Raw genomic sequence first — 70,497 nt, forward strand, 5'->3', positions numbered from 1 at the left:
TCCTCCCTGCTTTTCCCAGCACTCACTTCCTCTTCAGAAAAAGGAATGTCTCCTATGGCTGTCAACCATCCATGGCATATCGAGTTACAGGAAGACTAGACACACTCTCTCTGACAGAGGCTAGACAAGGCAACCCAGTAGGAGGAAAGAACTCTGTAACTTCAGGCCTTTTCACCCATTGGTCCAGTTCTCAAACAATGAATCAGAGCTTTATTACATATTAAAAACTGCCTAGGTCATAAGGTAGGCTTGTTCTCACTAGCTCATAATGCATTTAACTCATGATGGCTACATGACTACTTACCTCTCCTCAGTTCCATATGTGTGACTTCCTCTGAGTCCGAGTCCATGGCAAAGATTCCTGTGTCTTACTCTTTACCAGAGTTCCTCTGCTGCATGCAGTTTTAAAAACCACACTTACTCCTTCTTGGGCTGTGCTCTCAACTCGGCTCTGAGAACAGTTCCTGCTGGTTCCACTCCTAACATAGCTCGACCAATGACCAGCTGGCACCCTAACTGGGAACTGTTTTTCCTCAACCTCTCACTGCTGGCTCCACCAATTGCCAGCTGATGTTTCCCCAGGAATGCCAGGAGCTGAGAAAGCTCTCTAATAGCCAACCACATTGAGGCTGCTCAGCTAATGCCCACCCTAGCTGAGTCACTGTGAATGGAAAACACCAGGCAGCCTTAATGTTTTAAAACCTGCCAGATAGCACAACTGCTGGGTGAAGAATCTATTGCTCTAAACTCATTAGCTATCCTATATCAGAATTCATCCACTGGCTGAGGCCTCCACCTGATCTAATTGCCACCAGGCCTTACTTGGTGTATATGCGTCTCTCTCCAAAAGCCTGGCTGAAAAGCCCCCTACACACATATGCACACACCTCTGCTGAATGTCCCACCTTCTAACTAATCCTGTCTGAACTTATTGGCCATCATATTTTTATTGACAGGTAATACTTCCACACAGTATACAGGAGATTATTCACATATCTCCTGATTTTAGTCCAATAAAAGACTCTTTGTCTAACATCAAAAAACTATATGCAATAAGAACAATTATGAAAACTATCAGGTAATGTGGACTGTTGTCTTTATGCATGTGTGAGCTGACACCGGATGGGGAATGGTCTGTGATTGGGCAGTGAGATAGTAGGGCAGGGACAGAGATTTGGTAAGGGTAAAGAGAGGAGAAAGAGGAGAAGAACCAAGATCAAAGCAGAGAAGGACTACCCGGATCTGTGTGACTTTAAATGGCCACAGGCGGTTATGAATATTTCTTACGGGAAGGATTTTTATAGGTCAATTTATCTCATCTAGGAGGGCAGTTTATACCATTATCAATTAGTTGTGGGTTTATTGTGTGTGCATTTTGTGGAGTGTAAATTTACTGAGATAAATCTGATTGCTAAATTATAAGCTTATGGAATCCTGATTTTAATGGGTTGCTGGGAGTTGATACTATACCCACTGGGGGCAGATGCTGGGAATGTGAGCAGAGTTCTGCTGCAGAGAGGAAGAGGGCTGCCACTGCTGAGACCAGAGAATAACAACAGGTGGCATGGTGTGGTGCCCTAGAACTGGCAAGCACTGAGATGAAGATACCCTGCTAATTCCATATGGCTTGATGGTGGCTTGAGGATATTTTTAATAATTACCACAACAGATAAGATGTACATTCGCAGTGTCCAGTCCATATAAATTTGGCAAGCTTGGAGAAATTTACTATCTGATCTTGGTGAATATAAACTTCTGTATCTAATTAACTTTGTATCATAACTTGCATTTATCAACCTATAAATAATTTCTTACATCTTAAAATATCTTCTTTTTATTCTGTTAATTTTTATTATATATTTCTTTACTTACATTTCAAAGGTTATTCCCCTTCCCGGTTTTCTGTCCATAAGCCCCCATCCCATCCTTTCCCCCTACCCCCATACGGGTATTCCCCATATACATCCCCCTTGTTGCCCTCCCCCATATTCCCCTGCACTGGGGGTCCAACCTTGGCAAGACCGAGTGCTTTCCCTTCCACTGGTGCCACAACACGGCTATTCTCTGCTACATATGCAGTTGGAGCCCTGGGCGAGTCCATGTGTAGTCTTTCGGTAGTGGTTTAGTCCCTGGAAGCTCTGTTTGGTTGGCATTGTTGTTATTATGGGGTTGCAAGCTCCTTCAACTCTTTCAATACTTCCTCTAATTCTCCCCAAGGGGATCCTGTTCTCAGTTCGGTGATTTGCTGCTAGCGTTGACCTCTGTATTGGACATGCTCTGGATGCATCTCTCAGGAGAGATCTATATCCAGTCCCTTTCAGCATGAATTTTTTAGCTTCACAAATCTTATCTAGTTTTGGTGGCTGTATATACATGGGCAATATGTATTTTTGAATCAATTCCTCTATTGAAGCGCATCTGGGTTCTTTCCACCTTCTGGCTACTATAAATAAGGCTGCTAAGAACATAGTGGAGCATGTGTCTTTGTTGTATGTTGGAGCATCTTTTGGGTATATGCCCAAGAGAGGTATAGCTGGGTCCTCAGGTAGATCAAAGTCCAATTTTCTGAGGAACCTCCAGACCAATTTCAATCCTACCACCAATGGAGGAGTGTTCCTCTTTCTCCACATCCTCACCAGCATCTGCTGTCTTCAGAGTTTTTGATCTTAGCCATTCTGACTGGTGTGAGGTGGACCTCAGGGTTGTTTTGATTTGCATTTCCCTGATGACTAAGGATGTTTAACATTTCTTTAGGTGCTTTTTGGCCATTTGATAATCTGCAGCTGAGAATGTTTTGTTTAGCTCTGTACCCTGTTTTTAATAGGGTAATTTGGCTCTCTGGACTCTAACTTCTTGAGTTCTTGGTATATATTGGATATTAGCCCTCTATCAGATGTAGGATTGGTAAAGATCTTTTCCCAATCTGTTGGTTGCCGTTTTGTCCTAATGACAAGTCTTTTGCCTTACAGAAGCTTTGCAGTTTTATGTGGTCCCATTTGTCGATTCTTGATCTTAGAGCATGAGCCATTGGTGTTTTGTTCGGGAAATTTTCCCCAGGGCCGATGTGTTCGAGACTCTTCCCTATTTGTTTGAGTGTATCTGGCTACTTAAGCTTTGCTGACCTCCAGTTGAAATAGCACCATTTGTTGAAAATTGTGTCCTTTTTTTCCACTGGATGGTTTTAACTCCTTTGTCAAAGATCAGGTGACCATAGGTGTGTGGGTTCATTTCTGGGTCTTCAATGCTGTTACACTGATCTATCTGCCTGTCTCTGTACCAATACCATACAGTTTTTATAACTATTGATACTGTTTGAAGTCAGGGATGACGATTCCCACAGAAGTTCTTTTATTGTTGAGTATAGTTTTCACTATCCTGGGTTTTTTGTTATTCCAAATGATTTTGCAAATTGATTTTTCTATCTCTATAAAGAATTGAGTAGGAGTTTTGATGGTAATTGCATTGAATCTGTAGATTGCTTTTGGCAAAATGACAATCTTTACTATATTAATCTTGCCAATCCATGAGCATGGAAGATCGTTCCATCTTCTGTAATCTTTCTCAATTTCTTTCTTCAGAGACTTGAAGTTCTTATCATACAGATCTTTCACTTGCTTGGTTAAAGTCACACCAAGGTATTTTATATTATTTGGGACTATTGTGAAGGGTGTCATTTCCCTAATTTCTTTTACAGCCTGTTTATCTTTGAGTAGAGGAAGGCTACTGATTTGTTTGAGTTAATTTTATACCCTGACACTTTGCTAAAGGTGTTTATCAGATTAAGTAGTTCTCTGGTGAACTTTTGGGATCACTTGAGTACAGTATCATATCGTCTGCAAATAGTGATATTTTGATTTTATCATGAAGAGGTGTTGAATTTTGTCAAATGCTTTCTCAGCATCTAATGAAATGATCATGTCATTCTTACCTTTGAGTTTGTTTATATAGTAGATTACACTGATTTTTTTCATATATTAAACCATCCCTGCATCCCTGGAATGAAGCCTACTTGATCATGACAGATAATCGTTTTGATTTATTCTTGGATTCGATTTGCAAGAATTTTATTGAGTATTTTTGAGTCAATATTCATAAGGGAAATTGGTCTGAACTTCTCTTTCTTCATTGGGTCTTTGTGTGGTTTCAGTATAAGAATAATTTTGGCTTCATAGATGGAATTTGGTAGTGTTCTGTCTGTTTCTATTTGTGGAATAGTTTGGACAGTATTGGTATGAGCTCTTCTATGAAGGTCTGATAGAATTCTGAAATGAACCCATCTGGACAACTGCACTTTCTGGTTGGGAGACTTTTAATAACTGCTTCTATTTCTTTAGGAAAAATAGGTTGTGCAGATGGTTTATCTGTGCCTGATTTAAATTTGGTACCTGGTATCTGTCTAGAAAATTGTCCATTTCCTCCAGATTTTCCAGTTTTGTTGAATATTGGCTTTTGTAGTAGGATCTGATGACTTTTTTAATTTCCTCAGATTCTGTTGCTATGCCTCCCTTTTCATTTCTGATTTTTTAATTTGGATACACTCTCTCTGATCTCTAGTTAGTTTGGCTAAAGGTTATCTTGTTGATTTTCTCAAAGAACCAGATCCTGGTTTTGTTGATTCTTTGTATAATCCTTTTCAATTCTACTTGTTTGATTTCAGCCCTGAGTTTGATTATTTCCTTCCTTCTACTCCTATTGGGTTTATTTATTTCTTTTTGTAGAACTTTTAGGCGTGCTATCAAGCTGCTGACATATGCCCTCTCCTGTTTCTTATTGCAGGTACTCAGAGCTACGAGTTTTCCTCTTAGTACCACTTTCATTGTGTCCCATAAGTTTAGGAATGTTCTATCTTCATTTTCATTGAATTCTAAGAAGTCTTTAATTCTTTCTGTACTTCTTCCTTGACCAATTTGTCATTGAGTAGAGCATTGATCAACTTCCATGTATACGAGGGGTTTCTGTCATTATTGTTGTTATTGAAGACCAGTCTTAGTGCATGGTGACCTGATAGGATGTATGGGATAATTTCTATCTTCCTGCATCTGTTGGGGCCTGTTTTGTGACTAACTATATGGACAATTTTGGAGAAGGTTCCATGAGTTGCTGAGAAGAAGGTATGTCCTTTTGTGTTAGGATGGAATCTTCTATAAATATCTGTTAAATCCATTTGGTTCATAACTTCTGTTAGTTTCTCTGTGTCTCTGTTTAATTTCTGTTTCCATGATCTGTCCAGTGATGAGAGTGGGGTGTTGAAATCTCCTACTATTATCATGTGAGGTGCAATGTGTGCTTTGAGCTTTACTAAGGTTTGTTTTATGAATGTAGGTGCCTTTGCATTTGGAGCATAGTTATTTAGGATCGGGAGCTCATCTAGGTGGATTTGATAAGATTTGTGAAGCTAAAAAATTCATGCTGAAAGGGACTGGATATAGATCTCTCCTGAGAGATGCATCCAGAGCATGTCCAATACAGAGGTCAACGCTAGCAGCAAATCACCGAACTGAGAACAGGATCCCCTTGGGGAGAATTAGAGGAAGTATTGAAAGAGTTGAAGGAGCTTGCAACCCCATAATAACAACAATGCCAACCAAACAGAGCTTCCAGGGACTAAACCACTACCGAAAGACTACACATGGACTCGCCCAGGGCTCCAACTGCATATGTAGCAGAGAATAGCCGTGTTGTGGCACCAGTGGAAGGGAAAGCACTCGGTCTTGCCAAGGTTGGACCCCCAGTGCAGGGGAATATGGGGGAGGGCAACAAGGGGGATGTATATGGGGAATACCCGTATGGGGGTAGGGGGAAAGGATGGGATGGGGGCTTATGGACAGAAAACCGGGAAGGGGAATAACCTTTGAAATGTAAGTAAAGAAATATATAATAAAAATTAACAGAATAAAAAGAAGATATTTTAAGATGTAAGAAATTATTTATAGGTTGATAAATGCAAGTTATGATACAAAGTTAATTAGATACAGAAGTTTATATTCACCAAGATCAGATAGTAAATTTCTCCAAGCTTGCCAAATTTATATGGACTGGACACTGCGAATGTACATCTTATCTGTTGTGGTAATTATTAAAAATATCCTCAAGCCACCATCAAGCCATATGGAATTAGCAGGGTATCTTCATCTCAGTGCTTGCCAGTTCTAGGGCACCACACCATGCCACCTGTTGTTATTCTCTGGTCTCAGCAGTGGCAGCCCTCTTCCTCTCTGCAGCAGAACTCTGCTCACATTCCCAGCATCTGCCCCCAGTGGGTATAGTATCAACTCCCAGCAACCCATTAAAATCAGGATTCCATAAGCTTATAATTTAGCAATCAGATTTATCTCAGTAAATTTACACTCCACAAAATGCACACACAATAAACCCACAACTAATTGATAATGGTATAAACTGCCCTCCTAGATGAGATAAATTGACCTATAAAAATCCTTCCCGTAAGAAATATTCATAACCGCCTGTGGCCATTTAAAGTCACACAGATCCGGGTAGTCCTTCTCTGCTTTGATCTTGGTTCTTCTCCTCTTTCTCCTCTCTTTACCCTTACCAAATCTCTGTCCCTGCCCTACTATCTCACTGCCCAATCACAGACCATTCCCCATCCGGTGTCAGCTCACACATGCATAAAGACAACAGTCCACATTACCTGATAGTTTTCATAATTGTTCTTATTGCATATAGTTTTTTGATGTTAGACAAAGAGTCTTTTATTGGACTAAAATCAGGAGATATGTGAATAATCTCCTGTATACTGTGTGGAAGTATTACCTGTCAATAAAAATATGATGGCCAATAAGTTCAGACAGGATTAGTTAGAAGGTGGGACATTCAGCAGAGGTGTGTGCATATGTGTGTAGGGGGCTTTTCAGCCAGGCTTTTGGAGAGAGACGCATATACACCAAGTAAGGCCTGGTGGCAATTAGATCAGGTGGAGGCCTCAGCCAGTGGATGAATTCTGATATAGGATAGCTAATGAGTTTAGAGCAATAGATTCTTCACCCAGCAGTTGTGCTATCTGGCAGGTTTTAAAACATTAAGGCTGCCTGGTGTTTTCCATTCACAGTGACTCAGCTAGGGTGGGCATTAGCTGAGCAGCCTCAATGTGGTTGGCTATTAGAGAGCTTTCTCAGCTCCTGGCATTCCTGGGGAAACATCAGCTGGCAATTGGTGGAGCCAGCAGTGAGAGGTTGAGGAAAAACAGTTCCCAGTTAGGGTGCCAGCTGGTCATTGGTCGAGCTATGTTAGGAGTGGAACCAGCAGGAACTGTTCTCAGAGCCGAGTTGAGAGCACAGCCCAAGAAGGAGTAAGTGTGGTTTTTAAAACTGCATGCAGCAGAGGAACTCTGGTAAAGAGTAAGACACAGGAATCTTTGCCATGGACTCGGACTCAGAGGAAGTCACACATATGGAACTGAGGAGAGGTAAGTAGTCATGTAGCCATCATGAGTTAAATGCATTATGAGCTAGTGAGAACAAGCCTACCTTATGACCTAGGCAGTTTTTAATATGTAATAAAGCTCTGATTCATTGTTTGAGAACTGGACCAATGGGTGAAAAGGCCTGAAGTTACAGAGTTCTTTCCTCCTACTGGGTTGCCTTGTCTAGCCTCTGTCAGAGAGAGTGTGTCTAGTCTTCCTGTAACTCGATATGCCATGGATGGTTGACAGCCATAGGAGACATTCCTTTTTCTGAAGAGGAAGTGAGTGCTGGGAAAAGCAGGGAGGACATACTGAGAGGAGAGGAGGGAAGGGGAACTACTTTCAGGATACTAAACTAATTACATAATTTCAAAAACAAAAAAATGAAATTCCACTGCTTATTTCATAAGGAGCATGTGAGGAGAACTAACACACACTACTGAATGTTGAGGAAAATATTCCATAGATACACTACCCTAACTCTATACTAAATGCTAAACCATAGGCTATGATGAAGTGTGAACACTGATCACTTGATTTAATAACGAATACGAGATTTGAAAGGTGCTGAGTCCTAGGACACTTGATACAGCAATTATGAAGGAAGTGTATTTACTAGTAAGAGAAAAGCAAGGGTAGACTGAGAATGAAGAGAATGCAGGATATAAATTCAGGAGTCAAGTGAGAGCACACTACTAACACATCCTATGAATGACAAAGGGTCTCAACATGAACCTGGGAGAGATGATGAAGACTTGCCATTTTAAATCCAGGAGTGTATGGATGCATTTACTGTCAATTAAGAAAGACTATGGCCTGTGGCTTAGGGAGGAAATGGATCTGGGACCTCGCAGAGGGAAAGGACTGTGGAGGAGAGCTAGGCTGGAGATCAGCTTTGGAAAATGTCACCAGTAGAACTCATGATACCTGAGCACAGGTAACCAGGCATGCAGTAGAATGTAGGCTACAACAAATGGGATATTTTAAGTTTTATCTAGTCAGAGAAGAGTCTAGGTATATGACCACGGTATCTCTAAATATATTTTGAGTCTGAGTCTTATTTCTGGGAGCACATGGCTCAGAGAAGGACCAGGACCTAACATCAACAGAAACCAAAAAAAAAAAAAAAAAAAATGCAGTGATGCGAACATGCTTGAAGAATTGAGACTGTAAATTATTGGGTATGAACTATCCCCAAAGGTGTATGTCCAAAGCAGTATGGAAGACACAGGACAGAGACAATCAATGTCTGAGTTGGAGGTTTTTTTTTTTTTCACACCAGAATGGAAAGTAAGTGAGGAGTAAAAGGCTTATTTCATGTTGAAACTCTCAGGCCATACTCAATTAATGAGGAAATCAGTGCAGAAACCTGGAAGCAGGAACTGATGTAGAGGCCAAAGCGAAGTGCTGCTTACTGTCTTATACCACATTTTCCTCAGTGTCCTTTTCATCACTGAGCTGAGTACGTTCAGTTCACGGAAAAAACTAGAGCTCCATCAAGGAACCCAGAAGCAGAGTTCTCAAGCCGCTCCTATAATAAAATTTAGAATTCCCAATTGTTAGTAACTACTCCAGAAAGTTCACCCACTGTACTTGTCTAACAATAGATTGGGGGAGGATAACTCCAGACACTGCAGACACAATGTCTGCAGCAGTAATGACTGCTACAATAGCAGCGAAAGTGTCAAGGTCTTTTCCAGGACAGTTCAGGATCAGTCATTTTTCTCTGGAACAACCAGCAGACAATGGAACCATTTCTGAGATCTGTATAACCAGGACAGAGTTCCCCAGTCCACTGTAGCTTTACACAGGTAGCATTCCTGTAAAGCTACAGTCTGTAAAATGACCAGTTAAGGCAGCAAGAGTCACCAGGGAAATGAAGGGGGCAGCAACGGCTGGAGTCCAGTCTTCCCCAGCAAACAGCAGTGTACAGAGGGTCAGAGAGCAGGCCATAGTGGGACAGGACACACGCAGCGGTAACACTGACTGTAGCAACGGCAAAATCTCTGTGATGACAAAGGATGAAGGGGAATCTTTCATCTTCCTCTCAGGGCAGAGGGATGACTCCAGGGACCCGAACCAGGAGAGCTGAATCTTTATGCAACCAGGATCAGCAAGTCTCAGCAACCACTCAGGCAGCTGGCACACTCTTGTAGCATCCTGTAGAAAAAACAAAAACATTCCCTCTTCCCCATATAAAATATCTGGACAAGATCATGTCAATAAGTGGATCTCTCTATTTCACCTAGGCAGAAGTATGTCTAGTTGTAGGGTGCCATAAACTTTGGCATCCAAAATTTTAAAATTGAAATAAAAGGAGCATTATTAGCATACAGGGATAACTCCCCCTTTTTATTTATTAAGATATAGTAAAGATATTATTTATTAAGGTAAGTCCTCAAGGATTAAATTGAGGATACTGAGCACTTGTATTTATAAATTGACTTGTATACCAAATTATTGTCTCCAGCATTACTGTTTTAGATATATAAAGAATGAGATTTTTTGACTAATTGTTCCTATGTAAGGCCTATAATCTGTCTAGTATCTTGTCCTCCCTTGCTAAAGAGCCCAGGCAATCCAGTTTGAGTTCTTAAATGTCCTATAAAGGAACAGTATTTAGTGCTCTTAACCACTAAGCCATTTCTCTAGCACCTCACAAACTTTATTTACCTAAACATAAGCATTAATTAGGAATGTCAAATCTTGTAAATATCGTCTAGATTCAGTCTTACTAGAAATCCCTGAGCTGGCAGGGTGAGGCTGGGAATTGAAAACAAGCAAATGGAGTCTTCCTCTTTTCATATCAACTCCATTACCATTTTTAAAGAACTGGGTCTATGGTTTTGTTTAGTTGTCTGAGCCAGAGCACTGAAAGGACAGTGAGTTGTCAAACAATTTACACTGAAATCACTCACTGATTTTAAGTAGAAAACCTGTCTCTAATAAAGCATTAAGTAATTGAAATCAATTGTAAACCACAAGCCACACATTGGCTATCAATATGTGAATAGAAAGTTTGATTTAAAAACAGTGGCTAAACTACAGAATTTAATAATGTGTGTTGAAGCAATAGAAACTCAAGAGAATAAAAGAGTGATCCAATCATACATGTAGCCTTTTCATTAGATGAACCACCTATAAATACAGTAAGCGCATTTCCTATGGGTTGTATGCACAAATATACAGGAAGTACAAAAGCATGTAAAGAGTAAAATTATCAATTTTGTCTGAAAAATTTGTATATGTAATAGGCCAAATATCAGTATTTTGTGATAACCAATTAACTGTTGTTTGGAATAAGATATGTTTTACCAGGTTTCTTTTCAAAATACTTCTATGACTCCAGTCCACTACTCTGTACTAACACAGCTGAAGCTTTATCTCCAATGTGCATAACAAAGACCTAAGTCCTCTGGTAGGGTGAGGTACTTAGCCAATTAACATATCCTTAGAAGCTTAAAATTAGCTTCAAATATTCTTATCTGGAGTAGTGTAACAGCTACTCCCCAAATATCAAAGCTCATTTTGAGAGCAAAGGTTTGTAGTAAAAATTTCCATATACATTGAAAGATTTAAGTTCTAACTTCTTACACTGAAGAAGCAACAAAATTACCTAATATAAGGCTGTTAGCAATCCTCTAAATCTATCCTGAAATGGCAGTTGGAGTAAGTAAACTGGCTGTAATGTTCTCACAAGTTCCAAAACCTCATCAATCCTTCGTAAATCTTGTAACAATCTCTACCTGTTTGATATTTCCTTAATTAAAAATAAGTTTGAGTTAGTCAATGTAACACTGGCAATCCTAAATCACAATCCTTAAGTTCTCTTTGTGACACCAGAACACAGCCACAAGGTCACCTGAGTTCTGAGTAAGTGACTAGGCAGCTGTCCTTAGGGCAGTGGAAATTAGCATAAAAATACCGATAGCTTCAGGGCAAACCACAACTTTGGAAAGCAAAACTCGCTAGGCAACTGTTCTTGGGGCAGTGGAATTAGCATTAAAATACAGATACAAAGTTTGACTGCCAATTCTTATATATGAACACAGGATAGTGCGGTCTCCAATACCTCAACAAAGAGACAATGTCCTAAATTCTTTTAGAAGCCTGGTTCCTAGAATAAGAATTCCATAAAAACATTACCTCAATTTAGACCTGTCTCCCTAGGTTGGCCCATGTCGCACGCTATCTAGAATGACTCCATCCAGATTACCAGCTTTTATGTCAACTTTCTGTCACCAATATTATACCCTTCTAACCGTATCCAATAACTTGAAAGCCAATAGTCCATAACCAAGGCAAGTAGAGCATATTTATACATTTAAAACCAATGAGAAACAAAATTGAAGTGGCTACACATATCTTTAATATTTAGACCAAACACCATTTTTACCTTTTTAGCTATGATTTTAAGAGAAGCACCTTGTCACCTGTTGAGTCAAATAATAAGTCAGGGATCTCTCTAAGAGAAACAGCTATCAACTCTTGTATCGAAGAAGCTGAGAAGCTGTTGGCGCCTTTAAGATCAGCTCCGTGTAGACGCTTAGCCTCTGGGCAGCTTCTCCAGCTAATCTAGACACCTGGCTCCAGGCACAGGGGTCCAAAGACCTGATTGAAACTGTTTTTTATTCATTTGTTCCCTTTTGAAACGAGTTAAAACCAAGTCAAGGTGTGAACGACCGGCAGATAATGTTTTTACCATTTTTTCTTTTGAACATGAAACATAAAACATTTAAACAATGAGAAATAAAAACCACAGACATACACTGACAGACATGGGGACATCCTGGTACACCAGAGACAAACAATAGACAAAGAGGGAAAAAACCACATGGTGTTCACGGTGACTATCCACTCGAGTGGAGTCGATATGGGCGATGGATTGTCTCAATTCCTGGACTAGTCCACCAACGTGTTGAAACCCAATTCCTGTAAGATACTGAGATATATTATCTGAGCAGAACGACTGACATTTGCCAATGGTATGGAAGTGAAACACAGCCCTGAATATATTTACTCACAACCCAATTACATTAACTCCATCAGGCTGTGCACGGGCACTGAGATGTCCTTTTGTTTAATTCTCCTGAATAAATTTTCAGGCGGTCTGCCTCTATCAAGCCTAATCAGTATGACTCTGCAAAGCCGGAGCTTAAGCACACTTCTTACAGGCACAAAGACAAAATTTTTCTCCCAAAATGTTGTGTTCCTTTTATCTCCTCCCTTCTCCTCACCCAGGCCGTTCTTTCCCCAATCTTTCGCCTCTGGCGGTGGTAAGACCGCAGAGGGGCCTGGTGCTTGAGATAGATCCTTTTCTCGTTGCAACTTTTCACTACCCTCTGTTTCTGACTCGCTTCGCCCTTCCCCCAACACTCTCCGCTTTGCTGTTACAGCTGGGCAGTTCCCACGCGACCTCTGACGCCGTTTGGCGGTAACTAGAAACTCAAAGGTCAATAGAAACAACAGGAGGGCTGCCAGAGCAACCATAGCGGCTCCTGCCGCGTCCGGCAGGGAACTGAGCCAGAACAGGTCAAGGCTAAACATAGTCTCTCAGAGTCTTACCCGCATTCCACAGCTTCTGGATTTCTTCCGTGAAACGGAGCATCCTCTTGGCACCGGCGATGATGTAGCTTTTTTGTGTTCCGGGTTTCGGCACCAAATGTCCCACGCGCGACTTCCTGCCGGCAGGAAACACGCAAATACACGGAAATCCTTACTGTGACCAACTTTATTAATCTTAGAAGAGGAAGGGCCTGCCGCGCCAACATGGCGCGCTTATAAACACCCTAGTGCGGCACACCCACACCTGATTGGTTGTTTACCCATGATCTCATAAGGCACGCCCCGGAGTGGGCAAAGACCTGGCACGAAGGCACTCTTGCACATGCGCAGAGTTAACTTCCTGAAAGGGAGCTGGCTGGCGCAGCGAAGGCTGGCGCCATCTTGTAATGGTGGAGGCTATCCTGGCCTTCCATGTGGGGCGCAGTGGAATCCAGCGCCATCTAGTGGTGGCAAATGTTACTGCGGCCCTCTACAAATTCCAGCTTGTTTCTTCAGGCCATTTGCTTGGAAAGTTGTTTTCCAACCATTTACTCTGAGATAGTGTCTGTCTTCGCCTCTGAGGTGTGTTTCCTGCATGCAGCAAATTGCTGGGTCCTCTTTACGTATACAGTCTGTTAGTCTGTGTCTTTTCATTCAGTAATTGAGTCCATTGATGTTGAGAGACATTAAGGAATAGTTATTGTCACTTCCTGTTATTTTCGTTATTAGAGGTGGAATTATGTTTGTTTTTCTCTCTTTTGGTTTCATTGCAAGGAAATTATATTTTTGCTTTTTCAGTGTGGTTTCTCTCCTTGTGTTACAGTTTTCCATCTCTTATTCTTTATAGGACTGGATTTGTAGAAAGATATTGTGTAAACTAGGTTTTGTCATGGAATATCTTGGTTTCTCCATCTATGTTAATTGAGAGTTTTGCTGGATACAGTAACTTGGACTGGCATTTGTGTTCTCTTAGGGTCTGTATATCTGTCCAGGATCTTCTGGCTTTCATTCTCTCTGGTGAGAAGTCTGGTATAATTCTTATAGGGATGCCTTTATATATCACTTGACCTTTTACCCTTTCTGCTTTTAATTATTTTTGTTTTGTGCATTTGGTTTTTTAGCTATTATGTGATGGGAGGAATTTCTCTTCTGGTCTAACCTTTTTGGAGTTCTATAGGCTTCTTTTATGTTTATGGGCATCTCTTTCTTTAGGTTAGGGAAGTTTTCTTCGATAATTTTGTTGAATATATTTACTGGCCCTTTAAGTTCGGAGTCTTCCCTTTCTTCTATACCTATTATCCTAAGGTTTGATCTTCTCATTGTGTACTGTATTTCCTGTATGTTTTGGGCTAGGAGCTTTTTGCATTTTACATTATGTTTGACAGTTGTGTCGATGTTTGGTACCCTCTACTTGAGATTCTCTCTTCTATCTCTTGTATTCTGTTGGTGGTGCTTGTATCTGTGACTTCTTGTCTCTTCCTTATGTTTTCCATATCCAGGTTGTCTCCCTTTGTGCTTCCTTTATTGTTCTATTTCCATTTTTCAATTCGTTTACATGTTTGGTTGTGTTTTCCTGTTATTCTTTCAGGGATTTTTGTGTTTTCTCTCTAAGGGCTTCCACTTCTTTACTTGTGTTTTCCTGAATTTCTTTAAGGGAGTTCTTTATATCTTTCTTAAAGTCCTCCATCATTATCAAAAGATGTGATTTTAAATCTAAATCTTGCTTTTCTGGTGTGTTTGGATATCCAGTATTTCTTTGGTGAGAGAACTGGGCTCTGATGATGCCAAGTAGTCTTGGTTTCTGTCTAGCCATTGGGCTCTCTGGTGTTTGCTTGTCTTGCTGTTTCTGGGAGTGACTTGACCCTGCTGTAGGCCTCTGTGTCAGCACTCTCATTGAACTGTTTTCCTGTTTTCTTTCAGTCTTTCCTGAGAACAGGTGGTCTGATTTCAGGTGTATCAGCGCTAATGGAGACTGTCTTCCAACTCTAGGCAGGGCAGGAGTCAAAGGGTCCTGCCCCCAATTGCTCATAGGTCCATGCAGCCAGTGGGCACAGTTGGCACTATACAATTCTCTCTTGGTTATGGACTGTGGGCAGGGGGTAGTCTTCTATGACTTCTCAAGAGTATCCACACTTCTCAGTGTCCAACTTTCTCTCCCATGGGATTTGGGTGTAGGTAACTGTTTGGCCAGTACAGTTCTGTCCTGGGCGCAGACCAGAACCAAGAGTACCGGCGGCTGTCTATTCCTACATCCCTTTGTCCAGAAGCACTGTGCAGTTTCCCCTTGGACAAAGGATGTGGGCAGAGGTGTCCAGAGGTGGCAGTCTGTCCTGCAGTCTCAGGATGTCTGCACTTATCTAGTTTTGCTGGATATATATATGTGTGTGTGTGTGAGAGAGGGGGGGGGGAGACATGTGGAGCAGACTTTGCATAGCCATTTCTTCAGTCTCTGCTCCAAACTTTGTCTCCATATCCCCTCCTATGAATATTTTTGTTCCCCCATTTAAGAAGGAGTGAAGCATCTGCATTTTGGTCATCACTCCTTCTTCTTGAGCTTCATGGGGTCTGTGGATTGTATGTTGGGCAATTCAAGCTTTTGGGCTAATATCCACTTACCACTGAGTGTATACCACATGTGTTTTTATGTGATTGGGTTATGTCATTCAGGATGATATTTTCTAGTTCAATCCATTTGCCTATGAATTCCATGAAGTCATTGATTTGATAGCTGAGTAGTAGTACTCCATTGTATATATGTACCACGTTTTCTGTATTCATTCCTCTGTTGAAGGGCATCTGAGTTCTTTTCAGCTTATTGTGATTATATATATAAGGCTGCTATGAACATAGTGGAGAAAGGGTCTTTGTTGTATGTTGGAGCATCTTTTGGATATATGCCCAGAAGAGATATAGTTGGGTCCTCGGGTAGTGGAATGTCCAATTTTCTGAGGAACCTCCAAACTGATTTCCAAAGTGGTTGTACCAGTTTGCAATCCCACCAACAATGGAGGAGTGTTCCTCTTTCTCCACATTCTCAACAGCATCTGCTGTCATCTAAGATTTTTATCTTAGCCATTCTGACTGGTGTGAGGTGGAATCTCAGGGTTGTTTTGATTTGCATTTCCCTGATGACTAAGGATGTTTAACATTTCTTTAGGTGCATTTTGGCCATTCAATAATCCTCAGCTGAGAATTACATGTTTAGCTCTGTATCCCATTTTAATAGGCTTATTTGGTTCTTTGGAGTCTAACTTCTTGAGTTCTTTGTATATATTTCCTATTTGCCCTCTATCAGGTGTAGGATTGGGAAAGATCTTTACCCAATCTGTTGGTTGTCATTTTGTGCTAATGACAATGCCCTTTGCCTTACAGAAGCTTTGCAGTTTTATGAAGTCCCATTTGTTGATCCTTGATCTTAGAGCATAAGCTATTGTTGTTTTGTTCAGGAACTTTTCCACAGTGCCCATGTATTCAAGGCTCTGTCCCACTTTTTCATCTATTAGTTTTAGTGTATCTGGTTTGATGTGGAGGTCCTTGATCCACTTGGACTTAAGCTTTGTACAGGGTGATAAGAATGGATTGACTTTCATTCTTCTACATGCTGACCTCCAGATGAAACAGCAACATTTGTTGAAAATGCTATCTTTTCTTCAGTTGGGTGGTTTTAGCTCCTTTGTCAAAGATCACGTGACCATAGGTGTGTGGGTTCGATTCTGGGTCTTGACTTCTATTCCACTGATCTACCTGCCTGTCTTTGTACCAATACAATACAGTTTTTATCACTATTGCTTTGTAATTCTACTTGAGCTCAGGGATGGTGATTCTCCCAGAAGTCCTTTTATTGTTGAGTATACTTTTCACTATCTTGGGTTTTTTGTTATTCCAAATGAAGTTGTAAATTCTTCTTTCTAACTCTATGAAGAAGTAACTGAGTTAGAATTTCGATGGGGATTGCATTGAATCTGTAGATTGCTTTTGACAAAATGGCCATTTTTACTATATTAGTCCTGCCAGTCAATGAGCATGGGAGGTCTTTCCATCTGCTGAGATCTTCTTCAAATTTTTTCTTCAAAGACTTGAAGTTCTTGTCATATAGATCTTTTACTTGCTTAGAGTCACACTGAGTTATTTTATGTTATTTGTGACCATTGTGAAAGGTTTCATTTCACTAATATCTTTCTCACCCTGTTTATCCTTTGAGTAAAGGAAGGCTACAGATTTGTTTGAGTTAATTTTATACCCAACACTTAGCTGAAGTTGTTTATCAGACTTAGAAGTTCTCTGGTGTAACTCTTGAGGTCACTTCAGTATACTATCATGTCATCTGCAAATATTTTGACTTCTTCCTTTCCAATTCATATCCCTTTGACCTCCTTTCATTGTCTGATTGTTCTGGCTATTACTTCAAGTACTATATTGTATAGGTAGAAAGAGAGTGAGCATCCTTGTCTAGGCCCTGATTTTAGTGGGATTGCTTCAAGTTTCTCTCCATTTAGTTTAATGTTAGCTACTGGCTTGCTGTATGTTGCTTTTACTATGTTTAGGTATGGTCCTTGAATTCCTGATCTTTCCAGGACTTTTTTCATGATGGGGTGTTGAATTTTGTCAAATGCTTTCTCAGCATCTAATGAAATGATCATATGGTTTTTATCTTTGAGTTTGTTTATATAGTGTATTACATTGATGGATTCCTGTACATAGAACTATCCCTGCATCCCTGAGATGAAACATACTTGATCATGATGGATGATTGTTGTGATGTGTTCTTGGATTTGGTTTTTGAAAATTTTATTGAGTATTTTTGCATCAATATTCATAAGGGAAATTGGTCTAAAGATCTCTATTTGTAGGTTCTTTTGTGGTTTAGTTATAAGCATAATTGTTGCCTGTAAGAACGAATTGGGTAGTGTTCCTTCTGTTTCTATTTTGTGAAATAGTTTGAATAGTATTGTTATTAGATCTTCTTTGGGGTCTGATAGAATTCTGCACTAAAACTATCTGGTTCTTGTCTTTTTTTGGTTGTGAGACTTTTAATGACTGCTTCTGTTTCTTTAGGAGGTCTGGGGTTCTGTAGTTGGTTTATCTGATCCTGATTTAACAATGGTACCTCATATTTGTCTAGAAAATTGTCCATTTCCTCCAAATTTGGTTTTGTTGAATATATTCTTTTGTAGTACTCCCTCCCTCTGTCCTCTGCATACCAGTTCCCTCCTGTTCCCATTTGTACCCCATCCCAACTCTTGGCCATTCCCCTCCCCTTATCCACCCACAATTTTATTTCTGCTTCTGTCTTAATTTGGTTTTCATTGCTGTGAAGAGACACCATGACCAAGGCAACTGTTGAAATGGACAGCATTTAATTAGGGCTGGCTTCCAGGTTCAGAGGTTCAGGCTATTATCATCAAGGTGGGGGCATGGCAGTTTCTAGGCAAGCACACATAGGAGGATCTGAGAGTTCTGCATCTTGATCTGACCCTGACTATTCTGCACTTGGAAGGGTTTCAAAGCCCACTTGCACAGTGACATACTTTCTCCAACAAGACCACATACCTCCTAACAATATCACTCCCTTTGGGCCAAGCATATTCAATCCACCACACCTTCTCAGTAAGATGAATGTGTCTCCTTGAGCATTCCTTGTTACTTTGCTTCTTTGGTCTCTGGATAGTAGCATGATTATCCTTTACTTTAAAGCTAATATCCACATCTAAGTGAATACAGACCATGAATGTGTTTCTAGGTCTGGGACACCTCATTCGCTATAATCTTTTTCTAGTTCCATACACTTGCCTGCAATTTCATGATAGCTGAGTAACACTCCATTGTGTATTTGATACTCTTTTTCACATTCTTCAGTTGAGGTACATCTAGGTTGTTACCAGTTTCTGGCTCTTTTGAATAAAACTGCTATGAACATAGTTGAGCAAGTGTCCTTCTGAGATGGTGCATCAGGCTTTGAGTAGGTATATGGCCAGGAGTGGTGTAGCTGGGTCTTGAGATAGATTGATTTCCAAAGTGGCTGTACAGGTTTTGTACTCCCAACAGCAATGGCAGAGAGTCTCCCTGCTCCACATCATTGCCAGCATGAGCTGCCGCTTGGGTTTTTGATCTTAGTCATTCTAAAAAGTGTAAGATGAGACTTCATAACTGTTTAGATTTGCGCTTCCACGATGACTAAAGATGTTGAACATTTAAGTCCTTCTAGAAATTTTATTTTTAAAAACAAGTTTCTCTTTTGCTCCAACAAGAAAGGAGCAGATTTCTCAGACGTGAACTGACTACATAAGTAGTTCTTTAATTTTAGTCTCTGGAGGAATATGAGCAACAAATGAAGGGCATGCCAATTCTGTAACTTTCCATTGACCTGGAGGAATTTCAAGCCCTCAGTAGTTAAGGAATTTTTTTCTTATTTGTAGTGGCAAATATAAAAATATATCCACAAACCCCTTTTTCTTATTGGCTTGCAATGATGTATGTGTATTTAATATGATCGCCTGTGATACTTCTATTCACCCATGTTGGCCCAGAAAAGCAAAAAAAAAAAAAGACTTTTTCTTTTTCTTGGCTGAAAAACTCTATATGAGGTACATTTTAAAACAGGATGTCTGGAAGTTGCAGGTCTCCTTGAGACCTGTAACAACCTCTCTTTTCTGCTATTTTTCAAGCTGTGTGCAAGGCAGTAGCTTACACAGGTCTTTATAGATGTAGGCTGGTTATTTTATCATGATAGGGTGGATCTGTAACTAAGGCAGTGTGTCTTAGTCAGAAATTAGTGAGCATTTGGCTTTCTAACACATTCTCAGGGCAAATCCATAAATTACCACCCTGTGTCTCTCCCTTCTCCAGCTACCATAAAATTACCTCTTTTTGGACTTCACAGAGTTTGCATACTTATCTATGAAATTCCAAAATGCAAAAAGATCCCACTCTAGAACTCTATCTCTTAATCCTGTAGCTCTAAATAGCATTGTGCTTAAGACAGACAAGACCTATGACTTGTCATACAATACCCCCTTATAAAGGCATTCTCCAGTCCACTAACTAATCTTCTAACACTTCTATCTTGCCCATTACTAATGTATGAAGGTTCTTACCACATGGTGTAGGTCCTTGGGAATATTACAACAACATTCTGTCTTACCCACATGTTGGTGCTCAAATTTACAAGCTACTTTCTCATATCCCTTCTTTACTTCTCAGTTTACTGTTTTAGACCTTAAGGATGGCCATGTTAGCATTTCTTTTTACACCCAGATTTGTTTCTCATCTTTGCTTTTACCTAGAAAGACCCTGACCCTGGAACATTGTCTCAGATTACTTGGATCTCTCATTCAGATCTTATATCTATACTTTCTTTTATCCAGTCACACCTACAAACTCACTCTGTATCACAGACAGTACCTATAGTTCCTCACACCACCTACCATTAAGGAAGAGATTCTCTTCTTCCTGGAACTGGCTGATGATCTCAATCTGGATTCCTGATTTTGATCTTACCGGGCTATGAGAAGGGTTGGTATCAACTAAAGAGAAACCTATCAAGGCATTCCTCAGATTCTTTACCTTCCTAACCCTGTGACCCTTTAGTACAGTTCCTCATATTGTGGTGACCCTCCAATCATAAAGTTATCTTTGTCGATGCTTCATACCTGTAATTTTGCCACAGATATGAATCATCATGTAAATATCCCATATGAAGATGGTCTTAGGTGACTCACTCTGTGAAAAGGCGGTTCGACCCCTAAAGGGATTGCAGCCCACAGGTTGAGAACTGCTGCTCTTAGGCGAGTTTCTGTTTATAAGGAAAGTAACCACTTCCCTTCTCTGTGGCTAATGTCAAAAGGTATCTAGTTCCTGATTGACCTAAACAGTCTTTATCATATCACAGTCTCTACACAGTTCTGACCTCTAATGTCACCTTTCATAGCCACTTACCCTGATAAAACTGATGAGAATTTCCCCGCCAAGCTGCTGTTTTCAACTCTCTGAGGCAGCTCAGCAATTGGCCCAGTGATCAACTCTTTCTATCCATGGAGTGAATCTAGTTAGGTAATTTCACTACACTTTGCTTGTGTTTGCAAGCATGAGGACCTGGGTTTGGATTACCAGTATCCATGTAAATCAGACTTGGGAGAACATGTCTGCAATCCCCATGTTCCTTCAAAGAGATGGAAGGCAGAGACAAAATCCATGGATACTCACAGGTCAGCTACTTGGTCCCTGCTGCAGCAAAACAAGATCCTGTTTTGATCAAGGTGAAAGGCAAAGACTAGAACCCATGGTTTTCTCTAATCTCCAAAAGCTTATCATGGTATACATGCACTCACTCTGTCATAGCAATACACACATATCACCATGAACCCCCTCAAACACCCTAATCTCCCACATACCTACATGTCTATCCCCATACTTAAATCTGCTGTGCATACATACCACACACACACATGCATCCCCCATATTTACATAAAGGTATGATGGTAGATATGACCAACACTTGAAACCAAGAAACACCAGGAAACAAGCTGGACACAGGTGTTTTCTCAAAGTTATAGATACAGGTAACATAATTGTGTATGCACGCAGGTGTGTATTGTGTGTGTGTGAGTACATACATGTATATATGTAACTGCATGAGTAAATTGTGTGTGTGTATGAGTGCATACATATATATATGTAACTGCATGAGTAAATTGTGTGTGTGCGTGTGTGTGTGTGTGTGGAGGGGGTGCTTGTGTGCAGATGCACGTAGAAGCTCACAATCAAGAAAAAGCTTCCAAGTATGAAATTATTTGACCCTCGTTCTTGTATAACAGGCTTAACCACTATATATATAAAGATATGTATGTGTGTGTGTGTGTGTGTGTGTGTGTGTGTATAACAATATATATAAATATAAAGATATACACACATACACACACATACACACTATTCATTGGCTGTTGTGTGGATTTCAAGATCATTGCATTCAATATCACTGGGTGTCATATACTGTAAAGCAAGGAATTAAAATTTCAAATCCTCAATGAGAGGCCAGAAAGAGGTTAAACCAAGAGGCACAGTCATCCCTTCCGTCTCCTGGAGGCTGACCTGAGCTCTTTTCTAGTCATCCTGCCATGACTTCCATCCCACCATTGATGTTCTTGTTCCATGCATCTGCATTACCAATGTTTGTCATTTATAAAATATTTGAGTGAATAATAAGTTCATGAGAAATGTAAAAATGAAAGAAGAGTTAACTCAATGTTAGTAGCCCTCCTCTAGCCTACCTCAGCTAGCCGTATCCACTCCTGTGGTCATCATGAATACCAGATTATTTTGTATTTTACTGTACATTGATAGTAATATATTCAAATCCTCATAACTCTCTTAAATCAGTGCACAGTGCAGCAGTTACAAACTGTGTATCGTTTTTCAGCTACAGTAAATTGAACACTTTCTCACATTAGTAACAAGTTTGGGTGGATGTAGAGTTTCCATTCCTGTTCACCACCAACATCTAAGAGAGGAACATTAAAGTTATTCCAGAATTTTGACAAGTTAATAATCCTACGACACATCTATCACTACAAGTGTTAGTTCACTGGGGTAAACGACCTATGTGCAAAATTCCTGGTATGGATTCTCCAGGTTAGAGCTACACGCAAGTTAAGTTTTGATATATAATCGAAACGCATCCCTCCTTACCACCAAACAGGAGGCTGTCAACTCCAGCAAGCCAGACCCAACTCGTGATATGCCGATATGCAACTTTATTGCTCATAATACAAATAAAATATCAGCCTATTGGTTATATTTTGCAGGATTTTATTTAATCAAAACATACTTTCTCACATTTATGCCTATTAAAAATATGGTTGGTAATCTCTTCTCAAAAAAAGCTTGTGATAAGTAACACAGAATTGAAATAGGCATTACAAACATTTACTTCTCTTAACATTGTTAAAAATTTTTGAGATTATAATGTAATTGCATTTCTCCCCTCTTTTCCCTACCTCTAAACACTCCCAATATACTTCTCTATGCTCCTTTCAAATTCATGGACTCGTTTTTATTAATTGCTATTGCACACATATATTTTATCTATATACATGTACTTTCCTAAATATAAGATGATCTGCCTGCATAGTGTTACTTGCATATATGTTTTCAGTGCTGACCATTTGGTACGTGATAACCAACGGTGTGCCCTTCCTTGGGGAATATTATTTCTTTTGGTCTCAGTGCTCCATAGCTACCTGTAGTTCTTTTTGTAAGGTAGAGGTCTCATGGGCATTTTCTGTCTACTTTGTCTTGTTTCTTGTTGTATTGGTTCAGCTCATGTATAGACAATAATTATGATGGGAATTTATGGGTGCACGATTTGCCTCTGTACCTCAGTGAAATCATTTTCATGAGTAATTTCTTTTTATTTATTAAAACTTTAGTTGCTTTTCTATTTTTTTTGTGCAAGAGCACAATGGTCTCTGACATTCATTGATGAATCTCCAATTTAAAACTGCAGTTGAATGAATCCATGAGGACAGATACACTACAAAGTTGCATGTAACAGTATTACTACTGCATATGAAGCCTTCTTACTGTACTTTACTATGTGGCTCGTTTTGCTGTATATGAGCTAAGAATCTTCATCCCCACATCACCCAACAAAGGAAGTATTTCAATTAGTATATCACGAGCAACGTCAAGGATCTTCTGAATTGAAATTTGTTTCATGGCTTTAATCTCTTCCTCTCTCAGCTTTATTTCTCTTCTTAAATCTTCATATTTCTCCTCAATTCCTTCAAGAAGTAGATCTGCTAGGGCCTAACAAAAACAGACAGTCTATTTCTCAGAATACACATGACTGATATTTCATAATAAGAGCATCTGAGCAAATGTGTACGTGTTTCCACAATCTTATAAAAAATAGCATTTGGCAAGTGTGTCCAAAACTCAAACATTCACCTGAAGACCCAGAGAAGCTATGGCTGATATTTCCTTACAAATCTCTCCATGGGATGATGGAGACTTCGGGTTATGACAGCCCTGAGAACTATGGAGTAAGGTACAACATCTGGGGTGGGGGAGTTGAGGGATTAACTCACACCAGTCTCAGTTTCATTGAACTGAGCCAACACCATCTGTCTCACAAACGATGGTAAGTAACTGTTGCCCCTGAGAGTGGGGCAGCCAAGCTCTGGGATGGGAGAAAGACTGCATTTCTATTGTACTCCATTTCTGTAGAATGCAGCAACAAGCTCTGGAAACAGACACTGCTGAAATCAGAGCATCAGATTCATGTCCTGTCTAGTGTGATTGTTTCAAAGACATCCTTGACTGTTCTGCTAAGCGGGGCTCGAGACCCCATATGTACAACAATGCCAAGCAACCAGAGCTTCCAGGGACTAAGCCACTACCTAAAGACTATACATGGACTGACCCTGGACTCTGACCTCATAGGTAGCAATGAATATCCTAGTAAGAGCACCAGTGGAAGGGGAAGCCCTGGGTCCTGCTAAGACTGAACCCCCAGTGAACTAGATTGTTGGGGGGAGGGCAGCAAGGGGGGGAGGATGGGGCGGGGAACACCCATAACGAAGGGGAGGGGGAAGGGGGATGTTTGCCCGGAAACCGGGAAAGGGAATAACACTCGAAATGTATATAAGAAATACTCAATAAAAAAAAGAAACACTGACATGCATAAATTAAAATAAATAAATCTAAGAAATATAAAAAAATAATTCTTAGAGTGAGCTGAGGTGTTTTTCAGGTGGAGAAAAATGAGACCACTCTAAAGCAGACAAGAGCGGCCGCTGGATAAAGTTTGCCTTCATTCCAACATAGGTTACTAACACTACAGGAGGTGGTATATCTCTATAATTAAGGTCTTCACTAGGATTAAGGTGGATCTGAGGTTTTCGTGTTTACATGTCATTGGGGGTTCTCTCTGGGATCATGAATTCCTAGTCAACGTCACATTTTTCCAGGAGAGCCATAGTTGGTCATGTTTTCATCCCATCAAGACTCACCTTCAGCTTGTGGTCCAGAACCCTCTCCTTATCTCTCAGAATGTTCTCCTTTTCCATCTCCATCTTCTTCTGCAGCTGGGCCATGATTTCTGAGAAGCTTCTCATTTGAGTCTCAGTCTCTTGCTCTTGCTTCTTCTGTTGCTGCCTCTTTAACTCCAGCTCCTTCTCAGCTGCCTCCTTCTTGGCCAGTTCAGCTGTCCCAAAGGGATTTAGAGAAGGAAGAAAGGACAATCAGAGGTATGTTCCTGATTCTCAAAAATCAGTCTGATTTCCACATGAAAATTCTCTGAAGCTTCACATCACCATGCAATGACTCCCTATGTGGTGGAAATGCACTGACTGCCTAGGCATGCAACACCAGCCTCAATCACAGGTTTCAGATCTAGAAGGGGATTCAGGATGGAAGTTCCTGTTTGGGAGATCTTCCTATCCATCAATCATGGGCTCTCCCGGAAGTCTGAAAGAGCTCAGCCCTTCTCTGTACCTGCCATGGCTCTCTGTCCATCACTGAGAGCTTTGTCTGACTGCAAGATGGACTCCTCCACAGCGATCTGTGACTTCAAGAAGTTCTGGAAGACCTCACTTGCCTGGGTACCAAAAGAGTGAAAACCTTAAACAACAAGGATGTAGTTTTCTGATGGAAGAGGTATCATTCTTTGACATTTCGACCCTGTCTGCAGTATTTGAATCCTGCTGTAGTTCACATGTGTGTACTGTAATTCTCTGATTGTAACAAAGTCTACCATCTTTACTGAGATTGAAGAATTAAACCTCTGTAAAAGCATTCTGCTAGGTCTCTAGCCTCATGGTTTATATCTACAGTGTTTATATCTACTCTTTCTTGTAGTGATGCCCCTGATAGCTTGATTCCTTTACCTGCATGTAACATGCACACATACTCCTCTTCAAACAAGACACCTAGCACTTCAGACCCTCCCATTGTGTTCCTGCACTGACTACACATCCACTCCTCTCTGAATGATAGTATAAGTGTCTGCACCCCTAAGTCAATCTTGTCATTAAGTTTCTATTCAACTGTATAACCTATGTTTGCATCCAACAGAATAACAAGGCCACTCTGTACTCTAGTAGATTTTATTGCATGCACAGTGCTGTCTGGAAAACTTTGTCCTTCAACTTTTATGAAGAATACCCATAGTTAGAATCTTATGCCTATGCACAATTGAGCATGTATATGATTAAAATCAGATGAGCTATGTGTGAGAAAGGGCATGTGCATTTGATAAATTGAAAGCATAACTTAATCTATCCTTCAGAGTAGAGAGCCACTCAAACTATGGCCACCATGACTGCCTCTGCCTTCTTTTAGATAGGACTTGTGCTATTTTAAAAGCCTCACTCATATGGTTGCTGTAGATCTGGCCAGCATACACTTCTCTCATCTGTATGATTGTTTCACTCTGAATGAACCTGCCCTGCTTCTTTGGCAGGTCTGTGTGAGCTTTTCTGTTCATTGCATCCCTCAACTGCACAATGGAGATCCTGTTAAGAAGTAATTCATCCCCCACACCCGCGGATCCCGGCCCGCAGCAGCTCTCTGCTCCCAGACCCCATGGGAAAGAGACCTCACCGCCTGGTCAGGTGGGCACTCCTGAGGCTGCAGAGCGGAAGAGACCACCAACACTGCCCACCCCTGCCCACATCCCTGGCCCAAGAGGAAACTGTATAAGGCCTCCGGGCTCCCGTGGGGGAGGGCCCAGGAGCGGCAGGACCCCTGCCTGAGACACAGCCGGAACCTGAAGGAAACAGACCGGATAAACAGTTCTCTGCACCCAAATCCCGTGGGAGGGAGAGCTAAACCTTCAGAGAGGCAGACAAGCCTGGGAAACCAGAAGAGACTGCTCTCTGCACACACATCTCGGACTCCAGAGGAAAACACCAAACGCCATCTGGAACCCTAGTGCACTGAAGCTCCCGGAAGGGGAGGCACAGGACTTCCTGGTTACTGCCGCTGCAGAGAGCCCGTGGGCAGCACCCCGCGAGCGAACTTGAGCCCCGGGACCACAGGTAAGACCAACTTGTCAGCTGCAAGTGACCTGCCTGGTGAACTCAAGACACAGGCCCACAGGAACAGCTGAAGACCTGTACAGAGGAAAAACTACACGCATGAAAGCAGAACACTCTGTCCCCATAACTGGCTGAAAGAAAACAGTAAAACAGGTCTATAGCACTCCTGACACACAGGCTTATAGGACAGTCTAGCCACTGTCAGAAATAGCAGAACAAAGTAACACTAGAGATAATCTGATGGCGAGAGGCAAGCGCAGGAACCCAAGCAACAGAAACCAAGACTACATGGCACCATCGGAGCCCAATTCTCCCACCAAAACAAACATGGAATGTCCAAACACACCAGAAAAGCAAGATCTAGTTTCAAAATCATATTTGATCATGATGCTGGAGGACTTCAAGAAAGACGTGAAGAGCTCCCTTAGAGAAACACAGGAAAACATTAATAAACAAGTAGAAGCCTACAGAGAGGAATCGCAAAAATGCCTGAAAGAATTCCAGGAAAACATAAATAAACAAGTAGAAGCCCATAGAGAGGAGACACAAAAATCCCTGAAAGAATATCATGAAAACATAAATAAACAAGTAGAAGCCCATAGAGAGGAGTCACAAAAATCCCTGAAAGAATTCCAGGAAAACACAATCAAACAGTTGAAGGAATTAAAAATGGGAATAGAAGAAATCAAGAAAGAACACATGGAAACAACCCTGGATATAGAAAACCAAAAGAAGAGACAAGGAGCTGTAGATACAAGCTTCACCAACAGAATACAAGAGATGGAAGAGAGAATCTCAGGAGCAGAAGATTCCATAGAAATCATTGACTCAACTGTCAAAGATAATGTAAAGCGGAAAAAGCTACTGGTCCAAAACATACAGGAAATCCAGGACTCAATGAGAAGATCAAACCTAAGGATAATAGATATAGAAGAGAGTGAAGACTCCCAGCTCAAAGGACCAGTAAATATCTTCAACAAAATCATAGAAGAAAACTTCCCTAACCTAAAAATAGAGATACCCATAGGCATACAAGAAGCCTACAGAACTCCAAATAGATTGGACCAGAAAAGAAACACCTCCCGTCACATAATAGTCAAAACACCCAACGCAAAAAATAAAGAAAGAATATTAAAAGCAGTAAGGGAAAAAGGTCAAGTAACATATAAAGGCAGACCTATCAGAATCACACCAGACTTCTCGCCAGAAACTATGAAGGCCAGAAGATCCTGGACAGATGTCATACAGACCCTAAGAGAACACAAATGCCAGCCCAGGTTACTGTATCCTGCAAAACTCTCAATTAACATAGATGGAGAAACCAAGATATTCCATGACAAAACCAAATTTACACAATATCTTTCTACAAATCCAGCACTACAAAGGATAATAAATGGTAAAGCCCAACATAAGGAGGCAAGCTATACCCTAGAAGAAGCAAGAAACTAATCGTCTTGGCAACAAAACAAAGAGAATGAAAGCACACAAACATAACCTCACATCCAAATATGAATATAACAGGAAGCAATAATCACTATTCCTTAATATCTCTCAACATCAATGGCCTCAACTCCCCAATAAAAAGACATAGATTAACAAACTGGATACGCAACGAGGACCCTGCATTCTGCTGCCTACAGGAAACACACCTCAGAGACAAAGACAGACATTACCTCAGAGTGAAAGGCTGGAAAACAATTTTCCAAGCAAATGGTCAGAAGAAGCAAGCTGCAGTAGCCATTCTAATATCAAATAAAATCAATTTTCAACTAAAAGTCATCAAAAAAGATAAGGAAGGACACTTCATATTCATCAAAGGAAAAATCCACCAAGATGAACTCTCAATCCTAAATATCTATGCCCCAAATACAAGGGCACCTACATATGTAAAAGAAACCTTACTAAAGCTCAAAACACACATTGCACCTCACACAATAATAGTGGGAGATTTCAACACCCCACTCTCATCAATGGACAGATCATAGAAACAGAAATTAAACAGAGATGTAGACAGACTAAGAAAAGTCATGAGCCAAATGGACTTAACAGATATTTATAGAACATTCTATCCTAAAGCAAAAGGATATACCTTCTTCTCAGCTCCTCATGGTACTTTCTCCAAAATTGACCATATAATTGGTCAAAAAATGGGCCTCAACAGGTACAGGAAGATAGAAATAATTCCATGCGTGCTATCGGACCACCACGGCCTAAAACTGGTCTTCAATAACAATCAAGGAAGAATGCCCACATATACTTGGAAATTGAACAATGCTCTACTCAATGATAACCTGGTCAAGGAAGAAATAAAGAAAGAAATTAAAAACTTTTTAGAACTTAATGAAAACGAAGGTACAACATACCCAAACTTATGGGACACAATGAAAGCTGTGCTAAGAGGAAAATTCATAGCGCTGAGTGCCTGCAGAAAGAAACAGGAAAGAGCATATGTCAGCAGCTTGACAGCACACCTAAAAGCTCTAGAACAAAAAGAAGCAAATACACCCAGGAGGAGTAGAAGGCAGGAAATAATCAAACTCAGAGCTGAAATCAAACAAGTAGAAACAAAAAGGACCATAGAAAGAATCAACAGAACCAAAAGCTGGTTCTTTGAGAAAATCAACAAGATAGATAAACCCTTAGCCAGACTAACGAGAGGACACAGAGAGTGTGTCCAAATTAACAAAATCAGAAATGAAAAGGGAGACATCACAACAGAATCAGAGGAAATTCAAAAAATCATCAGATCTTACTATAAAAACCTATATTCAACAAAACTTGAAAATCTTCAGGAAATGGACAATTTCCTAGATAGATACCAGGTACCGAAGTTAAATCAGGAACAGATAAACCAGTTAAACAACCCCATAACTCCTAAGGAAATAGAAGCAGTCATTAAACGTCTCCCAACCAAAAAGAGCCCAGGTCCAGACGGGTTTAGTGCAGAATTCTATCAAACCTTCATAGAAGACCTCATACCAATATTATCCAAACTATTCCACAAAATTGAAACAGATGGATCACTACCGAATACCTTCTACGAAGCCACAATTACTCTTATACCTAAACCACACAAAGACACAACAAAGAAAGAGAACTTCAGACCAATTTCCCTTATGAATATCGACGCAAAAATACTCAACAAAATTCTGGCAAACTGAATCCAAGAGCACATCAAAACAATCATCCACCATGATCAAGTAGGCTTCATCCCAGGCATGCAGGGATGGTTTAATATACGGAAAACCGTCAACGTGATCCATTATATAAAAAAACTGAAAGAACAAAACCACATGATCATTTCATTAGATGCTGAGAAAGCATTTGACAAAATTCAACACCCCTTCATGATAAAAGTCCTGGAAAGAATAGGAATTCAAGGCCCATACCTGACCATAGTAAAAGCCATATAGAGCAAACCAGTTGCTAACATTAAACTAAATGGAGAGAAACTTGAAGCAATCCCGCTAAAATCAGGGACTAGACAAGGCTGCCCACTCTCTCCCTACTTATTCAATATAGTTCTTGAAGTTCTAGCCAGAGCAATCAGACAACAAAAGGAGGTCAAGGGGATACAGATCGGAAAAGAAGAGGTCAAAATATCACTATTTGCAGATGATATGATAGTATATTTAAGAGATCCCAAAAGTTCCACCAGAGAACTACTAAAGCTGATAAACAACTTCAGCAAAGTGGCTGGGTATAAAATTAACTCAAATAAATCAGTTGCCTTCCTATATACAAAAGAGAAACAAGCCGAGAAAGAAATTAGGGAAACGACACCCTTCATAATAGACCCAAATAATATAAAGTACCTCGGTGTGACTTTAACCAAGCAAGTAAAAGATCTGTACAATAAGAACTTCAAGACACTGAGGAAAGAAATTGAAGAAGACCTCAGAAGATGGAAAGATCTCCCATGCTCATGGATTGGCAGGATTAATATAGTAAAAATGGCCATTTTACCAAAAGCAATCTACAGATTCAATGCAATCCCCATCAAAATACCAATCCAATTCTTCAAAGAGTTAGACAGAACAATTTGCAAATTCATCTGGAATAACAAAAAACCCAGGATAGCTAAAGTTATCCTCAACAATAAAAGGACTTCAGGGGGAATCACTATCCCTGAACTCAAGCAGTATTACAGAGCAATAGTGATAAAAACTGCATGGTATTGGTACAGAGACAGACAGATAGACCAATGGAATAGAATTGAAGACCCAGAAATGAACCCACACACCTATGGGCACTTGATTTTTGACAAAGGAGCCAAAACCATCCAATGGAAAAAAGATAGCATTTTCAGCAAATGGTGCTGGTTCAACTGGAGGGCAACATGTAGAAGAATGCAGATCGATCCATGCTTATCACCCTGTACAAAGCTTAAGTCCAAGTGGATCAAGGACCTCCACATCAAAGCAGACACACTCAAACTAATAGAAGAAAAACTAGGGAAGCATCTGGAACACATGGGCACTGGAAAAAATTTCCTGAACAAAACACCAATGGCTTATGCTCTAAGATCAAGAATCGACAAATGGGATCTCATAAAACTGCAAAGCTTCTGTAAGGCAAAGGACACTGTGGTTAGGACAAAACGGCAACCAACAGATTGGGAAAAGATCTTTACCAATCCTACAACAGATAGAGGCCTTATATCCAAAATATACAAAGAACTCAAGAAGTTAGACCGCAGGGAAACAAATAACCCTATTAAAAAATGGGGTTCAGAGCTAAACAAAGAATTCACAGCTGAGGAATGCCGAATGGCTGAGAAACACCTAAAGAAATGTTCAACATCTTTAGTCATAAGGGAAATGCAAATCAAAACAACCCTGAGATTTCACCTCACACCAGTGAGAATGGCTAAGATCAAAAACTCAGGTGACAGCAGATGCTGGCGAGGATGTGGAGAAAGAGGAATACTCCTCCATTGTTGGTGGGATTGCAGACTGGTACAACCATTCTGGAAATCAGTCTGGAGGATCCTCAGAAAATTGGACATTGAATTGCCTGAGGATCCAGCTATACCTCTCTTGGGCATATACCCAAAAGATGCCCCAACATATAAAAAAGACACGTGCTCCACTATGTTCATTGCAACCTTATTTATAATAGCCAGAAGCTGGAAAGAACCCAGATGCCCTTCAACAGAGGAATGGATACAGAAAATGTGGTACATCTACACAATGGAATATTACTCAGCTATCAAAAACAACGACTTTATGAAATTCGTAGGCAAATGGTTGGAACTGGAAAATATCATCCTGAGTGAGCTAACCCAATCACAGAAAGACATACATGGTATGCACTCATTGATAAGTGGCTATTAGCCCAAATGCTTGAATTACCCTAGATGCCTAGAACAAATGAAACTCAAGACGGATGATCAAAATGTGAATGCTTCACTCCTTCTTTAAAAGGGGAACAAGAATACCCTTGGCAGGGAAGAGAGAGGCAAAGATTAAAACAGAGACTGAAGGAACACCCATTCAGAGCCTGCCCCACATGTGGCCCATACATATAGAGCCACCCAATTAGACAAGATGGATGAAGCAAAGAAGTGCAGACCGACAGGAGCCGGATGTAGATTGCTCCTGAGAGACACAGCCAGAATACAGCAAATACAGAGGCGAATGCCAGCAGCAAACCACTGAACTGAGAATAGGACCCCTGTTGAAGGAATCAGAGAAAGAACTTGAAGGGGCTCGAGACCCCATATGTACAACAATGCCAAGCAACCAGAGCTTCCAGGGACTAAGCCACTACCTAAAGACTATACATGGACTGACCCTGGACTCTGACCCCATAGGTAGCAATGAATATCCTAGTAAGAGCACCAGTGGAAGGGGAAGCCCTGGGTCCTGCTAAGACTGAACCCCCAGTGAACTAGACTGGTGGGGGAAGGGCGGCAATGTGGGGAGGGTTGGAAGGGGAACACCCATAAGGAAGGGGAGGGGGGAGGGGGATGTTTGCCCGGAAACCGGGAAAGGGAATAACACTCGAAATGTATATAAGAAATACTCAAGTTAATAAAAAAAAATGAAAAAATAAAAGAAGTAATTCATCCTGATCCTGAGTTTTAAACTGATATTCCAACGAGGAAAAGAACACTGACTCGATTTAGGAAATGATATCTCAATATATTAGCACTATCACCACCACCACCACTGCCGCCGCCATAATCTCTCCTGCTACCTCTATGTCTTTAAGTTTGATAACTAGTTCATATTTAACAAGCACACTCTATTTGTCTATGCCATCTAAAAGAATAAAACAATATAAACTTTTTCCTGCAATAATATGTATATTTGGATAAAAAATTATCAGATTATTCAACAAATCAATGTTCTCTTTCATTTGGATTTATATTATAAATATTACTTCCAGAGGAAAGAAATAGAAATTATTTACTATCATGCAGTATTTCATATATCTAAGACTAGAATGGTCATGGTTTATTCACTCTGCTTTCTCTCCATAAAAGCCTAAGTGCTCTTAGGAACCAAGAGCAGCAGTCCAGCTCTCACCGTGCCCTAGCTGCCCAACCACACCTGCCCTCACCCCTCACCTTCACTCCCTTACAGGGCACTTGCTCATAGTCCTGCCCAACCTTCTTGATGGCCTCTAAGTAGAGACTGTGGCCTCCAGGAACATAGAAAGCTCCATGTGTGATGCTTTCCCTCAGGGATGCTGAGAGCTTGTCCAGTTCAGCTTGGCATTGACTGAGAGATGCTGATTCATTCTGTTCCATGAAAGCTCCCTTCCTTTCCTCTATGATGACCTGCAGGGTGAGTAAGGGAAGACAAATCAAGTGCATTTTTATAAGAAAGGTGCCACTATGTTTGTTCTAGATAGAGCAATGTGACAGTCCCAGAATGAACTGGGACAGGATGAATGGGGGACTGGTTCTCTGTGGTCACCATGAGTTCCTTCTGTAAACATTTGTAATTTCCTTGGCTTCAACCCATTAGCTCTATGAGTGAGGTGAGTAAGCATGAAATCTGTGTTCTTCTTCATCTTTTAGGATAAAAGGGTTTCCACAAATCAATAATGACTGTAAAGTTCAGTGAGGAGGGGACAGATAGATTCCTTGGGAGAATATGTTTTGGTGCAAGTCAAAATATTTGCACAGAAAATCCACCTGTTGGTTCTGAGTAGGTTTGTTATGAACAGAGAAAGTAGTGAGTGCTTCATGGAAGGACATTATTCCTACCACTTCATCACTTTACACTATGGACTAACTTCAAAAGATGGAATTTGCCGACCAAGAAGAAGTCTTAACCTAAAAAGCTTCAGTGTATCAACTCCATGAAGGATATGTGAACTCATTAATTTTTAGTGACACTTTAAATAGAAATAATGGATCGTCAGTTCTGAGATTGATAGACATTACTGTTTAGAATACTGATGAGAAAACAAACATTAACTATGTTTGAGTGTTAATATTTAAACTTTTTTAAAAGATAAAAAACTGAAATTTACTTAACCGTAGGAACCTGCCAAAGTCACTTTTCTATAGCTGATTATAGACAAGAAAACCCACAGAGATGAGATGTAAGGGAAGAGCAGGATGTCCCCTGACACACTAAAGACAGAGGGGACTCTAGAGCCTTTAAACAACACCCAAGTTCATCTGGCACTGGATTTAAGGTTGTTGGAATGCACTGAATAGAGACCCATGCATCCAATGCTGCACCTGACTTGACAAACTGTGACTTATAAGTACATATTTTTGAACACACTAACTGTATATCAACTTATTCTATATCAATAACATGAACTTAGATTAGAGAGACGGCTCTGCAGTCAAGAACAATAACTGCTCTTCCAGTGAGCAAAGGTTCAATTCCCAGCTTCCACATGGCAGCTTAAAGCCAGGTGTAATTTCAGATACAAGAGATCCAACGCATCCTTCTAGCATTCATGGTCACCACACACTTATGCTACACAGGCAAAAGACCCACACACTTAAAAAAAAGAACTACTAAAAATGAGAAACATCTAATAAAGAAAGGGGTATTGTTGTGTTGAAGAACCCATTACCAATTAGTATCTGGACCCCTTTATGACAAGGATGCAGCATAGATCAAAAAGCAGATTCAGACCTATCTGGCAGAAGGGTGGGCATCAGTAAGAAGAAATGCTAAGGTACATTACCGTAAGCTTCTTCTGGAACTTCCACTGGTCATCCTTGAAGGAGTGCTCCATGAAGACAGCGATGGCTTCCTTCTCACAGGCTGAGTGCACATCCAGCAGCTCCTGGAGCGTGTCTGTGGGGAGCCTCACTCGCTGGGCCATCTGCTCACTGTAGTACTCAGCTGCCTTCTGCACAGCTGTGGAGTTCTCATGCTCCGCCAATGTTTTTACTGCATTCTCCAAGCAAGGTACTGTCCCAGTGTTGATTGCATCCACGTAGGTCTGCACTAGATTCCCCAGTCCTAGGTAAACATCATATTTAGGGTGCGCTGGGAAATTTTCACTCCTTATTGTACAAGATGTTGTAGTGTACATCCTCAAAAGCCCCACCGTACTGAATACACACTTCTCTTTTCTTCCCTCTGCCCTCCTTGTCCTCATCCTTATGCTGTTTTTATGAATCCATTTATGAAAAACTCACAAGTTTTTATTATGTATTTGTTTTTGTTGTTCTTCACTCCACTATGAAATTAAATTAATGATTAATGCAGCTTGTTTAAAGGATTCCTAGCATACTTTCCCATCAAAATGAATGAAGCAGCCTATTACATAGAATAAATTCTTTAATTTTTGAGTTCATTTTCAAATGAAAATGTAGAGCTTTTGTCTAAGAAGGTCAAGAGTTTCAAGGCAGTGAGACAGGTTAATACAGCATGGACCTATCTCCGCCTGGGCTACTATAGAGTTCTTTTGTCCACAAAGTCTGCTGTGTATGGAAGATTAAGTTTAAATTTGTTTCTCACTCATTTACTAACAATGCATACAAGGTCTGTTGTTTATTTTCAGACTCACTTAAATTAACTGAAATCATTGGTTGGCTGGGTGATAGGCTGTGACACTAAGGATTGAACTTACAACCCGATATGACATCCACAGCTCTATTTTATATTTATCTATTTTATCTATTTATTAATTAATTTGCTTTTGTGATCCTGAGCATTAAGCCACTGGCCTAATGTGCATTCTTAGTAAGTGAGCTTTCTTTGAATTATATTCCCAGTCCTTTTCTACATCTATTGGCTAACTTATGTAATTTGCATGTAGGTTAGTTATTTCTGCTTTTTGGGACTGAGCCAGGGCCTTGTCCCACTATAAGCACTTGCTGCTTTACTGTACTCAGCTCCAAATTCTTCTGCCTGTTTATTAGCCTCAGACAATTTTCGCCTTGGCTGCCATCAGGCATAGGATCCCTGCTACCTCAGCATCCTATATGGCTGGGATTACAACTGTGTACCAAAACATCCATCATAAAACAAGGTTTACATCTCTCTTGAGAAACCATTACCTTACATGGCTTAGCATTATGCAGGTTGCTCTCTCTCTTAAGTAGAGAGGCATTCATTAAAAAAAAGTGGATTTCCACTAATGACACAGACTTCTGCATTCCCACATTCTTGTATAGCAAATATTACTTCAGATAATTCTAGCCAAGAACCCAGACTTTGCCTTATACTGACCCAGAGAAGATATAAGCTTTGCAAAAGTGACTCACGACTCCCAGTGACCAGGATCCCCTCTCCAAGTCTCTTGCCAGTTGCATGGGTGAAGATATAAGAACAAAAGTTCTTCAATTGTTCCTGGAATTTAGGGTTCATTTGACTTTTTGGTATGCTCTCAATCTTGGATAAGAGTTGTGGGTCACTCACTGGCCAGACAAAGACAAAACACTTCCTCCTAGGAAAGAATTGTCTGATGCATTCCCTTGGCCGGTTGGATACCAGGGTTTGGGGATCCTGCCCTGAGGAAGAAGAAAAGCAGATAGATCCATAGGCATATATGGTGGGGTTTAAAAAAGAGTCAGTTTTGTTTTCAGGGGTTGATTGGTTGGATAGTTAGTTGGTTTTGGTTCTCATACAAGAATACAAGACTAGGCTAGGCTGACCCAGAACTCACTATATAACCAAAGATGACTTGTAACTCCTGCTCCTTCTGCTTCCATATGCTGAGTATGAAACCACAAGTGTGTGTTAGCACACATAGATTAGAAGTTACTGGACACCAATCCTAGCATCTTCCACTCCTTAGGCAAGCTTTACATCAACTGAGCAGGTAATGATTTACATTCTTTTTATTTTATTGTATTAAATTTATTGCTAGAGCTTATATGTAATTATATATAAATATAAACATGTGCATTGTTTATTGTTATACAAATATATTTATTTTATTGCATAGTATATTTATGTAAAGTTAATAATTGTATATAATTATAATATAAAATTATATTTTATATAAGTTTATGTCTACAATTATATGTAACTTAATGTACATAATTTACTGAAGTATATTTGCTTTTCTACAATATAATCTGTTTAGAGTTTCCCTTCCCCATCTGCTCCCAGATTCTCTACATTCCCCCACTCACACAAATCCACACTCTTCCTTTTCCTCTCTCATTAGAAAACAAACTGACCTATGATAATAATGATAATGATGATAATAATGATGATGGTGAGGATGGTAAAAAAAAACTTGACTGGGACAAAACAAGCAAACAGGAAAAAAATTCAGAGAAAAGACAAATGAAACATACACACACAAACAATGAAATCTACACAGAAGACCCATACAAAAGTTTTGGGACAATAATACATAAGCAAAATACTTGTAAGGTTGAAAGATGCATAGACAAAGCATTGTAAGACTTCCCAAACCACTAAGAGTTCCCTTTGTGTTGGTTATGCACTGCTGGTCCTGAGTGGTCTTTTTTTTTTGAAGGTTATCATATATACAAGGCTATAGGATAACATTCACACCATTTAAAAATTGATGACCCACGTTTCTTTGCAAATCAGGCTTCAACTAAGGAAATACCTATGTAGACATGGAAGACTAAAATTATTGCTAGTTTTAAAGCATTCTATGCCTGCATGTATTTTGGGGTAATAAGTGGCTTGTATAAAATTACATGATTACTAAATTAGTGCCTTATTGATTGAAAAGTTAGGTTTAAGTCTAGATTATTCTCAGTTTTCTGTAGAAAACGGTAAGTGGGAAAGGTTGAGAAGAGGATTCATGACAATACCACTATGATACTAAAATTAGTCTTGAAATAGGAAGCTATTTTATAGTACAAATGTCCAAAGAACACTTAAAATGTCACCACTGCCTTTAAGACTAATATGGACAGGAGCCACTTCTCTTCAGACTCTGAGCAGGACTTTATAGAAACTGACAGCAGTTGGTCCTCCTAATCCTGGAACAGTAGCTTCAGAATGTTTGCCAACTATGGGAATGAAGGAAGAAGGAGTGAAGGAGAGTTGGTGTTTCTTCAAATCTTTCATCAGTGACATAGCTGTGTAGATACAACACATTGAAACTACTGCCTGAGATTAGAACAAAAGCCTGTGTTGAGCAGGAAGCCATGATGGAGATGGTAGCATGCTGTTCTGATGGGTTTTAGACATATTGAAAAGGTAAAAAGTTGTAAGTTGAGGAGACAGTTTTCTTTGTTGCTATTTAAAAAACATTTTATGGAGAATATACCACCATGAGTTTGTTAAAGTTGTATTTCTAGTTTGGAACAATTAGACCAAGTATGTGAAAAATATTATTTCAACAGGCAGCTTTTTGTTGAGATTTTGTGTCTAACAAATAAGAATCTAGTGGTTTTCAGCAACAAAATCAGGTGCCAAGGGAGCAGAGAGGAGTGCTTGCTGTGCAAAATTTTTCCTCTTTTCTCATTTGATGCTAAGGTATATCGTGGGTAAAGTGCAAGTTGACCTTAAATATCCTTGCTTGGTATTGGGCTTTGCTCTTCTTGAGATTAAACTTCTAACCTTAAGCATATCCACCCAACTCCTAGCTCCCATTTCTACAGACTTCAGTCTAGCATGAAATCCCCATGTAACTCCAGATGTGAGAGAAATACTCAGTGAATGCCCCCCATATTAAGATACTCTGTCAAATGCCCATGTTACTCACGAGACATGACAGAACTGCTCAGTGTCCATCCCAATATTAAGATCCTCTGTACCCTGTCCAAGCTCTGATACCTGAAACCAGCTTCAAGGCATTCTCCAGGTACTGATCTTCCGTGATGCAGTGACCATCCAACTTCAGCTCCAGAGTGAAGTCCCGTACAGTCCAGATAAAATCTGGAAAAAAGCCCACAAACTCTCTAGCATCTTCTAGCCCATCAGACCTTGGGGAAGACTTTGCTCTGATGAGCTCTGTGAGTTTTGTCACATAACCAGGACCTGGTTAAGGAAAAGGAACCCAAATCACAATTCCTTTATTGAAAAAGTAAGCACAAACATTTTTTTCCATCCTATCTGATCCACCAGTAGAAACTCAGCCATGCAAAACTCTTATTCCCCTAAGTTCCTCAGTAGAAGATAGGACATTGGTTCTTTGAAGGATACTGCAGCTTCTCCAGGGCCTGGTGGTTGATGGTACTCATGCTGTTATAGATAAAAGTGCTGCTCAGAAGCACAGCCAGGGCGAAGATCCAGTCATCATTCCTAGGGTCACCCTAGAAGTCACACAGGAAGGGTCTTTAGAGCTAACTCTTTCCTTAATTCTCATTTAAAGCTCATCCAGATCTTTGCTTGCTTGAGTTTCAAGTAATTTATTAGTTCAGTGAAGAAACAGGATGTTAGGACATGAGCACACATTTTAGCTTTAATGATTACATCAGGATTTTTGTTGTTGTTGTTGTTGTTGTTGTTGTTGTTACATTTTTCTGATAATAAAATTTTAATGATATTCTCTTTAACATGTTTTCTTTCTTGTTTTAAAAAAATTTATGATGACATGGATTAACACACTGAATATTATAAAACTTAACATGGTGTCTGGAATAAAATCAGATGTTCAATGGTGGGGGCTAGTATTTAATCAGTTAGCATGTATTTGACTCTTGTCCATATGTTTCACAGAAGTGATGCCTCCAATCGTATCCAGTTAAAGACAATAAGCAGTCATTTATGTCAACTAGATATTTTATGCTGTCCTTATACTCCACTGAAAATAACGAGAATGGCAAATTTATAAGATTCGTTCAACAGAAAGAGCTTTTCTGTTAATAATAATTAAGAGAATTACAAGAATTGCCATATCAAATTAAATATAGGTATAAAGGTTGGAAAAAGAGCACTGGCTAAGATGTTGTGCGAACCAACTGCTAACTGTTAAGGACTTGGTAGAGTAAGTACATGACGGACTCATGATACATGAAGGTAGAAGCCAGCACGCCAGCATCCTCTAGATAAAAACACCATTATAAACGGAACCTGGGAAATCCTTCCAGCCAGCATAGAGTAACTTTGTTTGCTCCTGCAGGGGTAAAAGATTGAATGGTGAATTCTCAGGCAAGATGACAAAGGACCCTAAAAATCAGTCTATCTTGTTTATATAAATTATACTACTGTCTAAATTATAGCATAATACAGAAATTATATTTTTTTGTGAATGGTGCATAAAGTTTAGCCCTGAGCCCTTAAATAAATGCAAAACTAAAACAGGTTAGTAGGAGATTTTCCATGGACATTTTGATGAAAGGAAGTATTTTTCATGCAGCAAAATTTAAAAGTAACTAAAAAAAAACAATCTTACAAGCTGTGCTAAAGAATAAAATTCTTAAATAGTGGGAAGATAACTTTGGTGTCTGGTTCAAAAAGGAAAGTAGGATCCTTAATTCCACTTTGGAAAGATATAAAGACCAATCTTCCTTACAAGTCAGTCTTAAAACAAGATAAAATTGAAAAGAAAAATGTATTTCATAATGTAAAAAATAACTGAAAAAAATCACCTAAAAATGTTTGATTTGATCGAAACTCGGAAGTATGGTTGGTCTCACAGCTGAGTTGAATGTTCTGTGTGTAGCTAATAAATATCCACAGGAAATGCCATTCACAGTTAATGCTGACTTCAAAAGGGCCCGTTCATGGAGACAAGTTTCATTGTCTCTCTGCTTCTCTAGGGCACATTTACCTTTATCAGCTTGTGATGAAGCCCATAAAGCACAGAATTGACCACATTCTAGGGAGGACTAATGCTCAGGCTCTGAGAGAGCTCATGAATGACCCTTTGGAGGTGTCAGCCTGGCAATGAGCCAGGTCTACAGAGCAAACTTCAGATTGTGAATCATTATTCCAGTTCAAGGCAGGGAAATCATTTTTGAAACATAGCTTCTTTGGAAGTCAATGAACCTTGGGGGTGCACCCATTTCTCTCAACCTTATTTGTTCCCCCTAATATTCCAGAGGTGTTTATCTAGAAGTTCATGCCAATGAGCCTCACCACATGTCTGTTCTCATGGGATCCCACCTTACTTAAATACTGATGAATCAATAGCAATAGATTAAGGCCATTGGGTACATATGTCTATGGAACTGTATTCAGAGCAGAATCTTTCCTATCTTCTCCACCAGCTTGATGCTAATTCTAAAAGACTAAGACTGAGCTGCTAAAAGACTATTGGCTCAGTTCCCTATAATCATTCATTTTATTGAAAGGAAGTAAATGCTTTATCTAACAGAGCACAATATTTGACTTTTTGTTGTCGTTATTATTGTTGTCCATGGAAGTGTTGTTAAAAGCATCAAGTTCAAGTCGTCTTCTATAGTTTTGGTTCTAGAAAGTGAGATTATACCTTACATGTGAAATTGCAAGAGATTATTAAAATACAAAGTGAAATCAAAAGTAACATCGTGCGTCACTCACTTGCTGACTCACCTTTTCTACATCCCCAAGACCCTCAGTGTCTAGAAGGATCAGGGTGTGACTTGGCTTTGTTGGGTGAGGCACACACCACATCCAGATGCCCTTGGTTTGAGACTGAACTGTGCATCCCAGAGGGAAGCCTGAAGGGAAGAGGAAAAAAATATGTGTATAAATAAATATATATATAATATACATGTATATATTTATGTGTATGTATACGTGTGTGTGTGTGTGTGTGTGTGTGTGTGTGTGTGTGTGTGTGTGTGTGTTGGCTTATAGACCAGGCAACTAAGGAACTTCAAATCATTATTTCAGTATGCCAGAACATCTCCCAAAATAAAATAAAGTTGTCCCCATGTCACTATGAGAATTTGGTTTCATTTAGCATCTGCTTTGAGAACCAAGAAGTCAGCCCTATGGACAATGCCAAGTAAGGGTCCAAGGTGGAAATGAAAAATCATCTTCTGAATCCAATGAAGTGAAGTCTTTGATGACAAGAATGAGTCTGAACAAGCAGGCTTTAAAGACTGAGAAGAATAGAGACAGGAGGATCAATTCAACATTATCATCGGTTACAAAGTGAGTTCTAAACCACACTGGGACATTTGAAACCAGACTCAAAGAAGCAATGTATCTGTAAATAAATGGGTAAATTAAATTTTCAAATAAAATAGAAGATGGATGACTTGAAACATATAAAGGTATGAGGGAATAGACAAGGAATTGAAAGAATAGTAGTTTACTTTAAAAATTGGTAAATGAAGTATGGGGTATTCATAGTGTAATGTTTATTCCAGAAAGATTGCTGTATTTTAGATAACAAAGTCACCTTAATGTGACGTACCTGTTCCACACAGAAATCAAAGCGTTTTTCAGAATAGAGGAGATGCAGCAAAAGAAGTCAGGTAAGAAAAAGTTAAAACAAATTGTGTAGGGTTCTGAGGAGCAGCATAAGATATTTAATTAATAGAAGTAAAACAAGAAAAAGGATTGAAGCCTATGATTGACTCAAGGTTAGGACAGTGGGTTGGCTTTCCTATATGTGTCTCTAGTACATGTAAGAACTTGAATCATAAAGATATGGAGCCTTGGCCTCTTGTCTAGGACAACACTCACCTTTGTTCTGACCAGCCAGGCAGTTCATCAGGTAGGATTTTCCTGTGCGGTACATCCCTACAATGGCCACCACAACCACAGGCTGAGAAATATTGTTAAGAATATAGATGGCTTCTGGATTCACCAGCAGCTGCTTGTTCTTATTTTCGACCAGACACATGGGGGACTTCATAGTTCCTGGTGCCATGACAGCCTGTAGAACCAAAGAGACTGTCATTCCAATAAGGCATTCAGAAGGTATTTCAAATGGTAGTTATTCACGGCATGCACATCATAGCTTCCTGACTGTGAACTGGACTAGTTTCCTCAGCCCCCATCAAACCACAATGACAGAAACTGCACATGAAAACAACAATATTTTCTTGTTCCATGTATAGAATCAAACACTCAAATGTTTGGTCAGAAGACAAGGCAATACATTCTATGGGGATGTCAGGGGCAAATGTTTGTCTCAGAGTTCCAGCTGACTCAGGCTTCCCTTGGTATTGGCCATTTCACTGATACTTCCTGCCCTCTTTCGATAACTTCTATCTTTTTTCAAATTTCCTTCTGCTTCTCTCTTTAAAGTGACTTTAACCAACTGAGTGAAAGATCTATATGATAAGAACCGCAAGTCTCTGAAGAAAGAAATTGGAGAAAATCTCAGAAGATAGAAAGTCCTCCCATGATCATGGATTGGCAGGACTAATATAGTAAAAATGGCCATTTTGCCAAAAGTGATTTACAGATTCAATGCAATCCCTATCAAAATTCCAACTCAATTCTTCATAGCGATAGGAAGAGCAATTTGCAAATTCATTTGGAATAACAAAAAAAAACAGGATAGTGAAAACTATCCTCAACAATAAAAGGACTTCAGGGGGAATCACTATCCCTGACCTCAAGCAGTATTACAGAGCAATAGTGATAAAAACTGTATGGTATTGGTACAGAGATAGGCAGACAGATCAATGTAACAGAACTGAAGACCCAAAAATGAACCCACACACCGCTGGTCACCAGAGGAAAAAAAAATGACACAATTTTCAACAAATGGTGCTGGTTCAGTTGGAGGCAGCATGTAGAAGAATGCAAATCAATCCATTCTTATCACCCTGTACAAAGCTTAAGTCCAAGTGGATCAAGGACCTCCACATCAAACCATATACACTCATACTAATAGGAGAAAAGGTAAAGAAGAGTCTGGATCACATGGGGCCTGGTGAAAATTTCCTGAACATTACAGCAAAGGTTTATGGTCTAAGATCAAGAATCAACAAATGAGAACTCATAAAACTGCCAAGTTTCAGTGAGGCAAAAGACACTGCCATTAGGACAAAATGGAAACCAACAGATTAGGAAAAGATATTTACAATCCTACATATCTATCCTCCGATAGAGGGCTAATATCCAAAATATGCAAAGAACTCAAGAAGTTAGACTCCAGAGAGCCAAATAACCCCATTAAGAAGTGGGGTAAATAGCTAAACAAAGAATTCACAGCTGAGGAATATTGAATGTCGGAGAAGCACCTAAAGAAATGTTCAACATCCTCAATCATCAGGAAAATGCAAACCAAAACAACCCTGAGATTCTACCTCACACCAGTTAGAATGTCTAAGGTCAAAAACTCAGTTGAAAATAGATGCTGGCCAGGATGTGGAGAAAGAGGAACACTCCTCCATTATTGGTGGGATTGCAAACTGGTACAACCTCTCTGGAAATCAGTCTGGAGGTTCCTCAGAAAATTGGACATTCCAATACCTGAGGACCCAGCTATATCACTCCTGGGCATTTACCCAAAAGATCATCCAACATACAACAAAGACGTGCACCACTATGTTCATAGCAGCCTTATTTATAATAGCCAAAATGTGGAAAGAACCCAGATGCCCTTCAACAGAGGAATTGATTCAAAAAATGTGGTACATCTACACAATGGAGTACTAATCTGCTATAAAAAACAATGACTTCATGAAATTCATAGGCAAATGGAATGGACTAGAAAATATCATCCTAAGTGAGGTTACTCAAGAACAGAAAGACACACTTGGTATGCATTCACTGATAAGTGGGTATTAGCCAAAAAGCTCAAATTACCCAAGATGCAATCTACAGACCACAGGAAGCTCCAGAAGAAGGATGACCAAATGCAGATGCTCCCACTCCTTCTTAAAAGGGGAAAATATTCATAGGAGGGGCTATGGAAGCAAAGTTTAGAGCAGTGACTCAAAGAAAGGACACTCAGAGCCTGACACACATGTGGCCCATGTATATACAGCCACCAAACCAGGTAAGATGGATGAAGCTAAGAAGTGCATGCTGATAGGAACTGGATATAGATCTCTCCTAAGAGACACAGACAAATCATGTCAAATACAGAGGTGAATGCTAGCAGCAAATCTTTGAACTGAGAACAGGACCACTGTTGGAGGAATTAGAGAAAGGATTGAAAAAGTTGAAGTGGATTGCAACCCCATAAGAACAACAATGCCAAACCCCCAGAGCTTGCAGGGACTAAACCACTACCCAAAGACTATACATTGACTGACCCATGGCTCCAACGGCATATGTAGCAAAGGATGGCCTTACTGGGCACCAATGGAAGGAGAAGCCATTGGTCCTGCCCAGGTTGGACCCTCAGTGTAGGGGAATGTCACAGGGCAGTAAAAGGAGGGTGAATGGGAACACCAGTATAGAAAAGAAGGGAAAGGGATTAGGGGACTTAAGGACAGGAAACCAGGAAAGGGAATAACATTTGAAATGTTATACCCAATAAAAAATAAAGTACATTTCTCAATCAATTTGTCAATCACAGAGGCCCTTATGCTGCTGCCTCAGGAATGATATCAACACATGTTTGATGGAAACTGGCCATTCTGGACTAGAAACTGTTTCAAAATGTGGAAGGTGTGAAGCAGGGCCCCAGAAAGAAGAGCATGTGAACCACTCCACAACAGTGCTGTACAAACTTGGCGCACTGAGGAAACTTCAGGGACTCTGGAGAGGTGGAATGTTACAGGCTCAGAACCAAAGTCTCTTTGCTACCTCAGACTTGCCATCACGTTTATCAGTCACTTCTGTGTTTGACCTAACACCCTTTAATTAGGGAAGATATTTTTGGAACACACAAGCAGAACCCTGACTTCCACCCATCCAAAGAGTAAGCAGTTGTCAGAGAGCATCCAGGATGATGGCTAAGGTTTCCTTACTGTGTTGCCTGATACCTCCAGCCTACCTGAAATCACCTACCTCATGTTTCCAGCAGTATTTTTAAAAGTGTCTTCATCTATGATTTTTTTGCTGAGGTATAAAACTTTATGAAACTGTTACTGTTAGCAGTTTGTCTAGGCTCTGCCCCACAGTTACCTAGCAACAGTCAAGTGTGCCTAACACACAAAAAGGGGCTGCTCGCTCCTCCTTGGTCTCTCTTGCCTTCTTGCTCTCCTTCTGGTCTCTGCCTCCTGCTCCCACTCTATCCCCATTCCCCAACTCTCTCTCTCCACATGCTCATGGCCAGCCTCCACTCTCTCTCTCTCTCTCTCTCTCTCTCTCTCTCTCTCTCTCTCTCTCTCTCTCTCAACTCTATTCTATACTATCCCATGGTGGGGCTGGTCCCTCAGAGGGAAGGGATGGGCCCACAGAGTCAGTCCCTTCCCTTACACCTTACCACACCACCAAACATATTCCTTCTCTTTTTTTATGAAACACAACAAATAGGATTATCATCATCTTCATTATTTGACTGTGCTTAGTACTAAGTGCATTATACATCTCATTTTAGTAATCTTACTTTATTTACAACTTAGAATCCTGATATTCAACTATTTTCAATGTTTAAGATAAATAGGCTCCCAAACCCTGTGGGAGAGAGAGCTGAACACCCAGAAGTGCAGGCAATCCCGAAACTGCAGGGCAGGACAGACTGCCACTTCTGCCAACCTTTGCCCACATCCCTGACCCAAGAGGAAACTGCATAGTGCCTCTAAACACAGGAATATAGGAGCAGTCAGCCGCAGGAGCTGAGTGGTCCAGATCTGGGTCCAGATTTGAACTGAACTGGTCAAACAGCGCCTGTACCCAAATCTTATGGTGGAAAGAGCTAGAACCTCAGAGGTGTAGACACTCCTGAAAACTCAGAGGAGACTACTCTCTGCTCACATTCCTGACTCGAGGAAGATGCCTAGTGTCATTTCTGCACCCTGTGCAAAGGGATCTAGGAGCAGTCAGGGTAGGACCCTTCTGGTTGCTTCCCTCACAGAGAGCTGAAAGCCAGCTGCCAGGATCAACTACAAGCCTGAGAGCAGAACAATATGTTCACATAACTGGCTGAAAGAAAACAGGAGAAAGATCTACAGGAATGCTGACACACAGGCCCACAGGAGGGTCAAGCCACCATCAGAAACAGCAAGACTAACTAATACCAGAGACAACCTGAGGGCAAGTGGCAAGTGCATGAAACCAAGCAACAGAAACCAAGACTACTTGGGATCATCAGAGCCCAATTCTCCCACCAAAGCAAACACCGGGTATCCAAACACATCAGAAAAGCAAGATCTAGGTTGAAAATCACATTTTATAATGATGATAGAAGACTTTAAGAAGGTCATAAATAACTCCCTTAAGGAAATACAGGACAAATAAACAAGTAGAAGCCCTTAAAGAGGAAACACAAATTCCTTAAAGAACTACAGGAAAACACAACCAAACAGGAGAAGGAAATGAACAAAACTATTCAGGAGATAAAAATGGAAAGAGAAACAATAAAGACAGCACAAAGAGAGAAAACCCTGGGGATAGAAAACCTAGAGAAGAGATCAGAAATAATAGAAGAGAGCATCACCAACAGAAAACAAGACATAGAGGAGAGAATCTCGGGCGCAGAAGATACCATAGAAAACACCGACACAACTGTCAAAGATAATGTAAAACAGAAAAAGCTCCTAGCCCAAAACATACAGGAAATCCAGGACAATAGGAGAAGATCAAACCTAAGGATAATAGGTAAAGAAGAGAGTGAAGACTTCTCAACTTAAAGGGCCAGGAAATATCTTCAACAAAATGAAAGAAGAAAACTTCCCTAACCTAAAGAAAGAAATGCCAATAAACATACAATAAGCCTACAGAACTCCAAATAGATTGGACCAGAAGAGAAATTCCTCATGATATATAATAATCAAAGCATCAAATGCACAAAACAAAGAAAGAATATAAAAAGCATTAAGGGAAAAATGTCAAGTAACATATAAAGGCAGACCTATCAGAATTACACCAGAATGGCAAGCTGGATTAGCCATTCTAATATTGAATAAAATTGACATTCAATCAAAAGTCATCAAAAAAGATAAGGAAGGACACTTCATATTCATCAAAGGAAAACTACACTAAGATGAACTCTCAATCCTAAATATCTATGATCCAAATACAAGGGCACCTACAGGCATAAAAGAAACCTTACTAAAGCTCAAAGCACACATTGCACCTCACACAATAATAGTAGGAGATTTCAACACCCCACTCTCATCAATGGACAGGTCATAGAAACAGAAATTAAACAGAGACATAGACAGACTAAGAGAAGTTATGAACCAAATGGATTTAACAGATGTTTATAGAACATTCCATCTTTAAAAAACATTCCATCTTTCCTTCTTACCACCTCATGATACCTTCTCCAAAACTGACCATATAATTGGCCACGAAACAGGCCTCAACAGTTACAGAAAGATTGAAATAATCCCATTCATCCAATCAGATCACCACATATTAAGGCTGGTCTTCAATAACAAAAATAAGGAAAGAACGCCCAAATATAAATGGAAGTTGATCGATGCTCTACTCAATGACAACTTGGTCAAGGAAGAAATAAAGAAAGAAATTAAAGACTTCTTAGAATTTCATGAAAATGAAGGTACAACATACCCAAACTTATGGGACACAATGAAAGTGGTGCTAAGAGGAAAACTCATAGCTCTGAGTGCCTGCAGAAAGAAACAGGAGAGAGCATATATCAGCAGCTTGACAGCACACCTAAAAGCTCTAGAACAAAAAGAACCAAATACACCCAAGAGGTGTAGAAGGCAGGAAATAGTCAAACTCGGGGCTGAAATCAACCAAGTAGAAACAAAAAAGATTATACCAAGAATCAACAGAACCGAAAGCTAGTTCTTTGAAAAAATCAACAAGATAGATAAACCCTTATCCAGAAAAACAAGAGGGCACAAAGAGTCTTCCCAAATTTACAAAATCAGAAAGGAAAAGGGAGACATAACAACAGAATCTGAGGAAATTTTAAAAATCATCAGACCCTACTACAAAAGCCTATATTCAACAAAACTTGAGATTCTGGACGAAATGGACAATTTTCTAGACAAATACCAGGTACCAAAGTTAAATCAGATAAACCATCTTAACAACTCTATAACTCCTAAAGAAATAGAAGCAGTCATTCAAAGTCTCCCAATCAAAAAAGATCCCAGGACGAGATGGGTTTAGTACAGAATTCTATCAGAGCTTCATAGAAGACCTCATACCAATACTGTCCAAATAATTCAACAAAATAGACAGACAGAGCACTTCTAAATTCCTTCTATGAAGCCACAATCACTCTTATACCCAAACCACACAAAGACCCCACAAAGAAAGAGAATTTCAGATCAATTTCCCTTATGAATATTGACTAAAAAATACTCAATAAAATCCTTGCAAACCGAATCCAAGAATACATCAAAATGATCATTCACCATGATCAAGTAGGCTTCATCCCATGGGTGCAGGGATTGTTCAATATACAGAAAACCATCAACGTAATCCACTATATAAACAAATTGAAAGATAAAATCCACATACATGATCATTTCATTAGATGCTGAGAAAGCATTTGACAAAATTCAACACTCCTTCATGATAAAAGCCCTAGAAAGAACAGGAATTCAAGCCCCATACCTAAACACAGTAAAAGCCATATACAGCAAACCAGAGGCTAATACTAAACTAAATGGAGAGAAACTTGAAGCAATCCCTCTAAAATCAGGGACTAGACAAGGCTGCCCACTCTCTCCCTACTTATTCAATATAGTACTCGAAGTCCTAGCCATAATAATCAGACAATGAAAGGAGGTCAGAGGGATACGAATTGGAAGGGAAGAAATCAAAATATTTGCAGATGATATGATAGTATACATAAGTGACCCCAAAAGTTCCACCAGAGAACTACTTAACCTGATAAACAACTTCAGCAAAGTGTCGGGGTATAAAATTAATTCAAACAAATCAGTAGCCTTCTACTCACAGGATAAACAGGCTGAGAAAGAAATTAGGGAATGACACCCTTCAAAATAGTCCCAAATAATATAAAATTCCTCGATGTGACATTAACCAATCAAGTGAAAGTTCTGTATTATAAGAACTACATGTCTCTGAAGAAAGAAATTGAAGAAGATCTCAGAAGATGGAAAGATCTCCCATGCTAATGGATTGGCAGGATTAATATAGTAAAAATGTGCATTTTACCAAAAGCAATCCACAGATTTAATGAATTCCTCAACAAAATTCCAGTTCAATTCTTCACACAGTTAGAAAGAACAATTTGCAAATTCATTTTGAATAACAAGAAACGCAGAATAGTTAAAATTATACTCAACAATAAAAGGACTTCTGGGAAAATCACCATCCCTGACCTCAAGCAATATTACAGAGCAATAGTCATAAAAACTGTATGATACTGGTACAGAGACAGGCACATAGACAAGTGGAATAGAATTGACGACCCAGAAATGAACCCACACACCTATGGTCACTTGATTTTTGACAAAGGAGACAAAAGCATCCAATGGAAAAAAAGATCGCATTTTCAACAAATGGTGCTGGTTCATCTGGAAGTCAGCATGTAGAAGAATGCAGATCGATCCATTCTTATCACCATGTACAAAGCTTAAATCCAAGTGGATCAAGGACCTCCACATCAAACCAGATACACTCAAACAATAGAAGAAAAACATGGAAAAGAGTCTCGATCACATGAGCACTGGGGAACTTTTCCTGAACAAAACACCAATGGCTTATGCTCTAAGATCAAGAATCGACAAATAGGATCTCATAAAACTGCAAAGCTTCTGTAAGGCAAAGGACACTGTGGTTAGGACAAAATGGCAACCAACAGATTGGGAAAAGATCTTTACCAATCCTACAACAGATAGAGGGCTAATACCCAAGAATATCTATTAGAAGTAAGAGCTGTGCTCTTTTGGTCATCGGAGATGTTAAGTGCCAGAGCAGTGTTCTGAAGCTTACTCAGCTACACAGGACAGTAACAAAAATGGGGCTGGGTCTGAGTTAACACCCCAAATGCACAGTTCAAAGCAACTGTGACCAGAAGTCTAAAAACATGGCACCAGGTCAAGGTCTTGAAGAATTTATTCAGATAAAAGAGCTATTTCCTGTGGCCCACTTTTAGGTTTCCTGTTTTATATATTTCTGTTTAGTAGAAGAACAAAAAGAGAAGCGAGGAAGAGAGGAGGATGCAGAGATAAGAGCTAACAGTGCAGAGAGAGAAGTTGATGAATGAGGCTGGTACCTGGCCAGAAACTCAAGGGAGGTCTTTTCAGGAACAACTTTCTGAAGGCCTGAGTTTGTGAGAGACAAGGTAAGCACAGACACTACTCTTAGTCCCACACTGCAGGGGCTTCAGTAGAGGAACTCTTTAGTGAAACACAGGTTTGAATCCTGCAGGTGAGAGGTAAGGTCTGGGCACCAGGAATGAGTCTGTCCAATGAAGAGAGAAGTCACTCAGAAGCCAGTTATCCTGGTATTCAGCTTTCCCTCTGAGTTCCAGAGTTTTCATTCTGCCTCCACAGTGTCAGTGGCTGTTTGCCTCTCACTGTTTTTAATTTTGTATTATTTACATTTTTCATGTCTCCTCTTCATGGAAAACACATGAGCAGTCTTTCCGGTTGCTTAGATGCAGTATGAGAAGGACAGAGCAAGTCCAGTCACTGTCCATGGTCACTTAATTGTGTCCCCATTCAGCAGACACCATGTGAACATAGGGAAGGCCAAGCCTAGCTGTTTCAGAGTTCCAGCTGAATGCAGCCCAGTCTGGCACTCAAGGACGTTCTGCATTTACAATACCCACTCCTGATATCTGATTCTGTCCCTTGGTTCATGTTCAGCTGCTAGTTATCCAATATAAAACCTTCTCATCCCCTTCCAGGTATTATAGACCCCATGTCACTGATCAGAACTACCCAGAACTAGAAGAGCTCTGGGAAAAGATGTGAGCTTTCTTGCCTGTTCTTGCTGTTCATGGTAGAAGGACTGGCTTCCTTACTGGTCTCTTTTTTCCTTCTACAAGGTTGAGACATTTTGTGAAAGTAATAAAGTAAATGTACAACATTCTGAGTGTGTGAGAAGGATATGAAAATGAAACTGGTTGGTTCACAGCAGTGAATCAACAACCATGAAAGTCAGCTCTGGAGCTGAGGTAGTGGGAGGGCTTGGAGGGACTTCTCGGACAGAACTGTCAAACATTTGCCTGTAAGAGACCTTTGTAACCACCTGCTGTTTGAAAACTGTTCAGTACATATGCACACATTTTATATAAGCAATGACTCTGAAAGTTGGGGGCCCCGTGTAATTGTCTGAGATGAAGAAGACAGATATTATTCTTTAAATCTTGTTACTTAAAATAATCTCCTCATGTGGGTGGTTCTTCTAACCACTAGTTAATGGAACTAGTTAATGAGAGAAAGGGCAGGTTTGCCATCCTCCTGAACCCACAAAACCTTGTACTGCATAGGAGGAGTATTATTGTAAGGTGTTTTGGGATAGTAAAGGTGGCTTTATATGGATTTTTCCTACTTAATTTATAATTTAATTTAAATTCTTTATCCTTCCTTAACCATTTAACTTCCTTCTTTTATTTACTTCAAAATAATCTATTATCTATCTATCTATCTATCTATCTATCTATCTATCTATCTATTTTGCAGAGAAATTACCAAAATTCTTTGCAAAATGGTTTGATTCATGTTAAACCTGTATTTTCTCAGAAAAGATAGCTAAGTCTGTTCCTAATAAGGTTTTCCTATGAGTGTGATAAGAATTGGAGAAATCTGTCACTTAAGCCCAGCCTGCATCTTCTTATGGCTGCTTCTCTGTCACAGAAACCCTGCTACTGCTGAGTGTTCCTCTAGGATTTGGAGATGACTAGTGTGTCTCCAAAAGGCCATACTTTGGAATCTTGATTCACAGTGTGGTGTTGGAAAGAGATAGTATGAGACTTTAAAGCATAAAGCCTAGTTGGAAGCCATTACTGGCCGCTCCAGGATCTTCATGTCTTTCTCTTTACCTTGTGACGTTCCCTTTCCTTAGTCAATCCCACCATGATTGAGTCCATGGGGCTGTCTGATCTTGGACCTCAGCCACACAGCTGAGGTATACAAGTGTTTCTGCTTTACAAAGCACCCACTGCTTTGTGTTAGTAATGGAAAAATAGGCACAGTCAACAAACTGAGGCTCCTCTTTATTCTTCTGCCAAGCAATGACTTATAATTTTTGATACTACTTCCTTATAAACACTTACTCTGTGTGTTATTCTCAGATATAATACCACTTTCATTTTAAACTGTTTATTTTTTTCTAATCTAGCTATAGGGTTATCACTTTTTTGATCTTTTCCAAAACCTAGGACTGGTGATCTCTAATGTCTGATCATACATCTCTGCTGCAGTCTTTATCAATCCTGCCCCCAAAGTTTAATTTGTTCTTCTTTTTGGTTTTTTTTTTTTATTTTAAAACTTTTCTTTTTTAAGTGTTTTGAGGAGCATATAACAGAAGGCTGGCAGAAACCAAAAAGCAACTACAGAGGCAAGGGTTCTAAAAGCAAGACTGGATATAGTGCTGAGATTAGGCAACTGGAAGTTTGGCTGTGTGGGGACCACAGAAGCTGAAGAAGCTTGTTTCCATCCCTAAAGAACCTGAATTCTGAGTTCTCTGTGAGCTATACTCTTATGGATACCAGAGCAAATGATGCTGCACAGCAGAATGAACTCTACAGAGAATTCAACTCAAGACAGAGTACTTTTCCTCTTAGGTCACACATGTTAAACTATAATGTTAGTTACTACAGTTGACTTCCCTGCCCCCCACCTGAATACAAATTCAACAGAAGACAACACCCAAAGAAGATTCATATTAAAGCAAACAAGCAAACAAAAAAAAAAAAACAGCGGAAAAATAGAACAGTGAGAAACCAGAGCATGCATACTTCTGGCAAATACAAAAAACACAGCAAAGACACACACACACACACACACACACACACACACACACACACACACACACACGCTCACACACACGGGCCCACACATTAGATTTGTTGCTGTGAAAAAACTTAAGGGGCCAGGAAAGCATGTCTTGAAAAATTCCAAGTCTTAAAAGTAATCAAGATGGGAATATTCAGAAAATAATTTATTAAAGTAAGTGAAAAAATAAAAGTTTTGCAAGAAAAACAAGTTAAAATCATTCATGACATCTAAACTAGAACTTCAGAAAATTCTTAAAGGAGTACTTTACAGAGAAGGATAAGGAAATAGAGAAGCAGGAAGAAGAGGAAGAGGAGGAGGAGAAGAGGAGGCGGAGGAGGAGGGGGAGAAGAGGAGGAGGAGGAGGAGGGGGAGGAAGGGGAAGGGGAAGAAGGAGGAAGTTTCCTGCATAAGTCATAATGCAATCCACAAATTCATGGATGGCTAGATGGAGGACAGACAAAAGGAGGAACAAATCTTATCAAACACAGCAAACCAGAAAATATCAAGTGATACCAGGAGAGGAAAAAAGAAGTAACAATGAGACATACAACTGGAACAATAATCGGAAATTCATAAACAATAGCAAAATCTTCTGAGGCATAGCTCTGAATACAAATACCCTTAACTCACCAATTAAAAGACAGGCTACTGGACTATGAACAACATGAACAAACTACCTGTTGTCTTCAAGAAATACACATATCTGAAAAGACACCCATAACCTGAGACCCAATGGGTAGAAATCAAACTAAGTAAATGCTATGTGCAAACAAGTTGATGTAGCAATTCTCATACCTGTAAAGTATACTTTAAACCAAACACAATCAGAAGAGATAGAATTAGCTACTACATATCATTGAAGGAACAGTTCATCAAAAGGACATAAGAATTATAAATATTCCACAAATTGTGTTCACTTGATTTCAGAACACAAACACTAGATGATTGTAAGAGTCTAGAAACAATAACTACAGGAGAACTCAGAATATTTAAGTAAGGACTCCAAATAAAAACTCACAAAGCAAACCTCAAAACGAAATTACTGAACAGATAAACCGGACTTGAAAAGCCATGACAGAAAATTCCACCAGATAGGAAATACAATCTGAACTTGGCTTCTAACCAGATCTTCCCCTTCAGTAGGGCAGAGTGCTAATTCCTAGCACCCACTCAATCCTTATCCCTTGCTTCCTCCTATGGGATTCAGACCCTGGTTTTGATTGGTTAAAGGGTTTCAGGATTAAGAATGGTGTCTCAGTTTGCTTTCCCTGCCACCTGCTCATCTCTCAGACAACTGTTCCCACACTCTGGATACCTTTCCTCTCAATTTCTGCTGTTAGCCTCCCTTCCTGTTTTAATAATTGGCTCCTCTCCTATATGTTTCCATCCTCTGTTTTCTCCACTCCTTCTTTCCTCTTCTTTTCACTTTTTCCTACCTCTCCTCTACTAAGTGGAAAACCAAAAGAAAACGAAGTAAAGATGTATAGGAGGAAGTAAGGTATTTCCTGTGAACTCTTCCTCTCTAGCACTCTTGGTCTGCTTTCTGCTTTCTTACTAATTACATCACAGTTGCTTTAAGCAACATCCAATATTTGAAGTGGTGCCTTCACATCCTGTCTGTGTTTAAGTTCATTTGGTGTGTAGCTAAAGAAGCTTATAGTAATTATATCCCAACTGCAAATCCCTCTCCCTATACTCCTCCCTCTCTCTCTCTCTCCCCTACTTTCTGTCTTCTCCAGGTCCTGATCTTCTGTTTCTTTTCAGAAAAGAGCAGGCTTCCCAGGGGTCTCAACTGAATACAGTGTACCAAGTTATAATACAACTAGGCACTGCTGTATTATAACACAACTCATATCAAGGCTGGATATGACAACTCAGAAGGAGGAAAAGGAATCCAACAGTAGGCAAAAGTGTCAGAGTCTCCCCCATTCTCGCTGTTAGGAGTCTCTCAATAACTAAGTTACACAGCTATAAAATATGGAGAGGAGCTAAGCCAGTCTCCCTGACTGTGTCTTCAGTCTCTGTGAGCCCCTATGAGTCTTGCTTAGTTGATTCTTTTAGGCCCTGTTTTCATGGTATTCTCAACCCTTCTGGTTTCAACAGTCCTTCCTCAAGCTTCCTGGTGGTTTCCTTTCTGAATCCACCAAATGATTGGCTGCATCTGTTCCTATCAGTTATTGGATGATGCTTCTCTGCTGATGATTGAACTAGGCTAAAAATTATAACTAGAGCAGAATATCATTAGGAATCATTTCATTGACTTTTGTTTTTAATAAATAAATTAATTAATTAATTTAGTTATTTGCCAGTAGTATTTGGTTCTTTATTGGGTCTCTGTGCTATCAAGCCTCTGACTCCTGACCACATAGGCAGTGTCCGGCATATGCTCCCTCTTGTGATATGGATGTCAAATTGGACTGGTCACTGGTTGGCCTTTCCCATAAGTTCTGAGCTACCATTACCTCAAGTACATCTTGTAAGCAGGACAAATTGTAGGTCAAAGTTTTGGAGGCTGTGGATTTTTAGTTATTTATATATTTTTGGTACAATTAGTATTGCCTTAGTCAGTTTACATCGTATTGTGTTCTTAACCAATATGGTGGTAAACATGGCAAGTACTCTTTCTTAACCTTACTAAAGAGAAGAACGCCCAGCCACATGGCTGCTTCCATTCTGCTGAGGTCATCAGCCAAGATGGAGGCAAGTCACATGGTTGTTATTTTTAAAACATCTATTTTCCTAACCAGAGAGGAACATAAGCTACATATACACTATGCTGAAGTAGATTCATTTTTCTAAACAAGAATTGAATCCAAGTTACAGTTATGGTATGCATAGATTTTTCTAGCTATCATCCTTTTTTTATAAGTTTAAGTTAACTTTCTGTTACAGATTTTACAGATTTATTTTAATCATACCCAGTGAACTTACAAATCCTGATGTAAAGAGTTTATACAATAAAAATATCATATTTATTGAGAGCAGAAAAAATCATAAATGTAAAAGATTTTCACAAGTGAAAATTAGAAAAACTTTAGATATTAGAGACTTTCATAAATGTAAAGCAGAGACAGTGTAGATATAAGAAATTTGGGGATCTTTTGTATGTGTAGTGGCATGAGTTCTAATCATATGAGAATTTGAAAATCAAGTGTGCCATTTATTGGTCATTGATTGATTGCACTGACACCAAGCCCTTTGCAGTAAGATAGCAAGGATTTAATAATATCTCTGAGTCCAAGAAGGAAAACGGAAAAGGTTTAAGGCAAAACTCTACTGGCTTGAAGTTTCCAATAACTGGAGAGAAGAGTCTTATCAGAAATATGTGGGGTTGGGGATTTAGCTCACCGGTAGAGCGCTTGCCTAGGAAGCGCAAGGCCCTGGGTTCGGTCCCCAGCTCCGAAAAAAAGAACCAAAAAAAAAAAAAGAAAGAAAGAAAGAAATATGTCCATGTATTGAACATTTGGGGCATATGGTAGCAGAGCCAGAGAGACCAAGTGATGCCCTGAATCACAGTTCAGAAACATAGTAGATGCCTCCATCTACTATGGAAGAAGAGGCTGAAGACCTTAGCATGTGGGATAGAATATGGGTGGTAAAAGCCAGCAGAAACAAATGATCAATACATACCTTACAAATCATATTAGCAGTTTGGTTTGATTATGAGGTTGGGCCCATTGAAAAGGGTTCATTTATGTCCCAGGGAGTGGGTTTGACATCAGAAATATAAAGTGAGGACATGACTACTTCAAGGTATGACTTAGAAGGAGGATTTGTTGAAATACGATGGAGAGAATACATCAAGGGGCATCTGGAAGAGTCCAGAGCAGAAAGAGAAAGCAATAGACCAAATTGGGGGCAGAGAGAGCAAGTAAGGAAGGAGAGAGAGAGAGAGAGAGAGAGAGAGAGAGAGAGAGAGAGAGAGAGAGAGAGAGAGAGAATGGAAAGAGAGCTAAAAAGGAGAATAACAAGCAAATCATGGGAGAGGAGGAAGACAGAAGAGGCAAAGAGGACCAAGAAAGACAGAGCCAAGAGAGAGTGACCCAAGAGTGTACATGGTTAAAATGGCAGTGTTATATTGGAATAAGAAGCTCAAGGAAGGAAAACCTATGAGCTGGAGAAGTTTAAGTAGGGGACAGGGTGAGAAGAGGAGCTAAGTGTAGAGGGAGCCTGGAGCCAGTAGACACTTTGGGACTGTGCCACGGTTGGCCATTTGTCAGTTTCTTTTGGACCTGACACCTTCCTCCACTCTCCTGAGTTTCAGTTTCTTTTTCCTCACTCCAGGGGCTGTTTTCGTGGCATCTGGCTTTACTATTTTTAATCTTGTTTTTGAAAGAACATATCCATGTTCCTCTCAATTTCTAACCTGCAGTTTGGCTGAACTGAGCAAATTCCTTCCATGACAATGAAATCCATGTCCCTTAAAAACTGCAAGCTTTAAGAAAAAACATTCTGAAGACATTTTCAACTTTCAGCTTTAGCCAAACATCTACCAGACACAAACTGAGCCTTTAGGGATATAGCTAGGTAATGCTGAGATATATCTGAACTCCATCTCAGCATGGACTCTATCAGATTGTGTCATAATTTTTGCAAGGAATGAGCTGAGTCTTGTGACTCCCTACATGGACCTCTTCAAATACAACTCTTGAAATACAAGTCTCTTTGGAGTGGGAGAGAGTTGTTTTGTTGGGAAAGTCAATCTCTTTATTTGTTATTTATTTTGCATTTTAAAAATAAATGAATATTTATTTATTCAGTTTCCCCATGGGAGTCTCTGTTTCATATGAAAAGAAAATCCCATTAGAAAAGGTTGACTTGTGTACTTCTATGAAAACAAGAGGCTCACAACAAGGTTCTCACAGCAAATTCTCACACCTGGAAGCACAGGTATCCAGCTACGCCATAGTGAGAGAAATGGCTAACTACAGTCATCACTAAACAAAGTATCAGAAGTCCAAACAGGATGTCATTGTCACACATTATTTTAGAAGTGCAGTTTACTTGATGCTGTGGTTCTTACCTATAGGTTTATGGGATTCTCTTCTAAGTCTAGTACCCTGCATTAGTAAGAAGGTGAGAAGTTCTTACCTGCTTTTCTTCTCCACTGAGAAGGAGGATTTCCACTAGTAAGAGGGAGGACTTCCACCACTGCTTGTCTCTGTCTGCTCTTCTTTTAGCTCTGAAGTCCTTCAGAGATCTGAATCACAGAAGAAAACATGTGAAGAACTGCTCTCTCCATGGAACTAAAAATACCCAGAGCTGCTAATGGATAGCCATGAAAAGATTGCTGGAAATATTGCCAGAAAACTGAGTGTCCGAACCTGATATCTTGACCCAAACAGTTTCAGTTTTGGAAGATACTTCAGAAAGTGAATATTTATAGCAGTCTAAGAAGGCTAGATCTGTCATTCTGAAGTTGAATTGTCAAAATAGGTACATATAAGTTGTCTGGGTGGTTACATTAAACATGCAGCAAGTGTGTCAAAGCCCATGTCATACACATAGCATCTAATCCAACCCCTGGCAAGTAAGTACTTACTACATTCTTGGAAGAAGTTCCTGGTAGAATACAGTTGTTCTAGCTCAATGCATTACAAACATTTTCTTGTGGTTTTATAGAAACTGAGGCACAGAAAGAAAATCAAATTCTGTTTTTGTCAGGAAATTATGTCTGGATTCTCAGTCTTCTGGCAACTCTCTCTTCTCTTCTCTTCTCTTCTCTTCTCTTCTCTTCCCTTCCCTTCCCTTCCCTTCCCTTCCCTTCCCTTCCCTTCCCTTCCCTTCTCTTCTCTTCTCTTCTCTTCTCTTCACTTCTCTTCTCTATTTGCTTCTGTCTTGTTTATCCTTCAACTCTTCCTTTCTTTTTTCCCCTTTGGTTCAAATTTAAAACCAATAAAACCAGACCCAAAACCTGCCCACAAAGAGTTGGTCTCCCAGGAGTGCTCTCACTCCTAAGCCCACAAGTGAGAAACCACTTTTGCTCCACTGACTCTCCAAGGAAAGACCCACTAGGAATGCACAGGGTGCAAGAGCCACAAAGTGACCTGGGACAGGACCTTTCTGGTCTCCATCTATTCCCAGAGCTAAGGCTGTCCCACATCCCTCTGGACCAAAACATGCCTGGAAAGACCTGGTCAACCAGGAGTGCTCTCACTCCTAAGATCACAGGCTCACACGACCACAGAAGGACAAGCTCCGGTCAGAGAAAGCAAGACCAATTTTCATCAGTGATAACCAGATGGTGAGAGGCAAGCACAGGAATCTAAGCAACAGAAACCAAGACTATTTGGCATTATCAGAACCCAGTTGTCCTACCACAGCAAGTAATAGATATCCCAACATGCCACAAAAGCAAGAATTGGATTCAAAGTCACATTTCATGATAAAGTTAGAAGACTTTAAGGACATGAAGAACTCCATGAAAGAAATACAAGACAGCACAGGTAAACAAGTAAAAGCCCTTAAAGAAGAAACACAGAAAGTCACTAAAGAGTTACAGGAAATCACAATGAAACAGGTGAAGGAATTGAACAAAATCATCCAGGATCTAAAAATGGAAATAAAAAGAATACAGAAATCACAAAGAGAGACAACCCTGGAGATAGAAAACCTAGGAAAGAGACAAGGAGTCATAGACACAAGAATCACCAACAGAATACAAGAGAGACTCTCAGGGGCAGAAGATACCATAAAAAATTGACAAAATTGAGAAAAATGCAAAAAGAAAAAGCTCCTAACCCGAAACATCCAGGAAATTCAGGACACAATGAGAAGATCAAACCTAAGGATAATAGGCTTAGAGGAAAGTGAAGATTCCCAACTTAAAGAGCCAGTAATATCATCAACAAAATTATAGGAGAAAATTTACCTAACCTAAAGAAAGGGATGCCCAGGAGCATACAACAAGCATACAGAACTCCAAATACTTTGGACCAGAAAAGAAATTTCTCCCATCACATAATAGTCAGAACACCAAATACACAAAACAAGGAAAAATATTAAAAGCAGTAAGGGAAAAAGGTCAAGTAACATATAAAGGCAGACCTATCAGAATTACACCAGACTTCTCAACAGAGACTATGAAAGCCGGAAGATCCTGAGCAGATGTCATACAGACCCTGCGAGAACACAAATGCCAGCCCAGGCTACTATAACTAGAAAAACTCTCAATTACCATAGATTGAGAAATCAAGATATTCCATGACAAAACCAAATTTACACAATATCTTTCCCTACAAAGTATAATAGATGAAAAACTCCAACACAAGGAGGGAAACTACACCCTAGAAAAGACAAGAAAGCAATCTTCTTGCAAGATACCCAAAAGAAGATAGCCACACAAACATAATTCTACCTCTAACATCAAAAATAACAGGAAACAACAATCTCTCACTATTCCTTAATATCTCTTAACATCAATAGATTCAATTCCCCAATTTTAAAAAAAAAACATTGACTAACAGACTGGATTCATAACAGGATCCGATATTTTGCTACATACAGGAAATTCACCTAAGTAACAAAGACAGACATTACCTCGGAGTAAAAGGCTGGAAAATAATTTGCAAGTAAATGGTCCCAAGAAACAAGTTGGAGTAGCCATTCTAATATCGAATAAAATTGACTTTGAATCAAAAGTTATCAAAAAGACAAGGAAAAACACTTCATATTCATCAAAGGAAAAATCTACCAAGATGATGTCTCAATTCTGATCATCTATGCTCCAAATGCAAAGGTAACCACATTCACAAAAAACAAAAACAAAAACAAAAACAAAAAAACAAACAAAAAAAACTTTACTAAAGTCCAAAGCATACCTGGCATCTCACACAATAATAATGGGAAGCCTCAACACCCTAGTCTTAGCAATAGACAGATCATGGAAACAGCAAAACCCAGGAGCTGATTCTTTGAGAAAATCAACAAGATAGATAAAACCTTAACCAGACTAACCAGAGGTCACAAAGGGTGTATCCAAATTAACAAAATCAGAAATGAAAAGGGAAACATAACAATAGAATCTGAGGAAATTCAAAAACTCATCAGATCCTACTACAAAAGCCTATATTCAACAAAACTGGAAAATCTGAAGGAAATGGACAATTTTCTAGACAGACACCGGGTACCAAAGTTAAATCAGGAACAAATAAAACATCTAAACAACCACATAATTCCTAAAGAAATAGAAGCAGTTATTAAAAGTCTCCCAACCAAAAAGACCCCAGGACCAGGCGAGTTTAGTGCAGAATTCTAACAGACATTCATAGAAAAGCTCATACCAATACTGTCAAAAATATTCCACAAAATAGAAACAGACAGATCACTACCAAATTCCTTCTATGAAGCCACAATTATGTTTATACCTAAAACACAAAGACCCTACAAAGAAAGAGAACTTCAGAACAATTTCCCTTGTAAACATTGACACAAAAATACTTAATAAAATTCTTGCAAACCAAATCCAAGAACACATCAAAAGTATCATCCATCATGATCTAGTAGGATGCTGGGATGGTTTAATATACAAAAAAAAAAAAATCAGTGTACTCCATTATATAAACAAACTCAAAGATAAGAACCACATGATCATTTCATTAGAGGCTGAGAAAAGCATTTGACAACATTCAAAACCACTTCATGATAAAAGTCCTGGAAAAATCAGGAATTCAAGGCCCATAACTAAACATAGTAAAAGCCATATACAGCAAACCAATAGCTATCATTAAACTAAATGGAGAGAAACTGGAAGCAATCCCTCTAAAATCAGGGACTAGACAAGGCTGCCCACTCTCTCCCTACTTATTCAATATAGTACTCAAAGTCCTAGCTAGAACAATCAGACAATGAAAAGAGGTCAAATGGAAACAAATTGGAAGGGAAGAAATCAAAATATCACTATTTAAAGATGATATGATAGTATACTTAAGTAACCCCAAAAGTTGCACCAGAGAACTGCTTAAACAACTTCAGCAAAGTGTCAAGGTATAAAATTAACTGAAACAAATCAGTAGCCTTCCTCTACTCAAAGGATAAACAGGCTAAGAAAGAAGTTAGGGGAAGGACTCCCTTTAAAATAGTCCCAAATAATATGAAATATCTTGTTGTGACCTTAACCAAGCAAATGAAAGATCGGTATGACAAGAACTTCAAGTGTCTGAAGAAAGAAGTTGAGGAAGACCTCAGAAGATGGAAAGATCTCCCATGCTCATGCTAGGATTAATATAGTAAAGATGGCCATTTTGCCAAAAAGCAATCTACAGATTCAATGCAATCCCCATCAAAATTTTTACTCAGTTCTTTATAGAGATAGAAAAAGCAATGTGCAAATTTATTTGGAATAACAAAGAACCCAGGACAGCAAAAACTATATTCAACGATAAAAGAATTTCTGGGAGAATCACCATCCCTGACTTCAAGCAGTATTACAGAGCAATAGTGATAAAAAAAATTGTATGATATTGGTACAGAGACAGGCAGATAGATCAGTGGAACAGAATTGAAGACCCAGAAATGAGCCCACACAACTATGGTCACTTGATCTTTGACAAAGGAGCTAAAACCATCCAATAGAAGAAAGATAGCATTCTCAGTAAATGGTGCTGGTTCAACTGGAGGTCAGCATGTAGAAGAATGCAAATCAATCCATTTTTATTACCCTGTACAAAGCTAAAGCCAAGCAATTGAAGGACCTCCACATCAAGCCAGATACACTCAAACTAATAGAAGAAAAAGTGGGGAAGAGTCTTGAACACATGGGCACTGGAGAAAATTTCCTGAACAGAACACCAATGGCTTATGCTCTAAGATCAAGAATCGACAGACGGGACCTCATAAAACTGCAAAACTTCTGTAAAGGAAAAGATAATGTCATTAGGACAAAATGGCAGCCAACAGATTGGGGAAAGATCTTTACCAATCCTACATCTGATAGAGGGCTAATATCCAAAATATACAAAGAACTCAAGAATTTAGACTCCAGAGAGCCAAATAACCCTATTAAAAATGGGGTACAGAGCTAAACAAAATATTTTTAGCTGAGTAATATCGAATGGCCGGAAAGCATCTAAAGAAATGTTCAACATCCTTAGTCATCAGGGAAATGCAAATCAAAACGACACTAAGATTCCACCTCACACCAGTCAGGATAGCTAAGATAAAAAACTCAGGGGACAGCAGATGTTGGCCAGGTGTGGAGAAAGAGGAACACTCCTCCATTGTTGGTGGGATTGCAAACTGGTACAACCACTCTGGAAATCAGTCTGGAGGTTCCTCAGAAAATTGGACATTCTACTACCTGAGGACCCAGCTATACCTCTCTTGGGCATGTACCCAAAAGATGCTCCAGCATACAACAAAGACACATGCTCCACTATGTTCATAGCAGCCTTATTTATAATAGCCAGAAACTGGAAAGAACCCAGATGCCCTTCAACAGACGAATGGATACAAAAATGTGGTACATCTACACAATGGAGTACTACTCAATCAAAAACAATGACTTTATGAAATTCGTAGGCAAATGGAATGAGCTAGAAAATATCATCCTGAATGAGGTAACCCAATCACAGAAAAACACACATGGTATGCATTCGTTGATAAGTGGATATTAGCCCAAAAGCTCAAATTACCCAAGATGCAATCCAGAGACTACAGGAAGCTCAAGAAGAAGGATAACAAAAATGCAGATGCTTCCACTCCTTCTTAAAAGGGGGAAAAATTCATAGGAGTGAATACGGAAGCAAAGTTTAGAGCAGAGACTGAAGGAATAGCCATTCAGAGCCTGCCCCACATGTGGCCCATATATATACAGCCACCAAAACTAGATAAGATTGATGAAGCTAAAAAGTGCATGCTAAAAGGGACCAGATATAGATCTCTCCTGAGAGACACATCCAGAGCATGTCCAATATAGAAGTCAATGCTAGCAGCAAACCACTGAACTGAGAACAGGACCCCCTTTGGGGTAATTAGAGGAAAGATTGAAAGAGGTGACGGGGATTGCAACCCCATATGAACAACAATGCCAACCAACCAGAGCTCCCAGCGACTAAACCACTACCCAAAGACTATACCTGGATTGACCCAGGGCTCCAACTGCATATGTAGCAGAGAATAGCCTTGTTGGCGCTCCAGAGGAAGGGGAAGCCTTTCATCCTGCCAAGGTTGAACCCCCAGTGCAGGGGAATGAGGAAAAGTCGGTAAGGGGGATGTATGGGGGGAAACATCCGTATGGGGGATGAGGACTTATAGACAGCAAACCGGGAAAGGGAATAACATTTGAAATGTAAGTAAAGAAATAATACTAGTAATAATAATAATAATAATAATAATGATGATGATGATGATGAATTATAATTAACACAAGAAAGAGGTGCCAAGAATCATGTCATTGTCACATGAACCCAACACTAAAGGGGGACATTCATTCAACCAGTGTGTGTGATGGCTGCAAGCAAAACACAGAATGGCAAAGCAAGAGAACCTTCAAATTTTGCAGAACCCCAGAGAGCAGCTGTTAGAACAGAAATGGAGTCACAATAGACACAGTGGCAAGTGAATCAGAGGAATATGAGATTGGGGGCAGCTGAAACAGCAGGACAGAAGACGAAGAGATTGCGGATACATGAAAGCCAAAGAGCCCATTACCTGAGAGTAAATCTCATACCAGCTGAGACACAGGAGCCAAGTTACCCGAGCTGAAAAGGCTGGTGGAATTGTGTGTGAAGATGTTGCGTGAGGCCCAGGCTTAAGGCTGGGCAAAGATGACTTGGACAGGGCCTTACTCCCTTTTCAGACATGGCCTGTGTTTACTGTGATGATATCCTTCCTTCCTATCATCTTGTGTGCTGGATGTTCACTTTTTTTTTTTTATTAACTTGAGTATGTTCACTTTCTTAATTGTGAACCTGTGAGGGGTCCTCAGCGAGCACACATTAAAGGTGCTAACTGCAAACTTCATCAAGGCCTATGTGTGGTTAATGCCTACTATGTGACATGGGCACTCACTCCTCTGTGTGGTTAATGCCTACTATGTGACATGGGCACTCAAGCCTTACAGGTTTTGTTAGGTTTTTCTTCTATGTGTGTTTTTGTCTGCACTTTGTACAATAGCTTGCAGGTGTTAGATGTGCTTTTCCCTTTTTTTAAGATTTTATTTTATTTGCTCCTGTGTATATATGTGTATGCAGGGCCCTGAAGAAGACAGATGAGGGCTTCATATCCCCTGGGGACAGAATTGCAAATAGTTGTGAGCAGCTCTGCATGATTCTTGAGATACTAACTCTGGTCCTATGTAAGAGGAGAAAGCCCTATCCTTAGCCACTGAGCCATACCTCCAGCTGCTGATGGGTTCTTAACAGTTCATCAGGCCAGGAAATCCAGACAGCTGCTCCATTCAAGATTTCAACAGTCAAGTGTCCAGGGTTCAGAGAAGTTCTAGTTGGGTTTCTGAGTGACTCTGTCTCATAACCCAACATGAAAGAAACCACTCTGTGCATGTCTGTCTGCCCATTCATCTCGTTGAATTTGACATCTACACAGCCTCCGAAGAAAGGACCAATGACTCCCCAACCTTTCCTCTACCTCTTTTTGTTAAGGAAAGGATTTGTGGTGTCAGGTCAGGACAATCTGGACCTGGTGACATTGTGAACACAAGACTGAAAGTGAAAGCACACAGACTCAGCTTCTGGGAAACAGCCTGGATGTCAGGAAGCTCAAAACAAGTAGAAGAATGCGAATCGAGCTATTTTTATCACCCTGTGCAAAGCTTAAGTCCAAGTGGATCAAGGGCCTCCACATCAAACCAGATACACTCAAACTAATAGAAGAGAAAGTGGGGAAGAGTCTCAAACACATGGGCACTGTAAAAAATTTCCTGGAAAAAAAACAACAATGGCTTATGCTCTAAGATCAAGAATCAACAAATGCGACCTCATAAAATCGCAAAGCTTCTGTAAGGCAAAGGACACTGTCTTTAGGACAAAACGGCAACCATCAGATTGGGAAACAATCTTTACCAATCCTACATCTGATAGAGAGCTAATATCCAATACATACAAAGAATTGAAGAAGTTAGACTCCAGAGAGCCAAATGACCCTATTAAAAATGGGGTACAGAGCTAAACAAAACATTGTCAGCTGAGGAACATCAAATGGCCAAAAAGCATCTAAAGAAATGTTCAACATCCTTATTCATCAGAGAAATGCAAATCAAAAAGACTCTGAGATTCCACCTCACATCAGTCAGAATGACTAAGATCAAAAACTCAGGTGACAGAAGATGCTGGTGAGGATGTCGAGAAAGAGGAACACTCCTCCATTGTTGGTGGGATTGCAAACTGGTACAACCACCCTGGAAATCAGTCTTGAGGTTCCTCAGAAAATTGGACATTGAACTGCCTGAGGATCCAGCTATACCTCTCTTGGGCATATACCCAAAAGATGCTCCAACATATAAAAAAGACACGTGCTCCACTATGTTCGTAGCAGCCTTTTTATAATAGCCAGAAGCTGGAAAGAACCCAGATGCCCTTCAACAGAGGAATGGATACAGAAAATTTGGTACATCTACACAATGGAATATTACTCAGCTATCAAAAACAATAACTTCAGGAAATTCATAGGGAAATTGATTGAACTAGAAAATATCATCCTGTGTAAGGTAACCCAATCACAGAAAAAAAAACACATGTTATGCACTCACTGATGAGTGGATATTAGCCCAAAAGCCCAAATCACCCAAGATACAATACACTGAGCACATGAAGTTCAAGAAAAATGACTAAAGTGAGGATGCTTCACTCCTTCTTAAAAGGGGGAGCAAAGCATACATAGGAAAAGATATGGAAGCAGAGTTTGGAGCAGCGACTGAAGGAATAGCCATTCAGCATCTGTCCCGCATGCGCCCCGTATATATACAGTCACCAAGACTAGATAAGATTGATGAAGCCAAGAAGGGCACTCTGACAGGAACCGGATATAGATCTCTCCTGAGAGACATATCCAGAGCATGTCAAATACAGATATGAATGCTAGCAGTAAACCATGAAACTGAGAACTGGACCCCCTTTGGGGGAATTAGAGGAAGGATTGAAAGAGCTGAAGGGGATTGAAACCCCACAAGAACAACAACGCCAACAAACCAGAGCTTCCAGGGACTAAACCACTACCCAAAGACTATACATGGACTGACCCAGGGCTCCAACTGCATATGTAGCAGAGGAAGGCTTTGTTGGGCATCAATGGAAGGAGAAGCCCTTGAGGTAGGACCCCAGGGTAGGAGAATGTCGAGGTGGGAACAGGAAGGGGGAATGAATTGGGAGGGGAACACCCTTATAGAAGAAGGGAAAGGGGATGGGATAGGGGGTTTATGTCTGGTAAACTGGGAAACAGAATAACATTTGAATTGTAAATAAAAAAATCCAGTAAAAAAATAAAAGAAAAAAAAACAACAGAGACGGTGGCACTGAAAACCAGAAGAATATATGTCTGATGCCAGGTTGAACAGAGTAAAACCTCCAGTTGCTCTGCATGGTTGCTGATATACAAACTCTGGTTCTTTGTAAGAGCCTAATCCACCTGCCTTCTTAGTTTGGAAAGCATCAGAAGAGGCGCATTTAGTCAAATCATTGGTGCGTTCCCACCAACTAGTCTCAGGACTCCATAGTACTCCTGTTATCGAGATGAATTAACCTCTAAGGGAGGATAACAGGCATCAGAGTAAGGGCAAGTACCTAGGTCAGGTCGAGTTCTCCAATGTTAATTTGGGCTGCCCTCAGTCACAATGAGTTTTGTCAATGTGATGACAATCTTCTTATTCCTATCTGTATGTAGAATGACAGCCAAGTGTCTAAGCATAACCAGCCATGTTGGCCAATTTCTGCCTGTGAATGATTAACTCTAGCCCAGGATCCTTTACTGTGGCATAAAGTTTGATTCCTCTGGTTTTCCCAAGGCCAGATTCATTGAAACAGAATTTACAGAATTTTGTGTGTTACACTTCCTATTGTGCATTTCTTGGTAGAGGCATTTATTTCTGTGTATTCATCCATGTGTTTTTTTAGTAAGCCTCTATTTCATAACCCCAAATTTTGCAATAGAAATTAGTTGCCCTTAACAACTAGGGGGCCCAGCCACAGGGCATACACTGAATGGTGGACTCTGGCTTTTTATCCCAAATGGTGAATTCCCACATTGTTCCCTTATACAGTAAGTACAACCAGACATTTAAAGTGAGCAATAGTGAGCATAAGTCAGGAAGAAGGTAGATTGCTGGTCCATAGTCCTATTAGCTTGTACCATCCCTGTCTCTGTCATCCCAAACAAAAGACTCAGCAGGAGGAGGAACATGGGAGAGCCTGGGCCCTGATGAAGCATTCGATGTTATGTGCAGACTGGGAACTGTCCATTTGGTCATCGTCATCCCTGTTTTCTGCTCTCTTCATCTGCGTGTGGTGGATCCGTTGTGTAACACCAGCTACCATCACAGCTGTAGGGTTGGCAGAATTAACAATGGAGTCTGTTCCTGTTTGCTCCAGTGCCCGTTTGGATCCCTGCTTGACCCAGCCAGTCCACCAGGCTACAATAAGGAGACAGTGCTGGTGGACTCTGAAGTCAGCTGGGTCTCTTCCATACCAAGGAATAGTCCTCACGGAAACATGGAAGGCCTGGAGAACATGAAAATGGAATGGCTAGAGAGTTCCACCAACTGCTGCTCTCTGAATCTGGGGAGCAGTCGTGGGGAGATCTCCCAAACATAATTTCATAAGGGGTAAATCTCTCCCTATAATGGAGTGCAGAGTACCCAAAGCAAAACAAATAGAGGTCTACCCACTTTTAGCTGGACTCAAATGAACATTTGTTGGAGCTTCTTTTAATGTGCAGCTAATTTCATATCTGTGGAAAACTCTGAGGTCTCCATGTACAATGACGTGTTTAATTTATACCTAAGCCTTTAGCTACTAACTGTAAGGTTTGGGTTATGGAAGCCAGGCCATTGTCAGACACATTCAGTAGGGGGAGATCACATCATGGGACCAGTTCCTGGAGGAGCTTTTTAAGCTAGTATTTGAGCAGGTTCAGTCCTGACGCAGAATGTGTCTACCCTCCTGGAAAAGAAATCTATAAAAACTAGCAGATCTTGTATCCACATTGGCAGGCCATTGGTTGGTGGAGTCAGTAGTTCCAGTATTTACAATGCCATTGACCTCTTCCTGGGATCCCTT

General features: G+C 40.0%; 1 pseudogene across 1 annotated transcript; it reads right to left on the reverse strand.

Moving 5' to 3' along the window:
* Window positions 1-22,759: 22,759 nt before the first annotated feature.
* Gbp6-ps2 (guanylate binding protein 6, pseudogene 2) lies at window positions 22,760-59,455 on the reverse strand (annotated as a pseudogene). The gene is made up of 11 exons (XR_015672600.1): window positions 59,363-59,455; window positions 42,987-43,179; window positions 41,883-42,010; window positions 39,570-39,679; window positions 39,201-39,397; window positions 36,698-36,943; window positions 35,167-35,447; window positions 33,578-33,790; window positions 25,460-25,562; window positions 24,976-25,169; window positions 22,760-23,770 (listed from the first exon to the last, which is right to left on the reverse strand). The product of XR_015672600.1 is annotated as a guanylate binding protein 6, pseudogene 2 (transcript).
* Window positions 59,456-70,497: the final 11,042 nt, after the last annotated feature.

Source organism: Rattus norvegicus, chromosome 2 (genome assembly GCF_021556685.1).
Source record: "Rattus norvegicus strain SHRSP/BbbUtx chromosome 2, alternate assembly SHRSP_T2T, whole genome shotgun sequence".
In the NCBI taxonomy this organism is placed as follows: Eukaryota; Metazoa; Chordata; class Mammalia; order Rodentia; family Muridae; genus Rattus; species Rattus norvegicus.